The sequence below is a fragment of the Chroicocephalus ridibundus genome, chromosome 1 (assembly GCF_963924245.1).
Source record: "Chroicocephalus ridibundus chromosome 1, bChrRid1.1, whole genome shotgun sequence".
Taxonomy (NCBI): Eukaryota; Metazoa; Chordata; class Aves; order Charadriiformes; family Laridae; genus Chroicocephalus; species Chroicocephalus ridibundus.
In genome coordinates, this window is record NC_086284.1 from 36236793 (window position 1) to 36308881 (window position 72089).

Consider the following 72089-nt stretch of genomic DNA (forward strand, 5'->3'; position numbering starts at 1 on the left):
CTGAAATTTAGAAGTGATGGAGAACCTGAGCCTTCAGAGGCATCTACTGAGTTAACTTTCCTCTTAACAAAAAATAATTACCCTACAAACACAAGTGCGGGGGAGTCATGGTGATGGTTATTTGTCACCTCCTTTGCATATAAATAGGAATGGGTCAGGTGAACAGGGTATGCAAGGGTTATTTGCACCACCTAAATCTAGGTCACATCAAGAAATTCAAAGAAAACTTCTGAGTTTACTGATACGTTTTTAGTAAATACCACAGTTCCGAGTATGCAGGAGTTGATAATATGAGAAACACCAGTATTTTGTTTAGCTTAGCCTTTTCTCACTTTAAAATTAGTGCTGTGGTGAACTTTTGCGTAAAGGTTATATAATGTGAAACAAACACGTAGGAAGGAGCTTTGGTCTAGCCCAAACTCGGCTGCCTGTTTTCATGGCTGAAGCAGCACGACGCTCACTGTCACCTTCAGTCCTATTTTACTCTCCATGAGAAGCCGACTGGCGTGTGCTGGTCTTGATGTCCAACCCAAGCTACTGACTCCAAACAAAAGACCACGATGAAAGATAGTTCATCGGTAACCGTTGGGCAACATCAGCTATAATTACTTCAAGAGGAGGAGCTGGTATTAAACCCATGGTACATTCTTGGTGTTGGTCCTTATTTTAGTGGCTCTTATAGTCTGTTATTTTTTCCTCCCTCTAATGGCCAAGAGGGAGAGGAGATCCTGCCCTGGCAGCGGGAACTTGCTCCAGCAGACTCTTTGGTAACCGGCCCGTTCCCATTGTTGATTCAGACTGTCTCGTGTTGGGAGCAAACCCACATTCATATACTTTTTTCTTTTTTTTTTTTTTTTTTTCTGTAAGAACTTAAATGGCTTTTCATCGAATGTGTCTCCAGCCCATAATGGTCATAAAGGCCATCTGTGATCCCGGGCATTTGGCTCGCAAGTGGAGTACAGCAGATGCTGACTGGAGCCTCCTCTGATGTCTGCCTTTCAGTTTCATGAGTGTCATCCATACCTGGGCAAAACCAAGAAAAATAAACCAAAAAAAAAAAGCCTCCCTACCGCTGAGGCAGAATTTCTGCTTGGGTCATATTTTACACACATTGCATAAGCACATTTGACAAGGCAAGGTGAAAGTCCCTGGCCAGTCAAGTGTGTCACGTCTCTTCTGCCTCACTAGATCATGGCCTCAAGAGTTAGGACGGAGCAACTATGAGCCCTTGTTCCTGTTCTTGACCCGTTCCTGGCTGGGGGGGCCGGCAAGAGATGTGTCAGTCTGGACATTTGGTGAGCAACGACAACATTTCCATCACCTGTTCAATTGTTGTTGATGCTGCCAAAGACATTCAGTATCATCCTTTTAGTATAGGCACAGAAATGCCAAAACAAGTTATAATCTTCCTTCACAGCAGGTCTCACGAAAGATACAAAGATAAGATGTGTCACCAAGGAGCAAATATTATTCCCAAATATCCCAAATATTATTCTTCTCAGTTACATATAGACTATATATGCTACATTTGAAATAGATACAACTCACGTATCTTACATCGAAGAAATATTATTTGCATGGTTGCTATGTTTTAAAGCAGTTTATACTGCACAGAGTGACAAGTACAAGCATACACTAAAATAGCCACCTCCTAAAAAAAGGCTTAAAAACCAACTGTCTCATATAAAACTATTTATAATACCGATCTTATTGATGTCTGCAGGGAAACATCCACTGATTTTAAAGTGAGAAGCTAAGCCCTGTCTTACCAGTACGATATTAACCAAGATTAATAAAACTGAATGAATTGTAACAAGCAATTTATGTATTTGGGGGGAATTTTTCGCATTCAGCAAGTCTCACGGCACAGCTGGGCCAATGGCGTTCTCAATTATCTTTTTTATGTGAGCTGCTTTGTCTCACAATCTCACACATCAGCAAAATTCTGCGAGTGTGCAGATGGCACATACCAGAGAACAAGAGCAAACTTGAGGAAATTTGTTTGAATGTTTTCAAATAAATCACGGGAGCACTTCTATTTGGCTCGTGTTTTTGGAAAAAAAAATATTAAAAAGTTTTTAAATGTTATGTTTAGCCAAATTGAAAAAAAAACAAGAAAAAATGGACAGATAACGAAGCAGAAATAGATATAACAGAAATAACAAAGGCCGCCTACAAATCCCCAGGCAGCAGAATGCTGGACCGCCGTCCGGCACGCTTGATGCTAATTTATAATATTACTTTTTCTATTTATAATAAGGCTAATGAGGTTTAAATAAAATTGTCTCCTCTTATTCATAGTGGTATAATAGGACTGTTAGATTTGAGAGAAAATGCAGATTCACGTAAATAGTAATTCAACTATACACTTGCAGGTGACAATAGACGGTAAAATAGCTGCTTTCAGGAAATAGTAAACAAAATTAAAAATGTTTTGTGCTGCCAGATTATTCTGTGATTTATTCCTCTCTGTTGACAGCGCTAGATCAAGGAGGGAAAAGGCAGAAGCTCGGGTCTGGACCTTCGTTGCCCCACACGGGTTGCTTTTAGCTCCCTTGCTGGCTCTGTTTTGATCTGCTTGGAGGAGCCCTGTCTGTGGAGCCCCGGGGGGGTGCAGCCCATACGCTCAGTGTCACGCCATAAAAACACAACTCGGGAGTTTCTTCTGCTTAAGAGGGAGGCTGGCTTAAGCTGCAAGGCTGTGGGCCGCTCGGTGCCTCGAAACTCCAGCCCTCTTCCAGTTAGCAGGACAGAAATAACCTCACTATCCATTTCCAGAACTGCAGTTGTTTTTCCAGAGCAAAGATCTGGAGCCCTGACGAGTGATAAACCATTAAACCAGATGGACCTTGTTTTCTTTAAGCTGCGTTACTGCCTGTGATATTGTACCGCAGAAAAAAAAAATAATGAGTGACGCTCACGTCCCCAAATGCTGCAGGTAAGCAGGGAGCTGCTGAAACTTTGGGGTGACACTGAAAGCATTCTACTAGGGAGAAGTTTATACAAAAAAAAAAAAAAAAAGAAAAAGAGTCGAGAATCTGCAAGTGGTTGCTGACTAAAGCAGTGTCAGTAGTTCCCAGAGGGCAAAATAAGTATGTACAGGTTACGCCATTTGCCATACATCAGCTCCCCGGGACGTCAGCAGGATGGAGACCTGCTCTGATGCCGGCCCCCGCTCTGACGCTGGGGTCAGAGCAGACACATCAACCTGCACCAGGCCAGCAATAAGCTATGGACCAGCAATGAAGATCTGTGCCCACGGGAAGTTGCCATTCTGGCATCTGGCAGTTTTTTTTGTGACACGGTAAGGAAAAAATCATAGAATCACAGAGTGGTTTGGGTTGGAAGGGACCTTAAAGATCATCTAGTTCAGGGACACCTCCCACTGGACCAGGCTGCTCAAGGCCCCATCCAGCCTGGCCTTGAACACTTCCAGGGATGGGGCATCCACAGCTTCTCTGGGCAACCTCTTCCAGTGTCTCACCACCCTCACAGTAAAGAATTTCTTCCTAAAATCTAAGCTAAATCTACCCTCTTCCAGTTTAATACTGTTACCCCTCTTCCTATCGCTACAGTCCCTGATGAAGAGTCCCTCTCCATCTCTCCTGTAGGCCCCCTTCAGGTACTGGAAGGCCGCTCTAAGGTCTCCCCGGAGCCTTCTCTTCTCCAGGCTGAACAACCCCAGCTCTCTCGGCCTGCAAGCATTTAATTCCAAGCATTTCACTCAGTCAAATTAACAGTGAAGTGTAGGTTAAAATCCTTCAAACTGGTGGCACATGAGGTTAAAAGCATTGTGTACGAGAGAGTATCTGAACTTCCCAAACTGTTTCCTTTCACTTGGTCATGTTTCAGTGCTCCAAAATCTGTGACCTGCTGGGAACAGGGGGAGAAGATCCTGCCTGTGAACCCCCCCCACCCTTATGGAGTCAGAGTCCCCAAAACCGCCCACCAGGCAGCCTTACTCACAGCTGGTAGCACAGATTTAGGGACGGAGTTTGGGACCTACAAGATGAGGCAGCAGCTACATCATGGTTATGAAGGCACAACAGCGCCTAAAATGTGAGCTCAGCAGTCAAAGGAGGATTCGGGCATCCTCTGCTAAAAGAACAACCAGGGATCTCTCATGCGGTGAACAAACCAAGAACCAGAAGGTTGGAGAAACGAATCTATCCTTTGGTGACTTGCAGCACGCAAGGAGCTGAAAGCAATCGGAGCTCCTGCTTGTCTCCTGTCACAGCCAAACATAAATGGATTGGAGTTTGGTGCTGTGCGGCCCAGGGAAAAGCAATGTGTCTCACGCAAGAGGGCAGGAGGTGGAGAGCACACGGCTCGAACGCTGAAGGAATGGCAGGAAAATACGCCCTCCCTAAACTTCATGAAACGGATCGCGAACAGAGAGCAGTAAATCAAAGATGCCCAGTCCCTCACCTCCACCCCAGCACAAACACTTCCTCGGAAACACCGCTAGAAACCCCAGCACACGTTCAGACTTGAGGCTTAAAAAAAAAAAAAAAAAAGGCAGAAAAATGAAACATCCCAAGTTGTCTAGAAACTTGTGAAATCCAATTTAAACAACCTCAGGCTGGCACAGGTTTCTCAGCTTTTCATGACCAAGCTTTGCTTTGGAGCTAGTCACAGATGATAGCATTAGGCAAAGGTCCGGGATCTACAGGGTCAGACCCCAGTGAGTTAAAAAAAAAAACAAAAAAAACAACAAAACCCCACCACAACAGTTGGCTGAGTGTCCGGGTTGACATCCCAAATACCAGCAACCAGGAAATACTGGACAAGAAACCGGTACGGAGAGGGAGAAAGAAGAAGAAATTGTCTGCGTGTATGCATAAGAGCGCTTTCTGCTTTAAATGGGATTTTTCTCAAATCATCACAGCAAAATGCTGCATCCGGTCACGTTTGGGAAGTTTTGCTGGAGGCTCATTTTGCAACAGCAAAAAATATAAGCATGCGATAATTGTCTGGAGCCCCCCAAAGCTGGTACCTCAAACCACAGGGCAGTATGGACCGCTCCGTGCGTCCCATCTCCTGCTTCCTTATTCCCCGACTACTTTCCTTTGTTCCTATCCAGCTCAACCCTCGCATCGACGCTCCAAAAATCTTTTTGACGAACATTATTGCCGTTTTCCATCCGAAGACACAGCAAAGCCACCTGAATTGGGGCCAAATAAGGGGAAGCATACCTAGACCTGACCCAAGGCTGCTCCTACCGCTGGGAAAAAGAGCTACGAGTCGGCGAGAGCAGGACGAGCAGGAGACACTGGGCAGCTGGAAGGAGCCGGAGAAAAGGAAGTGGGATAGACAGAAAAAGAAACACTCACTGGCTGGGAAGAGCTTGGGAAGGCTGGGGGGGGCGGGGGGAAGAAAGAGGCAGGGGGGGCGGGGGGAGGAGTAGCCAGGTGCCAAAACATGCAATCATAACCCCATGTATGAAAATTTACATTTTTGGCAAGAACACAGTAAGAATATACAGATGTTTACATGCACTGAATTCCAAATAAACGATTTCCAAGTGGTTTGGTTTTTTTTTTTAAACTTCAAATTTCAGCAAATAATCATCCTCTATCCACAGACCAAAACTGTCTTTTGAAGATTATAAAATAAGAGTCACATGTACCTTTCTTAGCCAAGAAAGCATTAACCTTCTTCTCAAGGTAACTCTCTTCGTTAACGGATTAGTCTGCTCTTTTCATTAATTGTGTCACAATGAAGCAATCAAATAAATGAAGCAGACAGAAAAGAATGGACGCTTCTGGAGGAAGACTTGCTTTGGGGAAGGTCAGTGCTACGGCAGGTGGTTTTAACTTTATCATCTCGGCCTCCGTGCCCAGGCTGCCTCAAATGACGCTACTGAAGCTTTCCAACCTGTGGCTGCTCCGATATAAAGCACAAAATCAAACTCTACCAACAGCTCTACGTGGAGCCTCCTGCTTCCTTCTGAATGTCCGTAAGGGTAAGTAAGGGACGAGGACAAGGGCCAGGGCAAGACAGGCAGAAGAGGGCCTCCTACTTGCTTCCTATTTCTATCATAACCCCCAGGGTAGCCTACAGAGCCCCATGAGGACTGTTTTCTCACATCCCTCCCACCCAGTTCTGGCTTTCAACTGACAGCTGTTTGGTGGACCCAAAGTCCTCATTGCCAGCTAAATTTCCAACCCCTGATGATGTAACCCTACTCAAATGCAGTGGATGCATGTTTGGATCAAAAACTCCTTAAAATTCACTGTAAATGTATCAAAATAGTCAATTTATGCCTCAGTTCTCTTGAGTGAGTTATACTATACCCAGCCCGCGTGTTCTGAAATCTGACCAAAATGATGAAAGCTGCACAAGAAATACAGCAACACAGGAAAATAAAGAAATCACAAAGTTGATTTTTTTTTCTTAGAAATATATTTTGTAAGAAAACAATATTAACATTAAAAAGAAATGTTTATTATACAGTATAAAATAATTGCTTGAATTCAACTCAGTTCCTTATATAAAAAAAAAGCCTGAGGATTTGTATGAAGCCTCAATTCTTACAGATTTGATTCTTTCGCCTTCTGTGATTCCTACCACATTCAAGAGCGAGTTTTCCCCACATCATCCTTAGAGCACCCAGACGAACGCTCCTCAAACCTCCCTCATTCCCCAACAAGTTGCTGTTCCCTGCCCAGATATGCTCTAAACATCACCCATCCCTTCGATGTCCCCCATACCCACTCTCAGATTCCATCCACCTACCTCTGTTGGCCAAGCAACTCTACAAGCGACAACACGTGTTGCAGCTAGCTCGGAGTCTCCCCGTATTAATTTGTTGGCTAATTATGAACAGTGGCCAGCCACTGACAAATAATGTATAATGACTGAGTTGTTCTCAGCTCTCTGTTCTCATAAAACCTGTAAGAATATCTCAACGCTGACGTTCACCTGCCAAATCTGGCAGAAACATGCAGTTTTCAAAGCTCGAAGGGGAGAGGACAGGCAATGCAATGACATAAGCTTCACTTTTTCAGAAAACTAAGCTAAAAAAGTCATTACTCAATTGCAGAATTTACAACTTGCAGGATTTTGTTGTAGGAAAATACGCCTGTTCGGTAACTATAAATACCCCTAATGCATTTCTGTGGCTTATTACATATTAATTTCTTATTTACTTATTTTTAGGTAATGCCAACTTTGTAATGTCAACGACCCTCCAGGTTTGAAAGGCACCCAGTGACCAGCATTCTGGTGTAATTAATTATTCATTACGTTGGTGTGATTTTCCCCCCTCCCAATAATACTGACAAGTTTAACAGAAATCTATTAAGTTAAAAAGAACAAAGACATATATATTACATTTGCTAATTGCAAACAACCTCTTTTAGCTGCAATTTTTCCCATTGGGATTAAAAAGTGCACCAGTTTAACATGTCTGTACATTAAAAACAGTTTAAAACATTAAATATACAAACAGCAAGAGATTTTAAATATTTTGTATCAAATACTATAGGACAATATAATTTACATTTTTTTTAAACACAAAACATTACACCTGAAATATAACTTTAGATATTACAGAATATAAAAATACATACTTTTTGTCTAAAAAATGTCTTTGCAGGTTCTGGCACGACGTAATACTTTAAAGGCACACCGTATTTTGGCAGTCTATATTTGCAATTAACTGTGCAACAATAATACAAAAGACCTGTAATTAACCTTTTAGAACTGCAAGGCCAGATGATCTCCCTTCTTCCTGGAATAGCCCTTTTAATCAGGTAAAAACTTAAATTGAACCGTTTTGGTGTTTCTGCAACTCATTTCTGCCACGGCCTGAGCTCTCCAACCCTAATCCAGCAAAGCTAGAAGAGGCTTAATTAAGCATGTGAAAAGCCACATCAAATGCAATGGGATTAGTCACACTTTCACAATCTTTGCTGTCTCAGGGTCAGAATGCTCAACCCCAAGCAAAACTGAGCCCTACGTGCAAGTTGGGAGCCAAGTTGTGTCTTGCCCTATGTTTGCGCCAAAACTAGTAGGAGTAGCACAGGTTAAAAGTCAGGGCAGAGTCTGGAAACAGAAGTTCAATAATATTAATTTCTCTGATTTGAACTACACCAATGTTAAAGTCATAATGACTCTACTGAAGGCAGCGGAGACATACTAAGTAAAACTGCTATAGGACTAAATCAGGAGAACTATGCAATTTTGCCCTTCTGGGCATTTGTGGGACTCCCGCTGGAGTCAGCACTGGGCAAAAGTGTGTCTTTAGAGATATATGGCTTATACAGATGCAATTGGGTTGCAAAAGGTTTTCAGTTCTGTCTTCAAGTTGTTTCTAAGCCACTAAAAACCCAAACAATTTTCAGCACACTAAAAAAAGATTCAGTCTAAATCCCTCACTTTAAACGCCCCAAAATAAGTTGCTTCTTGTGATGAATCCAGTAGCAATGGGTTTGATACCTGGATGCTTATCATTTCACCAGATTTTAATTTAAAAAATCCTCCTACATTGACAGAATAAAAATGAAATTCTGAATTCCCTGACCAGTATTTGGTGCTTCCTCCCTTCATCAACACATCAGAGCGCCTTATCTTAAGGTTTGTCTTAATCATATATACCATCAGCTGAAGCCCTCTTTTAGTCAGGTTTCCTGAAGTTTCGTGATGTCTAAAACATATGTTGGCATAAAGGTAGTAAAATCCATCTTGATTAACAATTAGTTTTCCATCATTGAATGTCATGTTTGACAAGTTTGCCTGGCCCTTGTCATGATGCCAGGATGTGAGGTTCACTTTGCGTGTTCCTGAAGAGGGGAGAAAAAAAATAATTATTTATAAACATTTAACAAATGTGCTACATAGATATGCTAAAGGGAATATTAGACAATTATGATAAAAATTTGTAAGAAGTTTCCTTTTTAATCCTGTACTGCCATATTTATAACTGCCCTCCCACCAGAACATCTGCTGGACCATGGTACAAAACACCCGCTTGGCCAATAATTTGATTACGCTAAGCAATCATGCAACAAGCTCTGTATAGAAATTGCCTTCCAACTAAAACTTTACTCAAGAGACAAATACTTGAGAAGAATTTGAAACAAAAAATTACTAATGAAAAAACAGCAAATCTTGTTACCTGTCTTTAACCTGTGTTTGCAAAAAATAACTAAAAATCTGAAAACAAGTTAAACTGATGATTCCCTAAAGAGAAAGCTTATGATGCCTTCCCATATTTAATGTTCTTGTGACTGTAGTGGTACAAAGGTAAACGTAGTTTCATTTAAGAACACAAAAAAAATTGGGGGGGTGAAAATCAGTACAATTGTGTTACCTTTAGTACTACAAAATAAGTTGTCTAGACTTTAGACAGCACTTCAAGAAACCTTTGTACACAAAACCAATTTTTAGACTTAACCCAGTGCCTGCATATGTCAGAATAAGGCTCCACAATCTGTTTTAGTCACATCCTAGATATCTAGGATAGTGGCCCACACCACAATCCTAATTGTTTATTAATTGTACAAATACTAATAGCTGGGCAATTATACTTGTTTGGAAGGTAAACTCAGATTCTTTGTCTAATATCTAGAGGAAAGTCTTAAAAAAGCTTTAGGAAGACAGATGTGATTCTGGACACATTGCTCTTTCCTTTTCTTATTTATGTATCTTAAGTTTCAAACTGGAAACAATGAGCTAATATTCCACGTTCGGAGGAGAACAGTCCCCTTCCAATTGTCTTAAAATGGAGGTCCACAAATTCGGAAAGAAAATTAAGATAATATTCTGTCTCTCCACAGAGCTTCAGGCATGTTGGAATCAAAATACGTGTACAACAGTTACCAAGTCTCCCTACCAAAATGACAGATTAATAGAATTCACATGTGTAACTAAGCATTACTGAATTCCTTCTAACAGGTACGCCTTTTCAGCTCTGCCTGCATGATGGTGGCCTGGTAAACAGGAAGCTGTCCCTTATCTGTTAAAGTGACTGAATGCTCTGTGAAGAGAACGAAAAAGAGCTGCGAGACTGGAGATGTTTTGATTAGTTTTTCATCTCAGCACTGTCATTGAAATCTGACCACATATGCAGGTACAAATGTCCCCCAGGAACTCTGTAGTTCTGTAGTAGCCACTTTGTACCACCTCTTGGAAGTTTCAAGCTGGTCAAATCTCAGATGTCATTTCACACAGATCCTGGATATTAGGAAAATGTTCTTTGGACATCAGGAAAACGTTCTTCATTAAGAGGGTGGTCGGTCACTGGAACAGGCTCCCCGGGGAAGCGGTCATGACACTTCTCAGAGTTCAAGGAACGTATGGACAATGTTCTTAGTCATATGGTTTAGTTTTAGGCAGTCCTGCGAGGAGCAGGCAGTTGGATTCAATGATCCTTATGGGTCCCTTCCAACTCAAGATATTTATGATTCTACTATGGAGGCTGCGCTAAGAGGTGGCCTGGCAGGAGGTCAGGTAGGCAATGAGAGAAAGCACTTGAGTCTTCCTTCCAAACCTGGGCACATTTGACACACCAGTTTGGTTTTGGTGGCACAGTGTTAAGAAGCAGCCTGCAACACCAGCCCCAATAGCATTGCTACTACAGCACATGTATTATGTAGAGGTTTATCACAATATTTTCTGTTGAGGAGCATGCCCTGCAGCATACATCCCATGGTTCCTTCCACCTCTCCAGCTTTCCGACCATCCCATTATAGCACCCACCTCATCTCATAGCCTCTGTCTGCAAAAACAGAGGAACAGGCCATGGCATGCGGCAGGGCACAGTGCCCCCTCCTCCAAGCACGTATCGAGGCATGCCCCAGAACCACCAGTACTCACAAGTGTGTTGGGGAAAAGCCCCAGGTATATTTGATCAGTTAAAAAGATGCCTCCTGGATTTGTTTGTGCAGAAAGACGTGAGGGGAAGCAGGGACAGGGGAATTTGAGAGCTATGAGTCTTCCCTAACTGGCAAGTGCAAGCATCTTCCACATGCGACAGGAATACTTTAATAGTATTCCAGAACAAAAAGCTTCTGGCGTTCTTCCACAAAGACTTGAGCAAAGCACAGGCTGTCAGAGGCAGATCATAAATAGTTGCTCCCCTATGGCTCCAGAAGAGCCAGGTAGAAATTATACAAACAGAAACATACCGAGAAGCCATCCTCTGTGCAGTGCCTCAGAAAAAAAACCTTCTGAAAACCATCAATTAATTGGAAATGGCACTAAGATCTTACGTCTCTTATCTTGTAATTATTCACCTGCAAGAGATGCTGAGATAGGGGTACCACAGTACATCTCTGAAGCACTGGGGATAGCTGAGGAAGTTGTAGAACTTCTTGTGCACAGTGCCGTCTGCCAGAAATACTGCCCCAAGGAGCATGGACTACCTTCAAGATGAGGAGGATAGGCAAGAAATCACTGCTTGGATCGGAGAAGCAGCACATCAGAGATATGGGACAGGAATGTATACATATGACAGAACAGAAAGGCATACTGGCATGCTGTGACTGACTGGTGGCACACTGGGTAGATGCTAGGCAGATTTTATTTACCTGGCAAGTAAATTTTTTAGTTGCTACTTGATTAAGACTGGCAATTTTGAAGAAATCCTTAGTGGGAATGCAGAAGGGGGAAGCAAGAAAATAGGTGCCACAGTTGCTTGTAATTGAGATGCTGAGAGGGGCTCTGAGTGAAGTTTGGCCACGCTGTTTCGGGGTTGAGGGCAATATGCATCATCCATCCATGGTCAGGCGGAGGGACAGGCCAAGAGACGATGGAAGATGATCGTATCTGTTTTGAGCAGGGGATTTGCCTAGATAACTTCTGCAAGTCCCTTCCAACTTAATACAATCATAGCATTATAATTTAACGGAGGCAGATGGGCATTTTGCCAGAGCTTCAGAAGAGGCACGCCACAAGCCAGCAGCACAGCACAAAGATGCATTGGTAGGAGTTATGCCATGCAACTAATGGAAGGAGTGAGCAGGCTCCCAGCACTTCTGGAGGTAATACACCCAAATTTGGGGACACCAAAACAACCAGTATCTCATAACACAGGCAGAGGAGAAAAGTGGAGCAGACAAGTGCCAAATCAGCTGTCCATATATCAGAAAACTCTGAAACATAACACAGGCCATGGGAAAGTCAGAAATGCTGCAAAATAGGATCTTCTGTGATAAAATTTATTATGGACCCATAAAAAAATAGCACAAGGTAAGTCACGTTGACAGAGAAGGAAGAAGTCAGAGAGATAATGAGCAAGATAACCTTCCAGACACGGTAAAAATCATTAACTAAAAAAAGTGAAGATAATACACAGTTTTTCTAGTAACTGAAGACAAATCAAAACAATGTCTTGGGTATTCGTGAGCGTGAACTAAGACAAAGAGAAATGAGTTTCAATAAAATGAATGAGTAAGAAAGAAGATGATGGGAGGGGAACAGAGGAGAAAGTAGCCCTGTGTTGATAATTTGTTTGCCTTCTAGTAGCTTTCAGGTATAAATAAAACCTGAGGGAAGGACCAAAGCACTGTTTGCTCTGAAAAACTGTTTTGGAGGCAAAGGGCAGCTAAGCCCAACCTGCAGCTGTAAATAGCTCAGAATACTACAGCGTTTCCTTAGACAGATAAAGGTATCAATTCACATCCCAAATGATATACTTAACATTGAAATTTATCTCTGTTTGTGATTTTCGCCTTTAAACTCTAATTTCTGTAATCAATTTATAAACGAAAATTCACTGTTTTCATTTAAAACCTAGGTAGCATTTATATTGAGCTCTGGTAAAAAGCAACCAGCAAGCATCCAGCTTTAACCTAAGGCAGCAAACCTAAAAAATACACACAGCAAGCCAAACCACTATGGCTTCTGCAGCCAAATGATGGGTGGGGACACCAAGATCTGGGAACGGATATTTTTTCTCCTCCCTTGCACTCCCCTCAGCTGCAAAACTCCACTTGGGGCTTGATATTATTGTGAACCAGGTAAAAGGAAAATGTTCCCTCACAACACACTGCTCAGTGACCCTTTGTGAAGGGTGTTCAGCGGCAAACTACTTAAAATAAAATCCTGTTTGACAATAATGAAGATTGTTGAGGTTTTTTTTCCTGACATTATCTATTTTGGGTCAGAGTGATGACAGTAGAGAACCTTAAAATACTAAGACCAGATCTGTCCAGACTCGTGAATGGCATAAAACAGTTTAGTAGTATTTCAGACACACACGGTAAGGAATCAGGGTAAGAAAACAGAAATTGCCACTTGCAGTCAGAGGAAACAGGATGGTGACCCTCAAGCAAATTCTTTGTCCTTTATGCCTGTCATTAACCTCTATGCCACACAGCCAATTGGGTACTGCCTCATACCAGCGAGCATGCCACTAAAGTGCCTCACAACCAGTAGGTTCAGGGTCCCAGCTATCCATAACGATGCAGCCCCTCACTGCTGCAGTGCCCACAAGGACCGCAGAGACTGTGCTCATGATTAACATCCTGGCAATGCTCTTCCAAAGGAGGCAGAAGCCATATGTGCCAGATCAGGAGGGAGTACATCCAACTCATCACACTGGTAAGGGGTTGGTCTGCTCCAAGGAGAAACAAAGCAGCTTGTTTTCACAGCCACTGTATTTCTAAGAGTTCTGGCAGCCTGTGCTATTAAAAAAAAAAAGTGAAGAGAGCAAGCAAGAGCTATGCCTCCCTTGCCATTACGCACAGATGTGCTACTTCACTTCCTAGAAGGTTAATGCAGTGATGCACAACAATAAAAATTATCAGCTGCTAGCCCTGATAAAAATACAGTTTACAGCAACATCCAGGTAGACAGCAAATAAAGTCCCCACAGGAAAAGGTAGATTTCATGAAGTGTGACACTGACACACTCCACTTCTGTAGATATAAGTGATCTGTCTCTATGATTAGCAAATTAATTGAATCTTTACAAAAATAAAATGCTTAGAGAAGTTTACTGATACTGCATCATCTACTATTGACCTATGTCAAAAGCTAAAATCTGACTGAAATAGAAGCTTGTCAGGAGGCATTTGAGCTAATAAGAAAGCTTGTAGAAGTTCTGACTGCTATCTGACAAGCTGTTTAAGCTCTCTGCTTACAAAGCTCTGGATCTTGGCAATGCCAATGCACTTGAAGGGAGAAAGAATCCTACCCCTCCAGGCAAGAAGCTAACTCCTTGTGTACGAAAGTTCTTTGTCTTTAAATAGAGCAAGAGCAAGGTATTACTATGCAGGCTGCTGAAATCTCAGATTTCAAGCCTCAAGACAGCATTCCCTTTTGGTTTGGTTATATAAAACAGAAAAGCAATGCACATAGGTTAATTAACAAGGAGTTCAGCACTGCAGAAGGTATACATCTTCAGAGGAAGAAGACAGTGGTGATCAATGCCCCCTCCTATCTTGAGATCCTCTGCCCAATAGCTTCAGAATAAACTCTGGTTTACTTCTCTACCACACCACTGATGATTGTTGCGTTGAGAATACAGAGAGAAAAATCTCAACTGACAGTGCCCCAGGGCTAAAAAGGAAACAGTACTAAGATATCTTAAAATTGCAGCAATGAATCTTTTCCTCTGGAGACTGTTCTAAGACAGGCTCATGTCTTGTTTCCTCCTATTGTACTAGTGAGGTTATTCCCAAAGCCACCCAAAGATACCTGTGGGTAGAGAATAAGAGCTCTAGCAAGATTAAAGAATGGACCCTCTTACCATAGGGGCAGATAAAAGCCACAGGAACATTCGTCCCCCCCGACTCAATAGTTCAGAAACATAGTGCATCCAAGTCAACACACTGACCAGAAACCCTGTTGCTCAGAGTACAATGCTATGATCTTTGATCTTCCTACTACTACACTAGATGGATGCAGACAGACCCTTGTGAAGTTTTAGTATGCCTGAACCTCAAGAAGGCCCTGGGAGTCTTGATGTGAAAAAGTCTATACCTACAACATAATAATGAATGGAATATGACAAAACCTTTTCAACATGCCATTAGCAGAAGGAAACACTTGCTATAAATTCAACCTTATGCTATGACAGTGCAATGTACCCACAGAGGGCAGGGAACTAGCAGGCTAGTTAGAATAACGACATTGGGACTGCAGTTCTAGGTTTTCAACACCTCAAAATGAAAAATGCGCTGCCTTTATGGCAAGTTCTTACACTGATGGGCACATGACATGCATGTGAATTGTGTATTCACGTGAGATTCTCAGCTTCCAGATCCACCCTGAAGACAAATGCTGCGTCACCCAGTACAGAGTACATTCAGTACCCAGTACACTTCAGCACACAAAAGGAGTGTTGCAGTGTTGCTTTGAAGGGCTGAGGAGGTGGACATAAGACATTCTTGAATTTTACAACAGAAAACAACAGATCTCTTCATCTGACAACAGAATATAAAAATCTTAGACTCAATGGAAGGAAAACATCTTCCAACCTGCCAGATCTGGATTCTGGCCAATCTTTATGCTGGTATATCCCTCTATGTATGTGTATATGTATGCATATATCTGTGTGTATACCTACAGCTGATGTCCAGGGTGAGTGAAGAACACCAGATGGGCCCTACTAGCCTACGAAAATAAACTTCAGAGGAGAGCATTCAACGCATGTCTTCATTCCCCACCTGAAGACAGCAGAAAGAGGCAGGCCAAGCCCTCAGACCTTGATCATGAAAACTGGGCATTTGAAATGGAGGCCATTAAGCACATAACAGACTGATGTAAGATACCCGAGGGAAAAGGGCAGCTATCCTCCTGTTACCATTAACCCTGCTGCCTCTGAAATCCTTTAACACACCCAATTTGTTTTCATTATCAAAAGCCATTTCCGAAACCCAGTCTGTTGCTGGTATTGTTGAACTATTTTCATGTATTTCATTGGTTAATCACATTGGAAGTATTCACTTAAAACTGAACTTACCAGATGGAATATTCTTATCATCAATAATGAGATGGGCAAAAGGCTGCTTCTCAGGTTTACTTCTCTTGTACAGATCCATTCCTAATGCCTCCATTGCAGCTAGAGATAAAAGAATTGCATTACCTCAGAAAGTCAAGTTTAGTAGAACTAAAGTATTTCTTACTCATAAAACAGCACCTACCTTTTTCTGGTCTTGGTGGCGTTCTTCCCATGACACGCTGGACTTCCTAAAATGAGAAAGAGGCATTGCTTTGATGCTGTCTTTGTTTTGTAGTATTGTGTATTGCAGGTAGTTATGATGGTGTGTATCACTACACTATTTATTGAAGTAGTAGTGACAGGACATTTATAACCTTTCCTACTTAATGCACTTGGAATATTTCTCCAAGTACAATGGAACAATCATTGCTAATAATGCATCACATAAAACAACGGAGTTTATGAACTGATTTAATTACTTGGGGTCAAAAGGTAACAGAAGAGGCAGTTCTACACAGGGACTAGTGTGCAATCACACTAACAACTAAGGAAAGCTAAGCTCTGAATTTCATTTGTGATGAAGTAAATGAAAACCTCACACTTGACCACTAACAGGGAAGGCTGCAAGACTACAAAGCTTTATAATCAAGGCTCATTTACAACAAGGTATGCAGGAACTGAAGGACTAAGCATCTTCTACATCTGTACTGGGCCAGAGGGACTGGGTGCCAGAGTCTGGAAGTATGCATTCTTCAAAACTGCAGATGAATTTTAACACGAATGAGACCCATGTTACACAAAACCAAGAACAGCACGAGTAACAGACATCAGGCACCACAAAAAGCCTTGCTTTTAATAATCCACACCTGTTTTCCTCTTGAGAAAAGACAGAAACAGCAGTTTAAAAAAAAAATTAAGTAGTCTGTTCTTGTTGCAAGCCTAGACTGAGTCTTGGTAATATTAGATTCAGTCCTCAGTTCCGTCCCCTGTTTCCCCCATGACTCTCTTCATCTTTGCTTTCTAAAAAACACAGGTAATATTCTACTTGCTATTCAGAATACCTTATACCATGGAGCCATCAAGAAGATGTTCAGTAAAAGGAAACATTTCGCTGAAGATAGCAAATCATATCTCATCTTTGAAACCTAAGGGTGGTCCTTTGTTTTGTTTTCATAGAATTGCCTAGATTGGAAGGGACCTTTTCAGATCATCTAGTCCAACCATCATCCTAACTCTGACAAAAACCATCACTAAAATATATCTCTAAGCACTGTGTCACACATATTGCTGTTCATCTGATTCAATATGCAACACGCCTCAGATTTGGCCAGATCAGCAATTTTCCCACTGTGCTCTCAATCATTGTGGTGCTTTAGAATTTGAAATCCTGCTTTGAAAACACCTGAAGTCCTGCTTTTACGTAATTTTGCAGCCACAGTGAAAACTAACGCCTTAGCCAGTGTATATATTACTCTCACTTTCCCCTTTCAGTAGGTGTTTAAAGGTTAAACCAAAATGAAAAGCCACAGCAGTATGGAAGTTGTAGTATGACTATCAAAGTGTAATACTTCAGCAGAGATATGCTGATTTTGTAGATAAGAATCATTAAGATACTTTCTGCTGTAGAGACAAGAAAAGCAGAAGAATAGCAACTTCAAAAGCAGCAAAACTCATGCCCACCTGCCCCATTTGCATTCACTTCCCCTCTCTGATCTTCATACTTCAATGTCAGTTCTAGGAGCATGAAAATGAAGCTCAATTCTAGGAGCTGCACGCCAGCATCAGCCTCTAGCCACACTTGAGCTCTTTAACTTCATCAGAAGTAGGGAGACAACAAAAAATTGCAAGTTCTAGATACTGAGAAAAGTGACAAAAGGCTCTGAAGAGGACATGAAGTAAAAGAGATTGGGAAGGGGATCACACTCTCAGAGATTACTGTGCCACGCTTTCTCCCAACCCTTTCCCTCGAAAGAGGAGACTCCTTTGTTTTCTTGTTTTCTTAATGGAAACTTCTCAGATGTGCAGCCTGCTTTAATATCCTTTCCTTCTGGGGGATGTGATAATGCATTTGCATGGAGAGCCTGCTGGGGCTGGGCAGATCCAAAGAGAGCTATGTACATTTTAGTCTCCTATTATCTGAACTAAAAAAATCTCATGGTTGGTAACTGCACAGCCCTTGAAGTCCCTGAACTGGCCAGTCGCTGTTCTCCTCTTAAACTACATTATTTTTTTTTCTTAGGAGTATAGGGTTCTGCTTTTGCACATTTCCAAAGATGCTCTAGCTTGAGCAGCTGGGTACCTCACCTTCTGAGATCTAGCAGCCTGACTCAGCTCATCTTTCATCCGGAAAGGCTCATGAAAGGCAGTCTGAGCTGCTTTCTTTCTAACTGTTGGTGGTGCTGTTCATCTGCAAGATCACCACTTGGTAGGCAGAACAGCTACCCAGGAAGACTTGGGTCCACAACTCTCCTTGTCCTGAAGGCCTTGAGCCTACTTTCCTGTTTCCTAGGAGCATTTCTCTCTGACAGAAACACTCTCCTGTACTCCTCTTGAAGCTATGCTACTATGCAATTAGGAAGGCGAGTGCCATTACAACAAAAGGGAGATTATAAGCGTGAGCCCAACACTGACACGCTGAAAAGAGCTGGAGACGGGCTCATGTTCATTGGCTCTTCTGTGTGCTTGTCACTGGATTAGAAGTGGCTAGCCTGCGGCCAGAAAACAGAAATCATCTATCAGCCAAGTTCTCCAAACACTGGACTACTGTCAAGTTCTTTACTTGATTCTGACCAGCCCCACAAAATTTTGACATTCCTTTCTGTTCTGTTGCCCAGACTTCCAAAAGGAAGCTGAAACACATGAACTAGTCCATAGAAAACAGAAACGGAGCTGTGGGTTTCCTCCTGAAGGATATGTAGTTCAACACTTCTCTTGATTTTTTTTTTACTTCATGTTTCTATGGTTCCAAGGTGCTGATACACAACCTACCTTAGAAAAGGATTTTAGCATGTACTTCTGACCCTGAAGGATTCAAGGACCACATTTTTCAGTGGATGTCTGAAGATATCCAGATGTCTAAAGATGGCCTTCTAGTGGGATTATAAAAATCCCCTCGTATCCTTACTGCAAGGAATTAAGAGCTAGGATTTTCCAAATCTTTAAAGTATCAACTGCATTCTTTATCACCTGAATCTCTTTAGGCATCTCATACCTAATCACAACGTACACTACCATTAAGACAGCAGAAACAGATCAACAGAACTTGTCACTAAGTCACTGCTATAGTGGCATGAGAACTGCTGACAAAATATTACCAGTGACTTCTCTTAACAACTTCCACCCACAGAACCATGTGTGCTACCAAGCTGTTGAGTAATTTTTACAAAAACTGCACATAAAAATCACACCACTCTGTCAGTCTCATGATAAGCTGCACCTCTACACCTTTGCATCATTTTCTCACTGCCCACCAAGTCAATTCTGCTGGCCAGCTTCCCACATTCCAACCTCCTTCATACGGTTACTGTTTAAACAACAGACAAGCAGCTAGTCACAAAAGTGAAAAATGTGTCTTCCTTCATTGAAAAAAAAATTTAGAGGCCATTAGGAAGCTGCAAAACTTTAACATTTATAAAGCTAAAATCATGCTTTAAGTGCCTGGAAATTTGGGAACTGCTCTTTCCTCATCCACAGCAGGCTGCAGGTTTTAACCCTTAGCATCTCAGCATCTGCAAAACAAAAACAATTCTTGCTCTTCAAGTTATGTCCAATGTTGAGGATGCAGAGACAAGGCTACATTTGAACACATGACATTTGTGAATGTTTTTTTTCTCTTTTGGCTTTTATAATATCTCAGTATCTACTTTGAGCATCTCTAAGCGGCCTATTGAGACCAATCAGAAAACCCCTCCAGACATTCATGTATTGCTTCAGCTTTGATCTTTAAGCTCCTTTATGCAGTTGTTTCTTCTGCTACCTGAGTGCTTTAAGTCCAGCTAATACCAGGAAGAAGTATCTGATTATCTTGCCGGAAATTCAGCAATTTGAAGAATGCTAATCAGGAAGGAAGTGAAATAGAACGTACATGAACCAATATTCATCAGAAGATAGTTTAGAGATCAGCACTACAACCTCTATCCAAATGAGCAGTCTATTGCCTGCAGAAAAACAAAAAAGGCATGTAAGGTTGTAGGATGGAAACTGAAATTTTAACAACTTACAGCAATCACTCATGAAACCTTGACTTTGTCCGTAATTATGTGCACTTTAAATGTCTGCTAAGTATATGGATCTCCTTATAAGTGCTGCCCTGGAGGTGTAGCAAAGTACTCTGTTGCCATGTGGGAGACTGGTTTACGCCTGAACTCCCCAAGCTGCTAGAAGCTGGGAGTTTTGCCAAGAAAGTTACTTATGAATTGACCCAAGGTATGTTTGCCATCCTTTCTACTTCAGGCTCATAACAGACTTCCTAAGAACTGTGGTTAGTGCATCTGGACTGCCAAAAGGTTTTTAGGGTTACATGCAAAAAAAAATAAATTAAGCAAACAGACGGGCTAGGGAAGTATATCATTTGACTCCTTTAAAGTTAATATGCAATATGAGTAAGCTGCTCCCTAAGCAGTATTTTTATCCTGGAATATGTTAAGGAATTCACCATTAGATTTTGGTTAAAAGAAAGCTTTAATTATTATTTTTTCAGGAGACAAATGTTTCTAGACCTGACCTTGCAGCCCTACTACACTGGTTTTCACAAGAGCACTTTCATTTTCGACATCAATCCCTGCTTTAGATTTAAGCACTAGGTCTACAGGTGTGCAAAGAAAACAAACAAGAACCAGCGCAGTAAGCTAAAAGCTGTAACCAGACCATAAACCTGAGCAAAAGCAAGTTGTCTATTTTCATTTCCTGAACAGCTTGAATTGCAAAAGACAAAAATATTGAAAAAAAAATCACAAAACTTAAATGGTATTTTTAAGTGTTCCGTTTCAGTTACTTAACATGCTGCCAGTTCAAATAAGGATACTGGTTCTTAAAACACACACAGGTTAGATTCTCCTTCGGGAAAGTGAAGAAAGCACAGAAAATAGGAAACCTATTTCAAGTCACCTTAGCTGTATTGCCACACATGAAGGACAAGCACAACTGGAGTAAGATTCAGCTGCAACCCTACCCTTCATTGTAGCAGAGCAAATGAAAGGCAGACCTTACAGAACATGATAAAGTATAATTTTGCTTTAACACTGTTTCCTTCACTTCTCTGATATACCAAAAAGATGCAAATGTAGGCCTAGGCAAGCATTTTCCTGTTTTTTCTCAGTGTCATCAACATATGATGACAAAGCATGTACAACACTGACCCAGCTGCTTAATTCATTCTGTTGCATTCAAAGGAAATTCAGAGTCTGATTGCTTTGGCAACTTAAATTTTATTGTTCTCAGACTAATGGTTCATCAGCAAAAAAAAGTTATCCCTACTCACTACTTATCTTGGCCACGGACATTGCAGCATTTAACCTCCATCCAGAATGGCAGGATATGCAGCCTCAACTAAAGCCAATGCCTCTGTTGAGTAACCATCAGCAAATGACCAGAATACAGGGCTTCCCATTCACTTACTGTAACAAGCTCCTTCCTCTGTCATGGGAGCTGCATGAACCAGCAGTCTAGTACCAGCAAAAAGAATAGAGAAGTAGGCATAGTGTAAGACAGTCTATAAAATGCTGGAAGATAGAACTAATCCTACAGACCCGACTTTTTTTGTCCTTAAGCTTTTCAAGGAGATGGCTAGCAAAAGGGATAAGACAAACTCCTAGCTTTCTTTGGTTTTGTTCACAAAAAGATATGTCACTTAGGGTACTCCATTAAAAGCAAGCATTAGCAGAATTAAAGTACCATATAATTAACTCAAGTACAATTCACTCTGTAAAGTGTACATGAGTTCAGCTCAAATCTAATGTAGTATCCTGTATGAAAAATTGACAATGTTATGGAGATAAGAAGTAGTAGTAAAGGATCTGGTAAGCCAGGAAAACCAAATACCATAGCACATTCAGCTTTTAAACAGACCATAATTAGCACTAAACACTATCATGAACAAAGAGATCAAAGGCAGTAAGTGCAGTAAGAGGCGATTGTGACAATTATTCAGCTCGCCTAGGCTTCTTCATTAGGGCTGACTTCTTTAGCTGACTACTTAAGTAATTTGTATTTGGAAACAAGCTGTCATTCTCAGCTGCTGGGCAAAGACTGCCTGGTTATTGTGCTATGGCAAAATAGCTCTTCTGCTGGTGTGGGAATGGTCTGCAAGAACAGAGAACTGGCAAAGTGAGCTAAAAAAGAAAAAGAAGATACTATCCCTCAATTTTGGGTTGCAGAAGAGTAAGAAACAAGAGCAAATGTTATCTCCTACTTTTTTCAGGCAATATTTTGCTTGTTGATGATATTGACTTGGAAGAATCTCTGTCAGAAACAGAGTCAGGAAGATTGCTTTGGAAATAATGTGGAACCGTCCTTTCTTATGAACATCCAAAGTGTTGGCAAACCTATACAAATATTAGGATGAAACAACTAACTTTCAGACCCATCCAAATGCCAGAATGGCCAATCAGCTAACTGCAATCGTAGTTTTCTCAGTGCAACTTTAAGTCCTCCTTGCTTAAAAAAACAAAGTGTTTCAATACAGAATTATTTAACCACTATCAGGTTCATGAGCAAACACAGTATGATCTTGGATGCAACTTCACCTATTACTTGAACACCAGAAAATATTTTCTAGAACTTACCTCTGAATACAGATTTTGGAAAAATTGTTCTAAGTTCAACAGGAGCATAAAATAAAGGAAAACACAGTCTATCTGCTACTTACCTTCTGCACAGCTCTTTGGAGACCCTGTTTCATGCTTCTACATGATTCTGGAATTAACTTCACTTCTTGATTTTCAAAGGATGTATCATGCAAATCTGTATTTTCTTGATGTCCAAAAAGTGTTCTGACACAGTGTGCGTGTTCTTTTGAAATTCTAGTAGGGTCCATCTGAAACAAAAATATAAGCATGACAACAGTTTTAAGTTTCTGTCCAAGAGACATTAAGAGCATTTAAATCAGGGAGAATTTTCAGCCATCTAAAAGTCTGGGACCTAGCTAAGTTTATTACCTAAACTTTCATTGTAAACAATTCAGAGAGAAAGAGTTCCCCACATGGAGCTTTATTTCATCCAACAAGCGCGACAGATAGCAGAATGAATTATCTTCTGGAGCCGCCCAGTTTATTAGCTTAGACTGGATATCTGACTTTCAAAAGTTAAAGATAAATCCCACTTTTACAGTAAAATCAATAATCATGAATTTCATTTTTTTGACCACTCAGCACAAAAATCACAGTTATTTTAGCAGGCAACATACACAGCAATCCTATCATAAAAAACATAGTTTGCAGGATGACACAAAAATGCCAAGTAGAAAAACTTGGGGAAAGTACGTACAACACCTAGCACATCATTTTCAAGAGGAGAAACAGAAGAACAGAAGGTAGTTATCACCAAAGCTATCTTGTAGGCAAGAGATATTGCTGCATTAAAGTCACCAAGTAGAACAGAATGACCAAATTCAGAAAAATATAAACATAAAACTGTACTAAAAAACTCCTCCGCCTCAATGGGACAAAGATTGGTAAATCTAGAATATCTGCAAGATATTTTCAGCAATCAGTCTTTGTGATTGAATCAAATATACTTTTAAACTGTAAATTTAGAATACTCTTGAATTCGATCAGTTAGATAAATTGGAAAGATACTCCAAAGATTAGGACTGTCACATGGCAGAGTTTGATTGCATAAACATTATTTAACCATTTCTCTCTCTCTCCCCACACTCCATATACTTTACACTCAAGAGATACTAACCACTGTCTTTCAGAGATGGCCGAAGACTCTCAGCAATAGCTCTCAACTGGTATTTATTCTGCTTTTATTTCAGGCTTGAAGAAAGGTTTGTGCACTCAAAACCTTGTCTAAGTCCTCTATCTGTATCAACTGGTCTAATAAAGAACATTTACTTCAAGGAAGGAACAATTTTATCTGAGAATTACAAAAGGTAATATATTATTTGTAATCTTGATGAGGGAATGCCAAGACATTATGGATAGTGCCTGACCTGTGTTAAATTTCCTTTAACATAGCACTGAACAAAATAGATCATCAAAAGAAGTTTTGCAGAATACAAAACATGCAGAGTGAATGAAACATGTTATATCATTTGTTCACATGAACTTAAATTCAACTTCCTAACCCCAAAAAAAGAACAAAGTTAACTTAAAAGCCTAGGGTTAGGACCACAGAGGTGAATTTAAGTCTACACCAGCCAGGCAGCCATCCAACAGGCACACACTGCAGAGAAACATTTGTTGCACAGATGGCAACACAAAATGCTGCCTCATCCATCACCATCCTTCCGCTGAAGTCTCCAGAGGAGAGCTGTTTCCCTGATTCATTCAGATCAACATCAGCCCCTATAACCTGGTTTAGCTGTCTCAGCTACCCCTGCAGATCTGGAACAAAACAGGTCAGAAAAGGTTCACCCGAAGATCAGAAGATGCCACAGCTTTGAGCAAAGGGGTAGAGATGAGTTACAGAATGGCTTGGAGGCAGTAACATCTGCCTGGGGTGGCCTGGCACAGCTGAATCCAAAAGAGAATCTGTGTATAGCCATTACAGCTCCATGAATTAAGCACTAAAAACTACACTAACGACTTCTGAAGTCAGCTAGTGCTGTGCAGACCCATTAACTGCTTAAGCTGATCTAAACCAGCACCTCTGTGCTCTTACCTCCTTCACCACAAAATTTTATTCCTGGTTCTCAATCTCCTCTTCCAAATCAATAACCTGTGAGGAATTTTTGCTGGTCTAATTTCCTGAAAGATTAGCACCCTGAAACCAACTCACTTCAGGTATCAGACAAGCATCAGAACCTGTAGAGGCACAGGAATGAAAGAGCACAAAGGCACCACAAGGTTTAACAACTGTAAAACTGCACCCTAAAAGCGTCTCTCCCAATATGTTCCACTACTATTCAGAATGCAGAAATTCAACTGTAAACTGAAAGAAAAAAAAATTAAGCACAAATTGTTTACCAACAGCTGCAAAAAGGTAGTTAATACAGAATGACCTGGGTTGGAAGGTACCTCTGGAGGTCTCTAGTCCAGCCCCCTGCTTGAGGCAGGGCCAACTTGTAACTTAGGTCAGGTTGGTCAGGGCCTCGTCTAGACAAGCTTTCTGGCATTTCCATTGATGGAGTCTTTCAACCTCTCTGGGCAAATTGTTAACCACTTGCATTCTAATTTAACCTTAAGATACCAGTATCTTAAGGAGGCCTACAAGAAAGCTGGTGAGGGACTTTTTAGGATGTCGGGTAATGGTAGGACTAGAGGGAATGGATTAAAACTAGAGATGGGACGATTCAGACTGGATGTTAGGAAGAAATTCTTCACCATGAGGGTGGTGAGACACTGGAACAGGTTGCCCAGAGAGGTGGTGGAAGCCCCATCCCTGGAAGTGTTCAAGGCCAGGCTGGATGGGGCTTTGAGCAGCCTGATCTAGTGGGAGATGTCCCTGCCCATGGCAGGGGGTTGGAACTAGATGATCTTTAAGGTCCCTTCCAACCCTAACAATTCTATGATTTTGTAAAAACATCGATTTTGATGTTCGGCTACAGTTCTTGCTGCCATTTATGATTGCGCCTCTTGTTTTTGCTGGGTGCTTCTGAAAAACCTGACTCCATCTTTAGGTGATTAGCTTCCCTCACCTTAGCCCATTCTTCTTTATGTTCAAAGAATACAGTTCTTCATTTCTGATTCAGTATGGTCCCTACAGTGTGGTCACACTGGACTTCTGCTGGACTCTCTCCAGTTTGTTGCTATACCTCTGGTACTGAGGGACCCAAAACAGGACTCATTATCCCAGATGTAGCCTCTTCTGTTGGGATCATTAGAGACCTGAGGGAATTAGAATCTTCAACAGGTTCTGGATGTCTCTTCCCCCCTCCACACACACCACACGTTAGAAGACAGAAAGCCATAGCAAATAACTGCCAGTAGATGCTCATTTTTATCAGTAATACTACTAGTGAGAGACTATTACCCCAGTTTTGGATTTATTTAAACACATCCTCTGAAAAGTAGACAAGAAAACCGGATTTCACAGCACAAAGGTCACAAAATTTGTAAAGGCCTGAGCATCCAGCATGACAAGTCACAGGTAGTGTAGACTTAGAGCTATCACCCATCAGCAATCAGTCAACCGTGTCACACAACACTGCGCTAGAACAGTAACAGCAGGTTGTACAGAAGCACTTACTCGGATTATAGTTTATCTGCTGAAGGCTTAAGACAGAAAACCAACATCTCTGCACCCACAGCTAAAAGATTGAAGGCTCAATGGAAACACAGTAACTGATAGCTCCAGGAACTTAAAGCTATGCAGCGGGTTCTGACAATCTGCAAGTCTCTCGAGATTTAGTGTTTGATAAGGTGCAGCTCTGATCTTGGGACTAGCTAACCTGCCTGATTGCCCTTACCTTTTTCAAAGAACACCTAGTCTTCACCACATTTAACCATGGAAATTAGCTCACTTGTCTGAAAAGGCATTCTCAGAAATCCTGTATCTTTTATCTTTACAAAGAGCATGTACTGAACTGCCGTGGCTGTAAACAGGTATTACCAAGCACTGAGACCAAAACTGTAGGCAAGAAGTGACGCACAGAAAAACTTTCAAGTTTGCGTGTTTTGAGAAGAACTTCTAAAGAGACAGATGAAATACTAGGATGGTCTACAGGAATCAAACCTGCAAGGCACTGAAGGTGAGTCTTTGAAAAAACAGACATTCAGCATCAAGTCCTAAATATTTAATACCTGAAAGAAACATCAAGATGCAACCAAAAACATCGGAGAAAGCTTTATAACACATTAAGCAAGCTAAATACCCTAGAGAAATTAACCTATTTAAATAGAGGAGTGTCTAGCTTATGTTTCTTATGTTACTGTTGTATATACATGCATCATGTCTGACCTTGGAATCAGATCAAATCTTTCAGTACCCCTTAATTTTCAGCATCATCCATCATTTAGCTGCATCGCTGGACTCCTTTCACCTATATTAGGGCAGCCAAAATGAACTCCAACATTGTGGGTGAGACCAGATGAACTCACAGAATTAAGAACCGATTTTTTGATGTTAAAAAGATTCATTTTGATTTTAAAAATATAATACATTCCAGCCAACTTTGCCTATTAAATGTTGCCTCATTTATGAAATGTTACAGTATCATGTTCTGTATTTACTCCTTACAATAAGTGTTTACCATTTACACGTGTACTTATTTTTCAAACCTAAACCAACTTCCAGATTATCAAATATCACTTTGCATCCCACGATCTTTCTTAACCACCGAGAAGGGCTTCTTCCAGGCTTCCAAAAAGTGCTAATGACCCCAGCAGGCTGTTTTCTGTTAGCCACTGCTCTAACATGCTCGCAAAACTTTAGATGAAGTCTGAAAGGTGATTGTTTAAAAACATACCTTCATTAAAGTCAGAGTTCCACAGATGCATGAAATGACAATAAAGAAAATCTGTTGTCCATGTCCTGAATTAACCAAGGGTGAATTCTTCAGTGTGGTAGGATACTTCACATTTCTATAGATTTTTTTTTTTTCTTTTAATGGGAAAAACAGTTAAGCTCAGATTCTGGGTTAAACTATGGGAGTTAGACATCCAGCCCTCACATCTGGATTAAGCACTTTCAAGCTTGTTCCACTGCCCTGCAGTTCAGTGTAATTCTTACTCTTTTATGATCTAAGTACATTAAGAAAATGGGCCAGAAATATAAGTTTAAAAGCAAAGCTTTTGGAGACTATACCTTAGCATTTATCAGTGAAAGTTAAATACTTCATTTGCTCACTTTGTGCTGTGCAAGAGTCTTTATCATGTGATGATCTCCAGCTGCTTCAGGTATCTAAATTTTCATGGCATTTTCACTGATCATGAGCAAATATTCCTCATGAAGTGTAAGCAAAATAAACACTTACACCAATACATTTTGTAAGTGTTTAATTTCTTGGATTCAGTACATTGCACATGATGGTCCAAAAAGAAAAGCTAGAAGATCTTAATGTTTTTACATTTCAGAACACTATTACCAGAATATTGGTAAAATTAAATTTGTAGCTTTTCCTTTCTTTTTAGATATACCAGCTCATTGTCTCATTTGCATGGCACTGCATTATTTCTTGGCCACAAACATGTGTTTACCCGTGAAAATCTAGTGTCAGTCTTAGTTATGTGTCTTGTGAAATTCTAAATGCTCAAGCCACAAAATAAACAAAACTAAGGAAAAACCAAAACCTCAACTATTGTCTCAGCTCTTATTGTGTCATGATCCAGCCCAAACAATTTTATGCAAATACAGATAAAATGTGTATGGTAAAACTGAGTCAGAGTTTACTCAGCCTCTTAGGTAGACTTTTAAAGAGCTTGTAAAACATATCATTTCTTGATATCAACCTATACAGTCAAATCTTGCTAATTCACATTTAGTTAATTCACCAACCAAACAATTTCAATCTTTTTCTGCACAGCTTCTACTGTGAACTTCTCATTATTTTAACAAAATACACCACAATATTTAATCTCCATTATTAAAGTACAAATTTAGATAGCTGAAATTTGTACTGAAAAGTGCAAATTGAGATAGCTTAATACAACTAAATTTCACAGCTATCATTTCAAGAGAAAGAGGTCAGATCATATCCCATATAAATAAAACAAATTGTAAGACTTAAGACTTAACTTCTGCGGGACCTACTATATTTTCCATCTATCTTATTTCACAATAAGAAATTGGTGAACAAATATGGATAACTATATCTTATTATTTTGAATTATGTACTTACTTCAAAAGTATACTTATTATTCTATTTTTCAGTGATCTCAAATAAGACATTTTCTCCATTAGAAATTTTTCAAGCAATGACTTCAGTCAAGTCTACATCTAGCTACATCATCTCTGTTAGATGTTTCGGAAGTTCAAGTTTATAAAGGACACCATCCAACAGCATTACTCCAGATCTACAGAATAAGAAACTGGCAAGAGAATTAAGCTCCTAAATGCAGAATTACACCCGGACTATGTAATTTTTTAAATCAAGGAAGCAGAAGAAAAACAGTCATTATGGTAAGAAAGCTCTTTTTACCCTTTGTTAGGCTTGTGTGAGGCACTGACATGAACGTACCAGAAAGAGTCCTTAATAAGGGGGGTGTAAAGAGAATGGAAAAACAGGGTTTTCAAAAAGTATACTTTTATTAGTTGTTTTGATTGCAATGGTTCTCTTGCCTACTGATCAATGTATAGCTATGCATTTCTAGGAGATATGTTTTGACAAAGATGTGTTTTCAAGTACATGCAGATCTGGAGTGAAAAACATTTCTATGCCACAAGCTGAAGTAGGCATTAATTTATTTCACTGTCAAGCAAACAAGTAGCTTTAGGCTACTTTATAATGAGTCCCAGAAATTAAATGTCACTTTTCTGAAGCATACAGGATATGATTAACTAAGTACTATATTGCTGTTCCATTTTATTTTTGTAAAAATGGCAAACACAAAGCAATCATTGTTAAGAAAACACAAATTGGTCTGCATAATAAATGATCAGCAGCACTACTGCATATTTGATAGTCATTCATCTATTTAAGTGGGTATACATTTGTGCAACATCTGGTTTCGGAGTGCACTGTGCTAAGAAATCCAGTCTGCTACATCAAGATCAAGGGCATCTACCTAGAAAGTAAACCGAAAGAAACAGGTTTCCACTCCCCACTGACTTCAAACGAAAAGCACGCACAACAGAAGTACCACTTCCATGAAGGCCGTGAGACCTGTATTAACAGAGCTAATTAGCATACAACCAAAAAGCCAATCAGAAAGATAACACCTTAGCCCCGAGAAGCAACCAGCGGCAGCCCCCCACTTCCTCTGAGAGGGCTCAGCCCCGCTGGGGTAAGAGAGGCAACAACGACTGAATCCAGCCAGACGAGACGTTTCCAAGAAGCGGGCTCTTCTTCTCTCTGAAAGCCTAACCGCGCATCACCTCATCTTCCCCCAACAGCGACAGATACCTCCCCTGTGCTCCTTTCTGCGCGCACCCCTGCCTCTTCTGAAGCATCCCCGTGGCCAGCTTGTGGCCTGGCGGAGAAGGGATGAAGGTTCTCTCTCAGAAACCATCTCCTGAGCTACAAGCGGCACCACCGGCCGATGCCCACTAAGGCATGGACACTGCTCCACAGGGCCCCTGTGCAGCCTGAAGGACAAAGGATCCCAAGGGGTGTTGTGTGGTGGCGCTTCCCCCCCCCACTTCAAGGCATTTCTCTCCCTGGTGAAACACTTACAACAGCTGAAGACCTCAGCCACGTCAAACCGCTCTCTGGTGAGTGACTTGAAAGCCAATCATTAAAAAACAAAGCCTCTCAAAACTTCACGTGAAGGATCATCAAGCTGCTTCATGAGTCTGACCTCGCTGAGAAACCCCCCATAGTCACCATTAGGCCACAGCACCACCCAGACCACCTCAGGCCAAGCAGCTCCAGCAACCAGGGGGTAGCGCAGGCCGGGCAGTGCCCCTGCAACCCACCAGCCCGACCCCTTCTCAAACCTGAGCCAACTTCAGAGCCAGAAAAAGCTGCTCTCTGCCCTATTTTTTTGTTGCTATTCATCCCCTCAATCCCACCGACGCGAGGACGGTCCAAAAGGTGCGAAGCGGCCGCTCCCGCCCTGCCCCGGCCGCTCCCTCACGGCGCGGCGCCCGACGCCAAAGGCGGGAAAGGGACCGGACCGACCCCCCCACATTTCACTCTCACCCCGCCGCCTCCGGAGCCGCCGCTTACCTGAGCTCGGAAGTAGAGGAAGAGGGCGACGCTGCAGACTACCTGCCCCAGCCCCAGGAGGACGAGGGCGGCGAGGAGGGAGCGGGAGGCGGGCGGCGGGTGCGGATGGGCCGGCAGCGGCGGTGGTGGCGGCGGCGGCGGGGTGCTGTCGTGGGCGGCGCCGCTGCCCAGCTCCTCCGAGCCCCGCAAGTACTTGGTGTAGTCTCGGCTGGCGCGCCGCATGGCGCCGCGGGCAGCTCCGCACCGCTCGGACGGCTCCACAAAGGGGCTCGGCGGAGCTCCCCAACCTCGGCAAACAACCACGCCACCCCGGCCGGGCACCTCTTTATAAACTGGGCGGCCAATCAGCCCCAGGCGGCGTGCCTCTGCTCCCCACCCCTCCTCCCCGCCGCCCCACGCAACACCACCGCCCCCTCCTCGTCTCCCCTCCCCGAGCAGAGACCTGCCCCCGCCGGCCCGGAGGGTCGGGTTGGGTCGGGTCGGGCCCGCCCCTGCCCCCGGAGCCCCGGCCTCCAGCGGCGGGACGGTCGCCCGGCGATGGCGGTCAGCGCTGCTCCTCCTCCTCCTCCTCCTCCTCCTCTTCGCCTCCCCTCCACCATGAGGGAACACAAGTACAGGCGGCCCCGCCACGGCCGGCTCCTGCCGCCCCGTCGCCCCCTTGCCCCTTCCTCGCCCCGGCTCGGGTTTGTGATCCACCCTGCAGCTGAGGCCTCTCAGCCCCTGGTCGTGTCTGGAGGGGCATTTTCCCAAAAATCCCGGGGTACCTGGAAGGGGCACAGCCCTCCTGGTCACCCCCTGGCACCTTTGGTCCAGAGGCCTGGCAAGCCCTCCATGCCTGAACTCCCTTCCTCGGGCCAGGCTAAAATGAGCACAAATGGTGCTGACTTGCGCTGCCCGAAACAGGACACGTAATTCAGAGTCTTGTGAAAGGACTAGGGTAAAGAAACAGCAGAAAGCTGTGCTGGCAACTGGCTCCTGCTGAAACCAGACCAGAGCCTCCCCATCTCCCCTCACCCAGGTGGTCTCCTACAGAGGCATTTCCAAACGCTTGGTTAGGAACAACATCTTCCTGTGGTCCCCATGCCTCAGCTTGTGTTCAGCACCAAAACCGCTTCCTTGTAAAGTCATGATACAATTTGTAGGCACTTTCTTCCTCTGGGGGTCCTGTTTAGGTCAAGTCTCCCCTTCATATACTTGCCCATTTAGAGTTTGTCTTTCCCACCTCCATGTAGTCTTTCCTCCCTCTGCACTTCCGCTCATCAGTTTATCTACACATTTGGAGGTGTGACTATCTTTTTGGTAGATCCATCTTATGGAATCACGGAATCAAGGAATTTCAGAGTTGGAAGGGACCTCTAGAGATCATCTAGTCCAACTCCCCTGCTAAAGCAGGATTGCCTAGAGCACATTACTCAGGACTTTTCCACTTTGTGGGAAGCGTTCTCCTAAATCCTATGAAAGTGCTTGTTGCAAAGGCAGTGCAGGTATATTAGGTCTGCAGCACTGTAAAATTCCATGGGCAAATGGTCCAGACATAAAAGAAAGTGAGTTGAAGCCCAGCTCAGGCTTTGAAGAACATGGGAGAATGACACAGATCCATGTACATCATTTTGACTGTACAAAAACAGTCCAATTTTTGACTCTTGAATATGACAGAAATGACAGAATATCCTGTTTAGGTTTGCCTAAGCTAAGAAACTGAGAAATTTTACTTCCCAAAGAGGTTGACTGAACCAGACATGATTGTGTGCTCCAACACATTAAAGGAAACTGTCTGCAATACACCAAACCACCATGCAACAAATTACTATCAAAATAAGCTGGTATCATTTAACACTGGACCCAAATAATGCAATAACTATTACTTCACCAACGATGAGACACATCTGAGAAACAATGGTGAGAGCACCTGCTTCCCAACACCACCCACCAGGAAGTCATGGAGCAATACCCCAACCTTGAATGCCTAACCATCTCTCTTCTTTCCAAATGCTTACATTTATGCTTGGAAACGTTGTAGCATTGTGGTCTGTAGAGAATTGGAGGAGTTGTTTCTCTAAGTGTGTCTCAACTTTTCTGTAAACAAAATGAAGGTAAACTAACCACCATCGCCTGTAAAATAGCTGTGAAAATAACCTCACATTTTACTGAGCTGGACACCCCTGAATGAATTTTACACTGGTCTACAGTAACAATTTTTTCAGGAGAGGAATAAGAGTGAAATAATGTTTTGAAAGATAGAAGTGGGGGGGGGGTTTAATAGTCTACGTAGTTTTTAAAATCCAGTCACCAATTAAACAACTGATAAAGGAGAAATTAGGATAACGTCAGTGATGCTAGCAGATGATTTTTGGTGCTTTCATAGGAGAAGGAACTCAAGAAAGAACCCTTCTCTTTTCATTTTGGAGCTCAAATCTCTTCCTAATGAAGAAGGACAAAATTGTGTAAACCCTTCTTTTGCCACCTTAAGACTTTAATGTGCTCTTCTAGATTCTTACAGAAGGAAACCCAAGGGCACTTTTGCTGAAGAGCTATGAGGATCTGCTGACATCATCTTTAAACACTTTGTTATCTATGAAAGCAGCTTTCTCCAGAAAAATGTCCTTCCTTTAAGATCACTGCTTCATAAACTATCTTCTTACTGTCATCATCTTTTGTATTATCATCACTATGCCACACCAGGGAAGCATTATGCCTAAGCCGCACACGTGATAACCAGCCTTCTAACTGGCATCTTATATATGTATCAACCCCACCTATTTCATCTTCACCCACAGCCATTTCATCCTCACCAAGTCACAGAATCAACTACAAGCTCCCAGGTACTTGTATCCAAGCACCAGGATACCAGGCTCTTCAGGAGTCACCTCAAGAAAAAGACTTTAACCTTCCCCCATCCAGCCTGGTTTCCTAGGATACACTAGGATACATAGATGACATCTGGACTGAAAACTTGGATTCCCTCATTGATTTCTACCACAAATTCAGCAACCAGAATTGTCCATCAAACTACCTCTGGAAAACTTACATCAGCATCCACTTTCTAGACACCAAGGTCAACATAAAGAAATAGCAACCTTCAAACTACCATATGCAGAAAATCCACAGACCAACACACCTCCTTCCGCAAACCATCAGCTATCCAAAACACACTAGAAAAACTGATATACAACCAGCCCACAGACATCACCTCATTTGCTCTGAGGAGAATATTCATGACATGCCCTCACAAAGCTACAGATGATGTTCGTCCAACAGTGACACTCCTCTACAATCACATATTTGAAGAAGCCGCCTAAACCTCGTACAAATGTACTACAATACAGAGAGAAAATCCCCTACCGGGTATCACGTACCACAATATGCAAGGAATTTATACTAGAAAATGTTAACAAGCTGCAACTTGTGTTGGAAGAAAATCATAGCTTGAAATTATTTTTCCTAGAAACACCCCTCCCTCCTTTCTGATGACATGCATCATCATTAGCTATGCTATTGAAAGCAAATTTACGGCAGACCAGCATATGCTGGCTAGAACCAGATAGATTGAGAAAATCAGATCCAAATCTTGCCACAACCCTCCTGATAAATGCCTGCTGCACCAGAACGACCAAAATCCAGAGATCCTATACATGTGCATCCTGCAATGTCATAGGCATTGCACGATGCATTCACTGCTCTTAGGGAACTCTGTGGGTGAAACCAAACAACTGTCATATGCTACCTAATCAAGAAAGAACAGCGACACCTGGTTACCATTTGGAAAATTATATTCCCAAAACAACTACTCTGTCTCTAACCTTGCAGTCCTGGCACTGCAAGATCAAAGATGGTCCAGAGAACTAAAATGTGTAACTCTATGAAATACCAGGCACCACATCAGATGGATTTGAGACAGACCTCTGTGTTTCCTCACATCTCAAGTCTTGCTGATCTTTGATGGGAATTACCATTTCCTCTGATCATTTAGCTTCTGTCATCTCTTATACTCTTAGCAGGGTCAGGATCACTCTCTGCTTCCAAAATATTAAGCACTTTTCTCTCAAATGTCTGACCAATTAAGTGCAATTCAGAGCAGTTAACTACAATTACCTTCAAATTCTATGTTTTGGACCCAAAGAGTAGTTCATCTACCTGCAAATCAATCTGCTTTATCTAATATCTACTTTACCCAACTGTATCTTTTGGCCTAATAAAAGATATTCTCTTCCTAAAAAATGTGGCTTTCTTTGGATTGTGTGAGGACTAATGACATCGGTAACAGTTCCTGTGAGCAAAGTCCTGGCGCTGTAATGCGAACTCTTGGCCCCTGAGCAGAATACAGCTCTTTGCTATTGTCTACAAAATATTTGTGTTGCAGGAGATGACAATGAATATACTACCCTGTTGTTATAAGACTGCATAACTGCTACGATTTTTTCATCATTTTGCTTTGAAGCAAAACAGGAAACATAGTGTTTACATAAAAGGCTGTGTTGAAAGTAGGTTCTCATTGCAAAGTCAATGCTCATTGCAAAGCTGAAAGTCTTGAAAAATCTGAAAATGTCAAAGAGCAGTGGGCCTGCAGGTCAAAGTAAAACATTAGAAAAGAAAGTCCTTTCTTTTATTTTAGTTTGTTCTCCTTCAAAATAGGGAGAATCACTAAAAGGTCTCCCAACCTAAAGTGCAAATAAGGCAGCATTTATTAACTCCAGAGAGATTATGCAGCTGAAATATTCCATTTCAGTAAAGCAGCAAGTGCATCCATACAACTGCGTCATTTTTTTAACAGGCATTGTTAAACAAGTGTTGTATTCTTACACTGGTGAGATTTTATTCCATGGAGAGGTGCTCATAACTAACTTCTCTGCTCTTAGTATTGGTTGGAATATTGTTGGCAAAATTATTTCATCAGCAAAAAGTTGTTTTGGACCTGCCGCAAATGTTTCATTGAGGTGTATCAGTTTTGAGCATGTTATGGACAGGAAGGTTTCCAAGGGACAGAACAGACTCTCTAGGGGATGTAAAGAGATCCTGTACTGAAACTCTCATCTACCGAGTGTGAATAGGGACATTTTTATGGAAGTAGTGAAAATACAGAGAGGTGTTTTCCATGCATGTTTGGAGGAAATGAAATTCTACAGCCTTCAAAGTTGTCATGAAATGGACTTGCCATTTTTTTCACTTCTCCACATTCTATACAGTGTTTAATATAAATAAATGTGTAACTGTAAAAAGAAAGGTGGCAAAATATGGCCAATAGCACTGCCTCACTGAAAACTATTTCTTTAAAATAGTATTCTAGAAAAGACTGGGAAACAGCAATTAATATACCAGGAAATAATTGCTATATTTAAAAACAGTGGAAAAATGCATTAAAATGTCATTTAAATTTCCCAGTGAACTGCCATTCTGCTTCTTTCTAGTCTAGTGGGTATGACAAAGGTCAAAACAATGAAGCTGATTTTGAAATCTCAACAGAAATAATTACTATATTAAAGTCTTTTATGATTATGTAAAAAATCTTAAATTAAGGTAGTAGAAATAGCTTTTTTTTTTTTTCCCTGTTCAGGGAAAATATTACTTGAAATGAATTTGTAGGAATATTACATTGTTTTAGAACTGAAGTCAGTGAAGAACAGGGTGTTGTGGAAAATACTGGGCAATAGGTAAAAGAACAGTTCATGTCTGTCTACATTTGGTAAAACTGAAAAAAGCTCTCATTGCTTGTCAGTAGTTAGAGTCCTTAGAGCCTGTTAAAAAGCTCAAAAAAAATGGTGAATATATTTTTCAGGATTTTAATAGGTTTTGGATCAGGTTTTTCCAGTCAGGAGGCTCGAAGTCACCTTATATGAATTTGCACGGTTTATTTCTGCATTGTACAGGCTTCACGCATTGGGATTACATCACCTCAAGGCCTCTTTTACAGAAGAGGGACTTCCTGGATCTTTCTTTAAGCCAGATATGCTGAAACATTTCTTAATAGAAAAGATTTCTTTAGCATCACTTGACTGTCATATCTCTTTATAGTGCCAAAGTTTCAAGTATCCTCAGATAGACAAGGTCCATGACTGAGTTACAGGTGACATGTAGAGCTGTGAGACTCCTGTGGTGCCTCATGAGATGGAGTCAAAAGAAGGTGGGAGTCCATCCTGGTGAATGTAATCCATCCCAGGAGCACAGGCACTGAAGCACTTTGGTCAGAAGAGTTTGATATTGCATAAAGTCACTGGTCAAACTATATATTCAAAGTGTTTCAATTTTTTTTTTCCAAACAAAGCAACAAACCAAAAAATAGCACCATACAATACAATAAATTGATTAAATCAAAGCATTGCAGAAATAGTATTTTTCATTAAATGGTGTTGTCAGAATTAGTTGAGCAGCCTTTCCTTCTCCATGACTTTATGATGAAATACATGTAGCCCTAAGCTTTTATCAAGACGAACTGCCTAAAATTTAAGATTTCAATTAACAATCCAGTTAGGAGCTGTATAACTTTACCTTCTCGTGGCTATCTTCTGAGGAACTACGTACTACACATCTACTGCTTTCGGCACTGCCTAGAAATGGTGGAATTGCTTTGATGCCCAGGAAGAACCTGTTGCTGCTGTTACTAATCAGATTTCATTAAGATACATACAATTGAAAGTGAATAGTTTGTTGATAGCATTTGTGCAGAAGGACAGTTTTCTCACACAGGAGGATAAGAAGAGCGTACTGAGTCAGACGGAGATCCATCTAGCCTGTGTGGGTGGCAACTGCTGCAGAATAGGAGTAGCCATGTCCAGCTTTGGAAAGAAGTGTGGCTAGCGCAAGCCCTGCTCTTTGGAAAGAGCTGGGGCTCTTTCCCCAGACTGCAGTTCCCTGGGGACTGTGCTTCACAGGGACAGCTTTGTTAATTGAGCGGAGTCTGGAGCTCCAGCCACCACGCTGGAATTTCTGGGTCTGAGACTCTTGAACTGGCTGGAAAAGTGGTTCAGGCCAAAAAAACCCCAAACCCAGGATCATGCACTAGAACCTGCAGTTCACCATCCACAGTGACAGGGAGTAGAAGAGTTGCATGCTCATTCAACATCCAGGCTCTCTTGCTGCCCAAGAAACCAATAGCCGCAAAATCAATAGTAAGTAAACCCGACTAAGACAAGAGAATAACGTTCTGATTTCAGAAGTAGCAGTGGCCAACAGTCTATGCCCAGGAAAAAAATAAAAGAGCAGGGCAAGCATGTAATTAGACTTCCCAGTACACTCCAGCAGCTTGTGGCTCAGAGCTGTCCAAAGCCAGTGGTGGTATTTTTTGTGTTTAAGACAGTGCTTGAAGATGCCTGAGGATTCTGATGGTGTGTCAACATGTGATGGAGCCTCAGTGGGAGTGGAGTCTTGGGTGGGCACGGGCAAGTGGAGGTGACATAAAAAGAAAAGACACAAGACAACAGCAATTGCAACAGAGAATATGAGTCAGAAGCTGTCAGACATACCCAGCAGTGCTTGTGGCTCTCGACAGGGGACACAGAGTACCAGATGATGTAGCAAAGATCCCTTAGAGGGGATACTGAATAGGGAAGACCTGGAAACATTAAGTAGTGTATGAAGACCCCTGGGAACAGAGCAAGACTGAGACACTGGAGGTCAACACAATAGAGAAGCTTCTTCTTAAAAAGTGACGTCTCTAAATATGACTGCCATTGTTAGTACAAAGTGGTACTTGAAAGAAAGTTGATTGAGATAAATTAACTGTCCGCTTGATGTAGACAAATCTTCATCTTACAAAGGGGACATGGGTTTCCCAGAGCATACGGGAGGAGGAAAGACGATCACCTTTTAGAAGAGAAAAGGCTGTGTGCTCCTACTGTTCCCATTTACATTTTGACAGTGCTCCCATCTCATCCCATCAGATTTCACAAACTGCTTTTTTTTCCGTTCACCTCTCTGGCACCAGTCATGTTGATAGGTGCTCTCAGAGCACTGGACTGGGCTTGGCACAGAACAGCCCTTGGGTAGGAGATGCTGGGCTCTCCCACAGGCGCACAGTTTTATCTACTAGGTCATGGATTAGAGCACTCCACAGGATGTGGGAGACTTGCCTTCACATTCCTCTTTTGCCAGTGGGATTCAAGCCCACACATATTCCAGGATCCTCAAGAAGAAATCCTGACCACATATCTGTGTGCTGGCTGAAGGATGGGTTCTCCCAGGTTGCATGGCAGTTTTAAGGATTTAGAAGAGGAAAGGAACAGGGAAAAGGAGAATATGTGTATGTGTGTGTGTGTGTATGGCGTGTTCCCGTAAAAAGCACAATCTGCCTTAGAGATAATATCTATCTATCTGGAACATCTGTCTTCATCTCTCACTTCCTCTTTTCTCCACATATTTCAGTGGTTAAAACATGGGAAAAAAGCATCTGGATTCAATTCTGCCTCCATGAAGGAAGGCACAGCAGCATGTCCCACTTCCCTGGAAAGTGGTACAATCATCTGCTCTTCTGACGTGGGAGCAAAGGCCATTTGCGTAAGCCCACCTGTCAGAGCCATTCCACATAGCTTGGAATAATTAGAAGGAAAGCAAATTGAGGCTTTCCAACTTAGAATGCTCAGTGCAAAAAGGAGACAGCTTTATTTGGAGAAGGGTTTAATGTAAATTATGATATGATGTTGAATGTATAGTCTGAAAGCAGGGATGCAGGGCTGAGGTGTCTCTCTTTGCAGATGCCTGCCCTAATTATCAGCCTCTCTCTCTCTGTTTTTCTGCTTTTCCCCCACAACACAGGGGAACTCGCTGCTCAGCACCGGTCCCTGAGAGTTTCATTCCAAGTACCTACTATGGAGAACATAGACTACAGACTCAGTTCAGGACAGCGTCCACCAGTGCTTTGTCAAGGATCACGTGAAGTTTGGTGTCACAGTGCTCAACGTGGCAGCCACAATGCACTGCAGATGATCAAAGCCTACGTGGTAGACAGAGTAACCTGCTGAAACACATATCCAATGTTTTTTTCCTTCTTTATCATCTCATTTGATCCTGCAGCCAGTGCCACTCAATAGTTGAAATAAAGACTGTGATAAAAGCTGCCCAGAAGCATTAAAAAGCAGAGGCAGGGTTTACAGAATGAGGCCACCTAACACTAGAGCATAGTCAATAGCAAAGGAAGGCACTTGTACTTGTTACCTTTTGTTGCTAATAATCAGTTATCAGTAGGTCAGTAGTGCCAAAACTTGTATAACCTCTTCAACAAGTGCATGAAGAGTGCACAGAGTCAGCAACAGTTTTAGGTACGATGGAAGAAGAAACCAACTCCCTCACCATCATTTGGCTTGGGGCCTGAAGAAGTAGGACAGTTTCTTCACCAATAACCACTTGCAGAGGATTACACCCTATTCTATTTCATCATAAAAAAAGCACAATAAAAGAATGAACTGAAACGGGGAACAGTGCTGTTTATTCTGCCACACTTTTGAAGATCTGGATCCTAATTACATGTCATAACATACTTTGATGCCTCATATAACGGCAAAGTGTGAAAATAATACTTTGCTAGTCGAGAACTTCCTACTAATTATAGTTTGAAATGTTTGCATTTACTTTATTTACTCAAAGGCAATTATCACCAAGCTGGTGAGCTTTGGTGAGACTCCAAATGCAATGCTCTTGTTCCAGTTCCCTTTCCATGGAGGGCAGGGTTAAGGCCCCAGTGAGATCTCAATCTGTCCTGATCTGGTACCCGCATTCAAGAAAGACAATTTCAAACTGGAAGCAGAAGACAGAAACACAGAGAAAAAGAGAATATCAGAGTGGTGGAGAGCTTTCAAAGTCAAGGCTGAAGAGGTATAATCGCCAGACATAAACATATTAGGGATATAAGAGAGGAAAAAGAGCTTATTTAAACTAAAGGTCTACAGACAAACAAACAGATATAAACTGGCAAGGAATGTATTTAAGCAGGAAATCAGAAGACAGCTTTCACAGAATCATAGAATCATTTAGCTTGGAAAAGACCCTTAAGATCACCGAGTCCAACTGTCGACGTAGCACTGCGAAGTCCACCACTAAACCCTATCCCTAAGCACCACATCTACCCCTCTTTTAAATACCTCCAGGGATGGTGACTCAACCACTTCCCTGAGCAGCCTGTTCCAATGCTTGGCAATGCTTTTGGTGAAGAAATTTTAATATCCAATCTAAACCTCCCCTGGTGCAACTTGAGGCCATTTTCTCTTGTCCTATCGCCTGTTACTTGGGAAAAGAAATCAAGACCCACCTCACTACAACCTCCTTTCAGGTAGTTTTAGAGAGCAATAAGGTCTCCCCTCAGCCCCCTTACAATTCCAGCTCCCTCATTTGCTCCTCGTAAGACTTGGTCTCCAAACCCTTCACCAGTTTTGTTGCTTTTTTACCCATTTAAGGAGTGATGTTCTGGATTTACCTACCATTTAGAGGGGGCAGGGAGCCTTTCTAGATAGACTTTACTCTTTCTGTGAAAGAGATTATTTAAGTATTTTATAAGTCTTGCAATAGCAGGGGTCTATCTCAGAAGGTCTTTTCCAGCCCTTCTTCTGGGTTGACTTCTGCTCATGGATGTCAAACACTTTCTAATCCTAAGGGAAAGATACTGCTCTGCTTGTGCAAGGTGCATGTACCTTGAAGCACAGTGAAATTATGTGGTCTCTAGCTTAGGGGAGCAGAGTATGTGGATCTATACAGAAAGGCTGTGTTTCATGCAGCTTTGGAAAGTAAATTGGAAAGAGTTTGTATTGGACAAAGGGTCAACATATAGGCATTGTTGTCAACATGAATGGAGAGGTTTAGAGGCTGAAACTGCAATACAAGATTGCGACTTTAAGCTTTACGCAGCCGCCTTCTCTCAGAGACCAATCCCTGCTCTGCCTGTAAATGGCATAGAACTGAATCCCACAAAGAAAAGGGGAAGTTTCAAACTCTCACAGTAAAATAGACGCAACTGGTGAAAAGACCTCCAGGTTAATCATTTGGCAAATTGGGAAGTGAATCTAGAAAAGAGCACAGGGAGAATTCTGGTCCATGCAAATGCTCTGGCATTGGAGCCAATGTGCACTGCAAGTCCTTGGACTGTGGATGTAGTTGATGGTTTTATCTCCCTCTTTTATAAAGCAGTACGTTTCCCTGGCATTAAGTCAACAGCTTAGCCAGTTTAGCACTCTTACTTATTTTTGCTCTCCAGACATCTCTTAATGAAAAAACCCACTTGGTCCAAGGTTCATTTCTAGTTACAAGACTCACCATTAATTAAATGGCAGTTTTTCAATCCTGTCACCGCATTTATGGACAGCAGAGTTCAAGAAGTTCATGAACTGGTTCCCCACAGTTATCTTGAACATGAACTCACTGTTTAGTCAATGGCTTAGAAAAACAAGGCTGGACAGCTGGTCTCTGTGCTACTTACCACAGTCTCAGGGCAGGGACGGAGGAAATTTAGAGAATATTTCCAAATACAGTCTGCCAGATTATTCAAATCTGCAACACATCCGCATAGACGTTTGGTATTACTTGCTCTAGAATTTAACGTACACTGTAATATGCTCTCTGTTTTATGAAGTGTGAAGGCTGACATCTGAAATTAGTGCTGTTTCATAGCCCGGTATCCAATTGCTACATCTGGCTGTGTCATGTAGTCTGGGGAAGTGCCCTACCACAAGGACTTGAGCCACAGAGGATGGTGAGACAGATGAAGCTAGATAATCTTTTTTATGTCCGTGAGGGTCAGTCTTTCAACACCAAGAAGAACTAAGACAAATAAACAGAAACGGGACACGCTGTAATTAATGGCTCCAGAACACAATAAATCCGAACAGCTTCTTATTTTCAAACCGTGGCTCGCTTCAGACTAATATAAAAGTTTAAGGGGGGGAAAAAAGGTAACCTAGTCATTTCTTCCCTCTGAACTAGTGAATTGGATATTTCTGACAGAACACTTTCAAACTAAATATGCATGTAGAGCACTCCCTACACCTAAGGTCTCTGAATATATATGTCTGCGTGTCTGTGCCAATATGTCATTTGAGAGGCTTCTTCCTCTCCCAGTGTTTCCTCATCCTAAGAAAACACCATGTCCTCACGCTATAACTGTGTAAGAGCATTTCAAAAATGTTGCCACGTGGACTTAGATATCCAATACAATTTTATCCTGCTTAGTTTTTTGGGGTTTCTTTTGTTGTTTTTTTTTTTTTATTCTGTGGCAATACAAACCGATTTTCGTTTTAAAGTCCTTAAACATCAGCCTTGAGGAAGAGATGGAACAAATGGCTGCAAAGCTTATTTTCAGTGTGGATCACCACATTCACACACACATCACTGCAGCTCTGTAATATTACAATTTTTGCCTCATAAGAAACTAAAGATTAACTCAGTGGTTTGATAAGCATGATCGATTAGTACTAGTCTGAGCCCCCAAACCCATGTGCGCACACACATATATGAAAATTGTAGCATGGACTCGGCATCACTTTCATCTTCCCAATCGCAGGATTCTGAATCTACATGGAATCTTAATTTATTACCTGCTGGTTACTTTTAAGTTTGTTGAGTACAATGGGCCTGAACTCACTGAAAATTCAAAACACACTGAAACCTTTCCATTCAGAGTCAGAGACTGCCTCCTTTTCTTTTACACCCCACCCCTGGCACCCCAAGACATGGTCTCTCCTCCTCCTCTTTGGCTTTGGCACCAGAGAAAGAAGGGAGGAAAAGCGGGGAAGGGGGAGGAGGGACAAAGTGAAATTCCCGAGGAAGGCTGTCGCTTGTGCAGGCTTCATGTTCTGATGTCTGTTCAGATCAAGCCTATGATTCTGCACACTGACTGCCAAATATATACGGCATGATTTGAAGAAAAGCTTCTGGTTAAACACCACTCCTTCAGGCTGGCTCTTTGGTCACATGTTCTTAACACCTGATTTTGAAGTAGTTTATCTCATTCTATTATGAAAGTTCAGGCAGTATCTTCTCTGTGAGATGTGTTAAATCCCCCCGCCCCCCAACTTTTTTTTTTTTTTCTTCTTTATTTTGAAGTGCTCCACTCATGTGGATTGTCACTGTGCCAGCCCTTGTTGCAAATAGCACGCTGTCCTTCTGTGCCCCGGGCCTCCTGGTTGGTCTGGGAAATGCAGTGTGCTAGGAGTTTCTGGCCTCCTTTGGGGTTAGGTATGATGGTCTCCGTTGTGCGTAAGCAAGTGGTTTCAATCCTTAATTGCAATGGGGAAGTGGTCAGACAACATACAGTCCTGGCAGGATAATGGCAAAACGTCTTGGAGGAAAACCAGAAAAGAACAAATACGTTACATATGAAGTGAATATGTATTTCTAACACAACCTGGAAAAATGTGTAACATACAGGAAAGCAAAATACAGTTTATTTTTTTTTTATGATGCTTATTTGAAACTGGAGCATTATCTCATGCTATTGCCTTATTCCTCTTTACAGAAATTAAAGAAGTGGTCTAAACATTTTCTTCTTACATCACAATTACACAAATCCAAACACTTATTATGAAGAAATGGATGTGGGTTTCGAGTATAATTATGAATTCAAAGAGAGCTGTCAGTCATCAGTAGTGAAGCACCAATTTACAGGATTTTGCCTTGTTTTATCTAGGAGAGAGAATTGCTTTGTCACAGCAGAACACTAATACCTTGAACTAGGCAGCTCGCCTCTTCCAAAGAGACAGGGAATCTTTCACAATATCATTTTGGTAACTCACTACATCCTTCTGAGATATGTTTTACTTTATTCACTTTGCAGAGGATTAAACGGAGACATGGAAAACTTAGCAGCTCTAAGTCTCTATAATTCAACACGACAGCTGGGAATTACTTCCAGGAATCGTGTTTCCAGTGCTTTCTTACAATCACTTTAGCGATTCTCTTGAAAACGTGCTGGCCGGGATGAAATCCAGCTCACGCTCCAAATCTTTTTTGTGAAGCTGGTTATCTGAACACATACCAGTCATCCAAATGTGATCCCATTTCCCTGAAGGAAAAAAGAAAAAAACAAACCCAAACAACAAGCAAGGAACAGCCTCTCATGTGAGATTTTCAAAGTGGGCAGCTTGGCCTCACAGCTCCCACCGCTACTTTCAGGCAAGGCTGCGCATCACTTGCATTCAGGTACATTTTTAAACACATCGGTATCATTGTACTCCTCTAACAGATGGAGAAACTGAGGCATGGTCACTTGGTCAACTCTACCAAGAAGCTGTGAATTGAAATTAAAAGAGGTTTCCACTGCCAAATCCCATAGACATCCCATTTGGCAGTGCTGTCTGCTCTCAGCCCATGTCGCTGTTTGAAAATCAAGCCAAAGCTACCTCAATGCAATTATAGAATCATAGAATCATAGAATTGCCTAGGTCAGAAGGGACCTTTCACATCACCTAGTCCAACCATCAACCTAACACTGACAAAAAACATCACTAAACCATATCTCTAAGGACTGCATCTACCCGTCTTTTAAATACCTCTAAGGATGGTGATTCAACCACTTCCCTGAGCAGCCTGTTCCAATGCTTGATAACCCTGTCAGTGTAAAAATATTTTTCTAATATCCAGTCTAAACCTCCCCTGGTGCAACTTGAGGCCATTTCCTCTTGTCCTGTCACTTGTTACTTGGGAGAAGAGACCAACCCCTGCCTGGCTACACCCTCCTTTCAGGTAGCTGTAGAGAGCGAGAAGGTCTCCCCTCAGCCTCCTTTTCTCCAGGCTGAACAACCCCAGCTCCCTCAGCTGCTCCTCATAAGACCTGTTCTTCAAAATACATCAAGAATATACAATAATATTTGTATAAATATTAATAAAGCGTCAAGACACTAATTCACCCTCTGAAGTGATACGCTTTCTCCTCATCCCACTCCTCTCACATCTGTTTTTCTGCCCTTTACAGAGGAACTCAAAAACACACATGAAAAATTGTACGTCCATGAGCTGCACCGCTGGTTTTAGATCACAGGCTTTCCTGGCTGTGTAATAAATCCTCTGGCTTGATGAGTAAAGGTCCAAGCCTGTCTCTGATTCTATGTGAGAAATGCACAAATAATAGTAACGCCTTCTTGGTCCCAGTCCAAAATAAAATGTCACTTGGAAGATAATAATTTAAGACTCTTTTTGACAGTAGAAATTATTCCTTTATTGTCTTAGAATATACACACAGAAAAAGGCACGAGGGTTGTACTTTAATTCCGCAATTTAATTCAGTATTAGCTTACATCACCTGAGAAGCTGTGACAGGAATTCTTACAGAGGAGGTCAAGGTCTCATCCTAAATCATTTCTTTCTTCACAAATAAGGGAGGTGGCACCAGATGCCAGTAGGATCATGGTGTCATCTTGCTCTTCCAGAAGCACATGTACACCTCCAGCTTCTCCAGGGCATGTTTTACTCCAAATCCACCTTGATTCTAGGGGACTTGTGTGGATCTTTATAGCTTGAAAAATATTTATAGCACCTTGTATGGCTATAAACCTGTTGCCTGTTTGACTATGACAACATGAACAGCATATCCTGATATATCCAGCAGTGCTCCAGCTACTCCAGCAGAAGCCAAAACCTGAAAAGGAGCTTTCCTTAGTTAAACTAGCGCTGGGTAAAAAGTTATTCCACACTTTCCATGAGGCAACACCCCTAAGATATTATAAAGCCTGGTATATGTGGAAACTGCTACTCCAGGGCTCGTTTGGATCTATTTCCCAGTTTCTGTAGGTGCCTAAAGTTTATAACTCACCTGAAGTGCACTAGCTTGTTCGGGGCTCAGTCACCACCATGTGGGGAGAGAGGAAATATCCATTTAAAAGTCATTTGACTCTACCTGCCATTCCAAATGCCTTTGCTGATATTGAAGAGCCTGTACTCGGAGGCTCCACTCAGCCTGACCAGAGAATGGCAATTGAATGGATTATAACTGCAGCTGCTGTTTTGTCTACATTTTATAAGAAAAAAGAGGGAAGGGAAGGGAAGGGAAGGGAAGGGAAGGGAAGGGAAGGGAAGGGAAGGGAAGGGAAGGGAAGGGAAGGGAAGGGAAGGGAAGGGAAGGGAAGGGAAGGGAAGGGAAGGGAAGGGAAGGGAAGGGAAGGGAAGGGAAGGGAAGGGAAGGGAAGGTTATATTACTTCAGAGTTATATTTCTGAATTAAACATACAGCATTTTTATGAAAATGAGGATTCTTCTAGAAAAAAAAAACCCTATATATTGTGGAGGGAAAAAAGAGCAGCTCTACTGAGGACACTGTTTCTGTTGTTTATAATCAGAGCCCTTTTTTCTCTTCTCACTTAGGATTGACCAAGTACTGCACATAAAAATATCTTGGGGAAATGTCACTGCCATTTTTCAATATATTAGAATGGTTTCAGATGGCTAGAGAAAACTGCTAAGACATTTTCCACCCAAGATGACATTCAGAGCTCTGAAGCATAAGTGAAAACAGCAAATTGGTTTGTGCAGTTTCCATTTGCTCTTTTCGCTTGCTTGCAATACACCATTTTCAGTATTAGACCTCAATACCTGGGGAGTTGGTTATCACAAAACAAGTGTAATTCTCCTTTCTGGTAAGAGTTTCCCAAAGGTCGAGTGTTGTTCACTCTAAAACTGTGATTTAGAAACTTAAAATTTAAGTTTCAGGTGTGGTTTTTAGAGGCTGCATTATACGGTCTGTATGGGTGTCAGTATTGGTTGAATTTGAATTGGGAGAAGAGGTGAATTAAGCATAAAATTTATCTGAAAGTAGTTCTGCAAGGTACAGTCAATGTGTAAAAAAAAAAAAAGAAAAAGAAAGAGTGGGCAATTCATATTCTCTGATACATTTTTAATCACCAGGGTGCAGATAATTGGCAGTCCCCAGCAGACATTTTAAAATTCTTCAAGCCAGCCAAGTTTGCTAAAAATCTAAAAAGCTAAAAGCTTAAAGCTAAAAAGGAAAACACCTTTGTTGTAGGATTTGCCTAATGATGTTTGTAATCTCGTATGTATAGCTAGTTTATAGTGTCAAATGAATGTGTGCTCTCCACCCTTTTGTTAGTCTTGAAGATAACACTGGTAAAGCTAAAGGTCCGATTCAGTTCCAATTAAAAAAGAAAAAAAAAAAGTCAATTTCTCTGGCCAGGAATAAGTAGAGTTAGATACCAAATGCCTGCTTTTAAAAATATTTATTTTTCCATGTTAAAAATAATGGCATTTATCATAGAAATGAACCCAACCTTTTTTACTAGTATTAAATATCAACCTGCCAATATGAGGAAATATTACTTAAATTTAAGGAGAGATTACTGGTAACCAAATTCAAACTACTGAAAGAAAAACCTGAACTCAAAATAAAGACATTAGATCATGTTTTATTGTTTTAGTTCTCTGTAACTCAATTTCCTGTTCTGTAATCAATTGCTTAACCTTTCACTAGATTAACCTTATTTTCATCATTAAGCTTGTCCAGTAAAAGTGAAAGCAATGTGGCAGCTGCAGGTTAGTTGGTTCCCACAGTAACAGGTAATCTACTTATAACAATCTGATTTAGCTTCTTATCAGTCAGTAGATTTTTCATTCTCCAGGTTGAAATTGATGATGTTGGATACCCCAACTTAAGGGTAACTTAAAAAAAATTCTAGTCAAAACCATTTATTTTGGACATGGTTAATGAGATATTAGCGACTGGCAGACAAGAAGTCTTTTTGCACTACAGATGTTTCAGTATCTGGCTTTAAAAGGGATTTTCCCTGCAATTACGTTGAATTACCCACAAACTCAGTTTCTCCCTTAGTTCGAATGGCAGAAGCCGATGTACTGGATCAACATGTTCCAATCCCTCAAATTCGTGTTGCACAATGCTGCTGAGCACTGGGACTTCTACCCTTTCAGTTTTCTTTTTTAGAAATCTAGGAAGGAGACACACAAATCTGTTACGAGTATAGAAGAGATTGCAAAGGAAGTTAAGAAACATGCAGCCAGTACACACATTGTAGTACTTTCTGTATATATCAGAATCATATACTATTTTCATTGTTAGACTATTTTTTTATTGTTTATTTTCTTGCAAGCCTTATTTGGAGATAAAAATATTTTGGGGAAGTCGTTAAAAGATAAGAGCATTGTGCAGAACTGGCCAAACTCTCTCTAAAGCCTCAAGCAATTCAAGAATGGCTCACACAATGAAAGTATGTTGTGACCCCATGGAAGAGGGCAGAAATGTTCCTCCACAAATTTTTTTAACCCCAAAGCAATGGGGTCCTCTGGGACTCAGCTATGCACCCAGCTTCTGTCTGTGAACTCCTAGAGGTCCTGTTCTAACTATTGGTCTAAGGTTTGTGGTGAACCTCCTGTGGCTATCAACCTGATGAAGATTTTCCTGTGTGGCTATGCATAGGGTCAGGAGCTTTAGCAATCCCCACCATAGTGCTTGTCTGGCTACAACAGCAGTTCAGTCAAGGACAACCACAACTTTGCACCACAGTTGGTTGCAGTAGAAACTTTCACAGTTTTACGCTGTTGCCCCAGTATCTCCTTGTGTAGACGGCAAGCTCATCAGCTTGCAAATGGGCTGGAGGAGCCATTCAGATGGTGCACAGAACCAAGCAAACTGGCCAGCACACCTGACTTTATCTGCCATACATCATCGTCTGCACAAGAGTCACAGCATATGAACAGTAAATGATTGAAGGAGTTATTAACAGGCAAGATGTAAAATGGCTTCCCAGCTACACCACTGGAGGATGACTAAGGCTGGGGCTGCACCCTTGAAACAGGATGACCATCAATCAATACCAGCCCCTACCAGCTTGCGTTTTCCCCAAAGGTGGGGATTTGGATCACCAGCAGCCAACACAACAGCACATGCTGGTCTCATGGCCTAAAATCACAGCATAAGACTCATGATCCAGCCCTGCTATGGGTCACTGAAAAGCAAGAGGCAGTGATCCAATCGATGAGAATTCTTATGTGTAAAGGACTGTAAGATGGTTTCTGCTACTAATAGCAGAGTCTTGAAGCCAGCACCAGCTCCCATGCCAGGGGCTGAAGATACTACCTACCTGCTGTACGATTTCCATGAGCAGAAATTTGTTTCTGCAATATGAATTTTCATAATTTGCAACATGACTTTTGAAATATAATTCGCCTTTTTCCCTTCCCTTCCCTTCCCTTCCCTTCCCTTCCCTTCCCTTCCCTTCCCTTCCCTTCCCTTCCCTTCCCTTCCCTTCCCTTCCCTTCCCTTCCCTAGTTCACAGTCAACTGTGAATTTGTTGGCAGATTCAGGAGGTTGCAATGCCGAGTTTAAATATTTTTTCATTACCAGTGCCTTATTTCTTTGTTTAAATGGCTGCAAGTGTCTCATTCTTTTTATGTTTTCTACTACATTTTCCTTAAAACCAAATAGAAAGATAAGTTATAGTTGTTCCGATTTTCCTAAAGTGCAATTTTGTCTCAGTATATATTGTCCCCAAATGTTATAAGATCCCACAAAAAATGAGATTAATGGCAAAGAAGAATATGTATTCCCGTGGCCAGAGGGATAGGGATAAAAGATGGAGCAGGGGAAGGAAGACCAAGATTGGAGAATGAGAAAGAATGATGACATTTATTTTCTCAGATGAAAAGTTATTGTCCTTTGAGACTACTTAACGTATTTATCTTTTAAGGGAGAAAAAGAATTCCCACTAGATAGACTGAAAATTTGACAAAGGTCTGAGAAATAGGATCTTCTCAGGCTTTGTCTGTAGGTGGGTAAAGTCATAATAGCTCTGTTTTTCTTGGTTTTCTTTACATGAGAAAAACTGAGTAAGAATGCCTTACTATGCATAATTGTAAGGATATTCATTTCTTTGAGTCTTTTTACACTGCATCTCAGTCAACTGAAAGGTCAATTTAGTTATTTTTCCCTCCCGCACATCCTATACCGAGGAAGAAAAAAAACACCAAAACATGTAGACAGGTCTTTCAGATTTCAATGAAAATAACAGATGTTACCCACCAAAACAGCTTCCACCCAGAGCAAGGACGACATAGCCACAGAGTGACTGAGATTTTCCTTCCAACAGACAGAGCTTTATCTCAGACGGGGCCAGGCGGTACTTTGCTTAGCTGAAACAACTGTCATGATTTCACCGTAAAACATCCTCTGCTTTGGGACTGAAAGGAAACCTTTGATCTCACTGCATCTACCAAGTTACCATATAGACAATGGAGCACATTGACTGCAAAAATTGCTCGGCTCAGCTTCTGTTTTTTTGGCGCAGTGCATGCAGAAACTTTGGTTGCATATTGTCTGGGTCAGACATAGGGTTTGCATTCCCTTCATGTTGCCTGATCCATGCGCTGGGAAGACCACCAATCTTTTGGGTGGGCTCTGGAACAGACCCTTATTTCGCAATTTATTTAAATTCAGGGCATGAAATCATTGTAACAAAACCACAAAAGCCATGGAGTTCACAGACAAACTAAAGTCTCTTCTCTAGTGGCTTCAATGTAGTTGCAGTTTAATACCAAGCAAGGGAATATGATTTAACATACGGTTCTTCCCTAAACCAGGGAATAGCTAGGAAGACTGTCACTTCGCAGGTGTGCCTAACTGCGGGCCAAGCACGGATGCAGTACAATAGTGATCTCAAATTCAGTATACGTTCAAACTGCCTGAAATTAAGCTCCTGCTCAAACAGCTTCATAGGACAACACAGAAAATCTGAATTCTCTCTTCCTCTGTGTGTACAGCAGTTTGCATAAGCTGGTAACAGTCATGGACTTCCATACTGACCTTAGACCATCAGCATATGTCCCATAGAATCATAGAATGTGTTGGGTTGGAAGGGACCTTTAAAGGTCATCTAGTCCAACCCCCCTGCAGTAAGGGCAGATGTCAAAATCATAAAACATACATAGGACAGAGAAGCTGGCTATGGGCTCATCCCTAGCATGGGCCTGTGAGATAGGTGGGATACCTGGGCTCAAGATGGTCATGCATGGAGCCTAGAGTACTTCTGACAGCTCCTGCTCCCCATTATACCAAACCATCCATGTTGGAAAATATATTTGACAGGAACCCTTCGGCTAGAGGTTGTGAAGGACAGCTACTGTGTTTCCCAATGACACTCAGTCCAACCGTCTGTAGGTTGGAAGATCATAATGAATTGCATAAGAGCCATAAGAGATACTTAGTTTTAATAACTAAATGGGAGTAGAGCTCACTGTAAAAAAAAATCTAGCTCTAATTGGAGATGCACAACATGCTTGAAATTGGGTTCAAGATTATCAAGACCAAAGTGTTGTTACTTCAAGCAGCTGTGGCAATAAAAAAAACCCAAGGCCAGTCATGAGAAAGGTCATTTGTCTGTGTTAAAAGGTGCCATCACCATTATTTTTTTCTGCAGATGATGGCTTTGTGACAGCTTTTACTTCAGCCTTCAGCAGGCTTTTTGCCTTTCAGTGCACCTTTGGGTCCTGAAAGGTATCACAGTGCTTTTAGTTCCGCTCCCAGGCAGGGCATCTCCCAGCAGAATTCACATTTCAGTTCCTGAACAGCTTTTACTAATTGAGCTCTGCACATAAGTGTTTGGTTTTAAGGGATAATGTTGTGGCTTTTTACATTGTCTGCAAGTATGCAGAGCTGCTGTGCATTACCAGTGCTTCTCAGGAGACCTGTTAACTGCTTTTTAATATTTCAACCTCTGACCTGCATGTTAATGTGTTGTTATAATTGGAAGAGTCAGTCCCTTACTCAGCAGTTTTGCTCCATGTGTGTGTTCCAACTCTTACTTGCTGACTTTATTGACACACATAATAAGTTTATTGCTTCTCCTTTTGCTGGATACTGCTATAGCCAAGTCCCAGCCACGCAATCTTCAATCTTGATGGGAATGCATAAGCTAGAAAAGGACAAAGTCTGACTTTTTTTATCCAGGGCTGAGGTGGCAACGTTGTCAGGTAACAAAATGAGGGGAGAAATGCATCCTTTCCATAGAAAAAATCTTGATCCACTCCAGCAGTCCTGCCAATACAGGTTGGAAGAGTGTTTTTCCTCGGTTTATCTCTGGCCACAGGGACCTTTCGTTCCCCATCAGCATAATGTCTGGCCACCCCTTAGTTATTTAAAACTGGATTTGATTGGGTTTTTTCTACTTTCCAACTTTGTCCACAAAAGCCTGAAAAGATGTCATAGAATCATAGAATCTCTCATAGCAAGGGACCCATAAGTATCGTCGAGTCCAACTCCCTACTCCTTGCAGGACCACCTAAAACTAAACCTAATGCCTAAGAGCATTAAACTAAACTTAATGCCTAATGCTTGCTACCATGACCACTTCCCTGGGGAGCCTGTTCCAGTGACTGATCCCCCTCTCAGTGAAGAGTTATTCCGTGGCCGTATTAGGCCGTATTAATTTCTGCTGAAACATGGCCAAAAGTAGCAAACTGTTTTAGAGCACTTGATTTTAACTTTAGGTTTAGGATGAGCAGTGTTTTCTCGAATAAAATGACATTAAAAAAAAAAAAAAAAGAAAGAACAGAAGAGTGGCTGTGAAAAGTTAGGATAAATAGGAAAAGTAAGGATTTCCTACCACCATACAGAGAATAGTAATTTGAAATGGAAGAGTTCAGTAAGAAATATATTTGATATAAAAAGCTAGCACATCCCTAGACAAAAAACTTGTTACTGTCTCACATGCACCTGCATTCATTAAGATAATTTTTTTTTTTCTTTTTATGCTCCTTTTTAGCATGACCAGATATTTACTTCAATGTCAGCTTGAATCTTTCAGGAGAGTAGGGAAAATCAAGTTTGGGGAGCTGTGAGCAGATAGTAAGGTAAAACTAGGACCAGGCCAGTGTCATGACAGTCCAGTCACTCCAAGGACAAGGTATGAAATGGGCAGAAGTGGGCAAAGTCTTTCACAGCCATGTTTGTAGCTTGTGCTACTGCTTAGGAGAAATAAGATGTAAAGTAACGACCAGTAGGGGGTTCAGCACCAGCAGAAGTTGCCACACAACATGCGTCAGCAGCTTGTCTACCTTTCCAGGACTCTATCAGAGACAAAAGTAGGGAGAAAACTGCCCAAGGCAGTTGTCTTCTCTGCCTACATCTAAAATCAGGCCCATCCTGCTATACTGGAAATAGATGGAAACCCAACAGGAATAAATCAGCGTACCCCAACTGTCCTCACTGAGTATATTCATGGGCAATCGCCTCTCCATCTCCATTTGGGGGTGACTCCCCACCAGCTTTCCCTGCCATGTCCCAGGCTGTGATCTCTGTGATCACAGGATATGCCAGTTCATGAAACACATCCAACTGAAACAAATAAATTTTGGGTTTTTTTTTCACGGCTCAGATTTTAGCTATATCAGCTTCCTGAACTGACTTGCCACATGTTCACACTCACTGGTACCAGCACTGGGAATGGATGGGGGACATTCAGGGGCAGAGGAAGGAGATCTGGATCACGTCATCTTCAACTTGCGTGAGCTTCAGCTATTACAAAACCACAGGGTAAGAGCTGTGGCTGTGTGGGAATGTTTAGAGCAAGGCACACACCTGCATCACCATCTCCAAGTACGTTATGTGGCCATGAATCTAGTCTGATGAATGTCGCGCCTGAATAGCGATTATCAGAGCAAGGCGCAATTTTTAAGCAATTAATTTCATGCCACACTTAGCTACAGCGGTAAGAACCACAAATAACTCTCTGGGTTTCATTTCCTCCATGTGGTCATGGATTTTCCAGACCGGCTCAGCACCTTTGTCTGCCTCCCATTCAAGTAGTCCTAAAATCCCACAGCAGAGATTGACATGGTGAGCTCCCTCAAATTCAGCCTCTATATGTACCAACATTGATTTGATGTGTTGTTTGTAAACAGTGAGTACTCTAGCTCGCTTTGTCCTTGCAAAAATGAGCAGCATAATCCCACAATACGAACCGACGAGTACTGCAGACTGAGTCATCGTAGCACAGCTTCGCTTGTACAAACATTGCCAACGTAGCCGAATAGCCTGCGGGAGACTGCCATATTACCTTCTGACTGTACAGTTTTGACAAGGGTAAAAGAAAATAGTCTGATGTCCTGTGGGAATGTGGATGTCTTGGTCTCAGACGCGAAGGAGTGAAGTGTTAATCAGTCATTGCATTCCCTTAATGAGGAGCCGCATTAACTGTGTCATTTGCTGTTATTGCTCGAAGGGTTGGGGAACTGCGTTACGCTCATTCAGCTCAGATCCTGCGCACAGTGAATTTTCTGTGCAAGTGCCTACCTTACCACAAGGAATAAATCTGTTGGAAAAATGCTGTGATTGATTACGCATGGTCTTGTTAACTAGAGACATTCCCAAATGGCAACATCTGCTTCTACAAACCATGAGAAATGGAAGTACTAGCGAAACCAATAATACTAAACTCAAAGCAGCAGGTGCTGACTTTGGAACAGTTGTCTTTTCATTTTTAGAATATGTTACCACTTCGCCAACGTTTTGTAGGTATGCCAGGTGACTCAATCCAACTTTTTCTTTCCTTTTTGTTTTGTAAAGTGAAATAACATAATACTTCGTAATGCAGATGAATAGAAAAAGGAATATCTATAATTAATGTGAGGAAAATATATTTAATAAAATTAAGAACAAGTTAGAGGTCTGGCAAGTTTTTAAACAATATATGTTATTGGAGCTGTTTTTATTTTAACCATTTTCGTTAGCACAGCAAAAATAAAAAGGACAAACAAATATTTTCCTGTTATTCCAGATGCACCATTTGTCCTGCTCCAGCATAAAAAAGGACTATTTTAATCACTCAAAGAGGCAAGGTTTTGGATCTCGATACAGCTCCCAGGGTATCAGATGGGTGCCTGTCTACTCCTGGTTCCAAACTGTTGTGCAGCCAAGAGGAACAGCACATTTCAGGCCTCTTTCTGCACCTGTGGAAAGCCAGGATTTGCTGCAAAGCCAGGTAGCATGGAAGTTAAATCATTTGGAGAGATTCTCCACTGGGATGCTGGCTCCACACGTGCCCCAGCTCTGCTCTGGCACTGAGCAGAAGTGGCCACAGTCAGAGGGGACATTTTCACCCTGCAGGGATGTGGCTGAGGGCACCAGGCTCTGAGGAGGTCTGGCTACCATGTCCCCCTGAAGATTCACAGAATCACAGAATCACAGAATGGTAGGGGTTGGAAGGGACCTCTGGAGATCATCTAGTCCAACCCCCCTGTCAGAGCAGGGTCACCTAGAGCAGGTTGCACAGGAACGCGTCCAGGCGGGTTTCCAATGTCTCCAGAGATGGAGACTCCACCACCTCCCTGGGCAGCCTGTGCCAGTGCTCTGCCACCCTCAAAGTAAAGAAGTTCCTCCTCATGTTTAGGTGGAACTTGCTATGCTCAAGTTTGTGCCCGTTACCCCTTTCCTGTTGTTACCCCTTGTTCTGTTGATTGACAGTGCTGCTGGGAGGGAAAGGCTGGAAAAAGCTGACGGCTCTGGGGGCAGTAGCTCATTGCCGGCTGAAGAGTACCACTGAACTGCCCGGCTGGCTGCAGCCCATTGACGGGTGGGGATGGCTGTGAGGGGAAGGATGGTAATTGGAGAAGGGCATTTTCCCACTTCCCAGTACTGTGTTTCCAGTTAAGGAAAGTCGTCATTAAGTAGCCAGATATTTCATGTCTCTGGAAGTATCCTGAGGGTCCAGGAATACCTTGCTCTCTCCCCTTCTAGAGGGTGAGGATGCTCACACACACTTGGGCATGCTCACTCCGGGGACTCAGGTCCCTTTTGGGACCTTGTCATATATTTTTGCCACCTTTTTTCCCCCCTACAGCAGGCAGAAACTCTGAGTACCTGTAACCAGTATACATTCATTTTTTCTTTTTTTCTTTCTTTTCAAAAACATGGTCCCCTTCTCTTCAGGAGAGGGTGCTGTGGTCCTTTGATGGCTTCACACTGACCCTGACGAAGGCATCAGATGTACCAACTGCCCAACTAACCTTGTGGGTGTCCCAGTAAGGGACTGGCGCACCCTACAGAGTCTTGGGTGCACCATAAGGCAGGGGATGGGGTAAGGTGAAGGACACGGTTTTATAGGCAGGGGTGAACCCGTGTCCTTTCGGCACAAAGACAGGCAGAAGGATTGTTGGCTTCCCCGCTCCTTTACCTGACATGGATTATAACCAAAGGAGCGGGAAACTGGGTTCGAAGCCAAGCGTTGACCTTTGGGTACTGAGACCTGGGTGCCTCGACTGGGTTTTGTTTTCTCAGCAGTTGGCTGCATCTATGAAACGATGCTCTAAACAAGGAGAATTCATACTATCTATTTTTAGATATTTCACTCGGCATGCTCCAAACTGCTCCCAAGCTAAATAATGAAGCTGTCCTAATAGAGATGTTGTGCACTCAGAGGAAAAATTCATTAAGAAAAGAACAATCTCTCTTTAAATATACCATAATACATTGCTGCACTGTAATGATGCAGGAAATCCTTCCATTTACTGTATTACCAAACAAGGGGAAAGAGAAGCGTAGAGGAAGCTAAACCCATCTATTTGTTATCTTACATACTGTTTGGAAAAAGAAAAAAATGTTGCAGTTTGGGTATGTGTAATCTCGGAAGCTCTAAGCCTCAAGCGTAGACAAGAAATATATATAAATTACAAATTGGGACAAATTCGGGTGTCATTTTCACTTTCTCTCGCTGGTCTGAAGATTAGCTGGCTAAGCAAAACACTTCTGTATCTCCGGGTAACAAAGCAGAATTTGGCAGTTCTTCAGGGATGTGGGTGTTCGCTGTGGGTTTTACTGACACATTCTTGTACGCTTTAGGGGGGAACTGTCTTAGTGTGGGATGGGCAGACAGGGTTAAGAACCCACTGCTGTTGTGTGCGATGATATTTTATTCTCTATTTCATTTTCACTGTACGGCAAAATAGTTGTTCTGCTTCAGTTTGTTAATGAACTGAGCACTGCCATCTTGTGTTTTTTTTAGCTAGCGCAATTATTCTTTAAACTACTTCAAAGGGCAGGAATAAAAGGTATCCATGAAGATCTTGCCGGCGGATTACTTGCCACCTCCACTACGATGCCTCTGTTTACATCTGTGATCTTTGGGTGTATGAACCTAAAAATACAATGAATAAAGCTAAATTAAAAGTGTACTATACTTTTAAAAGCTGGGCTGTATAGCTTTGATATATATTCAGATCTGAACCTTCCTTCTGACTTTTTTTTCAGACAGAGATTTAAAAGTATCATGTGACCTTCACAGGCTGGCACCTCTATGTTTCTCCGCACAATTCTGAGACCACTTTCATAGGCCGTGAGCTCAAAATTTAGTAAATATTTTTAAAGTTCGTTGACTCATGGGCTGATGGTGGAAGGGTGATTCTGTGAAGATATCCTGGACCCAAACCTAACAGCTCTTTCTGAGGGGTATTAATTGAAGGGCTGTTCTTTGAACTCTGTTGTAGGCAGCAGCTATGAGACACCATCATTTGAAACACTCCAAGGTGAAACCAAGAGCCCAAGATACTTCACTCTCAAGACTGCTCAGCATGGTTCTCTTGTACAGGGAGAGATGCTAATATAGCCTCCATTTACGAAAATAATTTCAGTCAAAAATAAACTTAAAAAGAGAGAAAGAAGAAAAACTGTCTGCTTTGCAGACTGTTGTTGTCTGATGAATTTATACAAACACTTAAGGACAATTGTCAACATAAGAGGATCAAGGCATACCTACACGTCAGTGCTGTTAAAGAAGTCAAAGTACATTACAGAGTATCAAGAAAACCAACCATACACAGACATTAGAGTTTCTTTTCTCCAAGAGGCATTGACAATGTAAGCATGTCTACAGCGGTGTAGGTAAAAGTAAAAAAGGCAAGAAAGAGTATTGGTAAGAACCCACTTCAGCATATCATAATTAAAGAAAAGCTCGATAATTCAGTAACATATCACAGAAATGCCACTTAAACTCAAAAAAATACAGAACAACTGGGAATTTAAGCCACCATAAATGGCTTCGGTTTGGCATCATTACCAGTGCCATCTCTAGCAAAGCCATCAAGGACAAATTTCTTATCTACCACATTTTTTTGGCTTTGCAGTATATTAAGGGCCACCATGAGAGTAACCCAGCTGGAATACCATGGAAGGAAGTTTAAGAGCTCCCCCAGCCCGCTGCAGCCACTGCTTGAAGCTGCCTGGATGAGCCCAGGGTTAGGGCTGGCAAGAAGCTGAGTGCCATCCGGCACCTTGCAGCCCCCGGCCACTCTTCTCCAGTAGCTCAAGGGACAGCTTCATCCCCAAATCACTGGAAGCCAAGCAGCTGCCACACAGCCCACATTTCCATAGTGGCGAGACATGGGCTGAGAGCAATTCAAAATGGGGAGACAGAGCCATCTCTGACTGGTGTTTCAGGTGATGTCTAGACCATCATAAAACATCAAGGCCATTGGCTCAAAAACCTGCTGATTGCCCACAGCCTGGAATAGCAATGGTATTGTCCAAGACAACAACATTTCTTGCCTCTTGCCAGGAATAAAGCGTGTGTCACTTGATGATGAGGGACTTTTCCTCTGACTCAATGCCTGAGGTAAAAGCTTCTGTGACCAAAGTCCCCCACTTACAATCCCTCAGTCCAAGAATGGCCCCCTCACACCTGGCCTCCGCCATTTTAGGGCTGTGCTTAGGCTTGCGGTGAATGCTACAGATCCCAAATGAGCCATCTCCAAGGAGAAGACACTTTTTAAGCCAAAAAGTATGAAGATGGAGGGAGGTCCCCAAGGCAAATCTGCTCCCAAAGTCTCCAGAGAAAGAGAATCGCAGAATCACAGAATCACAGAATCACAGAATGGCAGGGGTTGGAAGGGACCTCTGGAGATCATCTAGTTCAACCCCCCTGCCAAAGCAGGTTCACCTAGAGCAGGCTGGACAGGAGTGCGTCCAGGTTGGGTTTTGAATATCTCCAGAGATGGAGACTCCACCACGTCTCTGGGCAGCCTGTTCCAGTGCTCTGCCACCCTCAAGGTAAAGAAGTTTTTCCTCATGTTGAGATGGAACTTCCTGTGTTCCAGTTTGTGACCATTGCCCCTTGTCCTGTCACTGGGCACCACTGAAAAGAGTCTGGCCCCATCCTTTTGACACCGCCCCTTTAGATATTTATAAGCATTGATGAGGCCCCCTCCCAGTCTTGTCTTCTCCAGGCTGAACAGACCCAGGTCTCTCAACCTTTCCTCATAAGAGAGGTGCTCCAGTCCCTTGATCACCTTTGTAGCCCTCCACTGGACTCTCTCCAGCAGTTCCCTGTCCTTCTTAAACTGGGGGGCCCAGAACTGGACACAATACTCCAGGTGTGGCCTCACCAAGGCAGAGTAGAGGGGGAGGATGACCTCCCTCCACCTGCTGGCCACACTCTTCTTGATGCACCCCAGGAGACCATTGGCCTTTTTGGCCACAAGGGCACATTGCTCGCTCATGGTCAGCTTGGCCACCAGGACTCCCAGCTCCTTCTCTGCAGAGCTGCTTTCCAGCACGTCAGCTCCTAACCTGTACTGGTGTATGGGGTTATTCCTCCCCAGGTGCAGGACCCCACACTTGCCTTCGTTGAATTTCATTAGGTTCTTCTTCACCCAACTCTCCAGCCTCTCTAGGTCTCACTGAAGGGTGGCACGGCCTTCTGGTGTGTCAGCCACTCTTCCCAGTTTTGTATCATCAGCAAACTTGCTGAGGGTACACTCTGTCCCCTCATCCAGGTGGTTGATGAATATATTGAACAAGATACATATGATACATATGTATGAACAAGATGCATATTGAGAAGATACATATGGCTGCATAGTTGAGTTATATGCATGTATTTATTTTTTAAAAAAAACATAGATGTATTGCAAGCAAATCAGCCCTGAAGAAATTGCTACAGGGCTTTGTGAGTACCACAGGGCCTACAGCATAAACGTGCAATGCCTGCGGGCTTCCACTGCGATGTGAATGTGTGCATCTGCCTGCCATGTGGACATATGCAGGGCTCTCCGGTTTGGGATGTGCTCATTGAATAAGTTCTTGTAAGCAACCTAAAAAAACATGCTGACATGACCACAGGGTGGCTGCTTCTCCTCCTTTGGCCCTCCAGTTCTTCCCACTGCCCCAGAAATCCCCCACGACGGGCGAGAACAATTTACACGATGTGCATGCTAGCATATAGGTACATATGGAGGGGGGTGGTCTTTATTATGGCAACACATTAGTTATATGGACATTAGTTAGTCGTGCTGCTCTTTAAAGCCTTATTTCTCCATCTGTAAAATGGGCTTAATGATAACATGGGTTTTTTTCAAATAAAATTGAAAGCCAGGTCTTAGAAGTACTGCATGTAACAGCTAAAAACTATTAACAGTTCTTCATGGCTCTGGTCAACAAAGTGGAAATAAATTGCTTAGCTAGAAAGGATTACGAATAGTTTTATTAACGTTTGCAAAGCACTTTGAGGCCTTAACATGGACAGTGGAAACAAATATTGTAAAAACATGCTATTATTAAATGACCGCTCTGCTCTGGGAAATGGCATGGGAGTGGTTTTTCCATATTTGTTGTGACTCAGTGATTCCAGGTAAAACACATTAATTTCACGAGTTAAAAAAAGAGAGTACTCTTAACTGTCAGCTCTGTCAACACATCTGCGGAGTCGAAAGCCAAGCTGTGTTTTGCCTGGCTTGCTGATTAACACCAGCAGCGGCAATGTTAGAGGCCAAACGCTCCTTGCCATCACTTTCCACCCTTATTCCACAGGATTTCACATGAGGACGGGAGTCTCTCTGCCTGCAGATGAAGGGCTGAGACACTGTCAATCATTGGTTATTTAACGGTGCTATTGATGACCACCAGATCCAAGAGCCTCCAGCTCTCCTTCCCTATTCAGTGTTGTTTTAGCAGAGTTTCTGCATGTTAAAACTGTTAAACATTTCTTTTGGTTAATAAAGGCAGCAATGACTAAATTCACATTGAGAAGCACTGGCTGGATGGGCGGTCCCAAAGAGTGGTTGTCAATGGAGTTAAACCCAGCTGGCGGCTGGTCAAAAGTGGTGTCCCTCAGGGCTCAGTGTTGGGACCATTTCTGTTTAACATCTTTATTGATGATCTTGATAAGGACATAGAGTGGATCATCAGCAAGTTTGCAGATGACACGAAGCGAAGTGGGAGTGTTGATCTACATGAGGATAGGGAGGCTCTACAGAGAGACTTGGATAGATTGGACCAATGGGCCAATGCTAATGGAATGTGCTTCAACAAGGCCAAGAGCTGGGTCCTGCACTTGGGCCACAACAACCCCATGCATCGCTACAGGCTTGGGGCACTGTGGCTGGAGAGCTTCCTGGCAGAAAAGGACCTGGGGATTCTAATTGACAAGCCGCTGAACATGAGCCAGCAGTGTGCCCAGGTGGCCAAGAAAGCCGATGGCATCCTGGCTTGTATTAGAAATAGTGTGACCAGCAGAAGGAGGGAGGTGATTGTCCCCCTGTACTCAGCACTGGTGAGGCCACACCTTGAGTATTGTGTCCAGTTCTCGGTACCTCAATATGAGAGAGATATCGAGGTGCTGGAGCGAGTGCAGAGGAGGGCAACGAAGCTGGTGAAGGGCCTGGAGAATAAATCTTATGAGGAGCTATTGGAGGAGCTGGGACTGTTTAGTTTGAGGAAGAGGAGGCTGAGGGGAGACCTCATCACTCTCTACAACTACTTGAAAGGACACTGTAGAGAGGTTGGTGCTGGTCTCTTCTCACAGGTAATTAGTGATAGAACAAGAGGGAATGGGTTCAAGCTGCAGCAGGGTAGGGTTAGGCTGGACATTAGGAAAAAATTCTTCATAGAAAGAGTGGTCAGACACTGGAATAGGCTGCCCAGGGAGGTGGTGGAGTCACCATCCCTGGATGTGTTTAAGAGTCGTTTAGATGAGGTGTTAAGGGATATGGTGTAAGGGAGAACTTCGTAGAGTGGAGTTGATGGTTGGACTCGATGATCCCAAGGGTCTTTTCCAACCTAAATGATTCTACGATTCTATGAGAATAGGTAGGTTGGGTAAGAAGGGCCGTTTTCACATAGTCACTCTAAAGAATGCAATTTGAGGTATTTAATTACACAATCATTATTTGTCAAAATAGTGAAAACTATTCATCTTCTTCTTGCCCTAACAACCCGTCAAACCATCACTTCTTTTTCAGCGTGGCTTCTAACCACCGCTATTTTGCACAGATAATTACGCCTCTTCAGATGTAAAGTCGTTAAGTTTTGTAAAGCAGGATGCATGAAGCAGCCTTACCAGCTGTTTTCCCAAGTCTGAATTTCTGAGCTAGGCTGATACACTGTGATCCCGATGCATGGCTTCTGGTGGTTTCGTGAAAAGCATCGGGAGGGGAAAACATTGTTGTATTGTATTTCCACTGTGTTTGGATTATGGCCCATGCGGGCTCCAACATCCCCAGAAGCAAGCTGAAGCTGGCCTTGTGGCCATCGACACTGCTCCGAATATGGCTTATGGAAAAGTTCCATTTAGTTTTTACACTTGCAATAACATTATGCTTTGCATGTTATTTTTTGTTAGCTGAAAAGCATATGTTTTGACTTTTCCCATCAACGTAGGAGCAATGGCTTGTATTTTAAGTCATGAGACAGAAAAGAAATAACAAGGTCAAGGCTCTCTTTCCAAACTGCACCTACGCAACATTTTTACAAGCATTTTTGGTAATTTGCATAACTGTTTTTTGCTACTTTTTAATCAATTTTGCTAATTGTCATCACTCAATTTTTGCACAGGCTTAACAATTTGCGAGGACGTTTTCAAAAAATAGAAGCAAATTTTCTCTGCCAGGGTATTTAGTGCTGCAACTTCAGCCAAAAATTGCTGACATACATAAAATGCATCAAACATATTAGCTTCTTCACTGGTCCAGAGAAAAATCTAATAAAATCAAGTGGCACAGAAAACTTCGCAAGGTGTTCTGACACCGGAAGACTGGATTTCATCATTCATATGGATTGATTAGAGCTACTTGATTTCCTATGAATTGATTGCAACTAACTCATGACAGATTTTACATTAGTGGCCAACAGCCATCAGTCTTTAGACCTTGCCAGCTGATGCACAACAAGCAGAAATTTGCTTGGATGAGATCATCTTTGAAGGGAAAACCTACTCAAGCTGGTAAAGGGCATAAATGTTATTATGTTGTTATTTGCGGGGCTTCAGATACTGTCCATCCAATAAGTATTAAAAAAATCAGAGATGTACTGTTTTTCTAATATCAACATTTCAGTTTTTGAAAAAGGATCGATCTAAAATTGAATAGCTGTAGATTTCACTAGCAGACACATCAGCAACTCATCTCTCATTACACTGATTTCTATTTTGATTATAAAAGCAAGCTGCTCCGTGATGCTGAAACATAAATAAATCATGGATCATTTATAATGGACCCCATTCTGGAAGTATGATTGTTTGACAGTCAAGTAAACGCTGTTGATATGAAGGGAAGGACTTTTAAGAACGAACTGACTGGCATGATTCAGTTTTATTTAGTTAATGAGAACTCAATTAAAAAAAAAAAATCCCCTAAAATAATGCGTATGTAGTGATAAAGGTTAGGAGGCAGCCTGCCTTTTTGAAACCACGTTGGGTGACAGCTCAATCTTCTGAATGTCTCCAGAGGCAGTTTCCTCTCCCCGGTGACTATAGGGGGAATTTAAAAACCCCATTAGGAAGGAATACTTCAACCAGCATGTCAAATTGAGGTGCCTGCTAAGCTGGGCAGGATAGATCCCACTGTAAATATACAAAACAACTATTAAAAAAGCCATTTACTCATGTAAATTTACCCTCTGGGTGCTGTGCTTAGGAGTAAGCATGCCCACCAGAAAGCTGGTCCTGGTGACCCTTGTAGCTTGTGTGAGATGTTTGGTGTTTCTTAGGGAGCAAAACCCCTGCCAGATGACACCCCTGAGCCAGGGGACTGGTCCCATCTCAAAGATGGCAGTTTCATTACATCCACTTTCATAACGTGGATTAACGGGTGACGAGAAGATGGTTATATGTCAGAATGAGACCACTCGGTGAACTCTGGCTTTTATTTTGTGGGTTGGGGAACTTGCCCATGCTGGTTATTGCAGGCAGGGCAAGATTTAAATTATCTGTGGGGACAATCCAGCTCACAGCAGGGACCACAGCTATAGCTGGCCGCCTCTGAGAGCACAGGAGCACAGGCTCATATAATCATCCATGTCCCTTGGATTGAGCTGACATCAGCTTAGGTTTACAAGTAGACTTGGTGCCTGACGTGTAGACAAATCAGTTCAGGAATCATTAATAGGCCTTCTCCTAAATTATCGTTGAAGATATTGAAGGCATTGCAGATGCCATCACATTCAGCAGAATGGACGCTGAAATATTGATATTGAAAAAGACAGAGCACTGCTTTCACCTAGAACAAGAAACTTTTCTTGGAGAAACTATCCATCCACAGAACCACGTGCACTCAAAGTTTTACTCCCCAGTTAGTATTCTTGATTTCTGTTCACGGGCTGCATATAGATAACATCTCCGTCTCAGTGACACACCATACTACATGCAGAAGAGTCAGACACAGCAGTGATTATCTTGTGGACAATCCCTCGTTTCTCTTGGAAAAGTTTCAGGGATGAAGTAACAGTAACCACACTGAAAAAAAGTCAAACAAACAGTACAGTATTATGGCAACTGATTACATCTTGTTCAAAAAAACATTAAGGGTTCTGCTCTTCTTCTTTTCTTTTTTTTTTTTTTTTTTTAAACTTGCACATATATTTTTCCCCAGTCCTTCCGCACCTAATCTTCCTGCTGGGATTCGTGTACAAAGCAAAATAGCTAAATTAACTGCACAGTACTGTTCCCAGAGGAGATACAAACTATAGGATACACACTGGTTTCAAGGCAGCTAGTCAAGTAGTGCATTTGACTGTGAAATTAAATATGGCCCTGGGGATTCCTTTTGTGGTCGCACAAAGGAGTAGGGTAAACTTCAATATACCATACGTCGCCTTCAAAGCAGGATGATCACAAAGTTGGTAGTTTACACAAATTAATGGTCATCCAAGTAAAGAAAAGAATATCATAATTGTGCAACAATCACTTATCAATCTTTTAACTTCTCAAGTTGCTTTCACTTCCTGATTTTTCTTTATAGTGACAATGCACAAGGGGGAAAACCAAAGCAGTTTGGGGAACATGAAACATTAAATTGCACCAAGAATGAAATCATGCTTGGAAATAGCCATGCAAATATTAAGGTCAAGGGTAGCTATCATGTACTACCACGTATTACCTGGGCTCAAGTACACATTTGCTTCCAAACTCCTGGAATTTATACACATATTTATAAACGAGCGTTTACCATAAAACTATTTGGGATGGGAAAGGAAAAACTCTGTTTTAGGATAAATCGTGAAAGATGCACTTCTGGAAGCCATATTTCTTTAAAGTCAGGACAGTCCTGGTTAAATGCTTCTACTGATTGCAAGGCAGTATGGATATGAAGCAAGAGTCCATTTTTTTATCCAAGTAAAGCAAATAGAAAACCGGAAAGCAAATAGAGCTGAACTGTGTTGGAAACTATACACTCTGGGACGACTGACTCTGAAACACCACGGTCACAAGTTGGTACTGAATTACACCACGTGTCAACTGTGCTAGCTTCAGTTTCTGGAAGGGGTGAAGGTACGGTTTTATAGCAGGAATACTGCCTGAACTCCAGCTGATGTGTGTGTAGCTCATGGTACCCAAGTCTAGACTCAGAAGCAGACACAGCCTCCTACCCACACTGGCTGAAAAAAAAAAAAAAAAAATGCCATTTGAACCACTGCCACAGGGGTGACCAGCCACCGCCAGCTTCCAGCCATCTGATCGTTCTCGGGCATCGCCAGATCAAGCCAGAGCTTGTATCCTCGCTCCTATCACGAAGCGTAATGAAAGGGAAGGGGAAGGGAAAGAGAAAGAGGAAGGGGAAGAGGGAAAAGGGAAAAGGCAGAAAAAAGAGAAAAGACGAGACAAGAGGAGAAAGAAAAGAGAAAAATTAAAAATAGCTACAGTTTTAGTTAATCACTTTTGAACGTCACCATCTTAAAAAAATAATAATAAATTATTTGAATGCTTTCTGTCATCTAAGTTTAAATCAAATTTCACTTAGAGCAGCAGATTTCTGTATTACTAATATTTTGCTACAGGGCTGGCCACGAAACCAAGGGCTGCTTTCCAGTAGACCCCTCACTCTGCCACAAATTGCACAACAACACAAGCAAACATAAATAATGCATCTGGAAATACACGACACATTTAAAACCTGCAATCAAAGAGAGCACGACGGGGAGCCAAGAACACTGGTACAGGCTCTACGGCATTTATATAGCGTGGACCCTTTGGCCCCAGATACAATCTGCTGGGTACATGCTGGAAAACCTCACTGGGCCGGCACTTCGTTCCTGATTGTCCTCGGCAGGGATCCAGGTTTAACCATGCTGGCTTCAGCCCGAGGGATGACTGAGGGAATGAGGGAAGATGGATAAATTCATCCATTGGTCTGAAGGCCAAAAACATCTGCTGGAATCATGGAGCTGTTGGTTGGCTGGGTTCACATAAAGGGAGCCCCGCTGGGAGTCGGTACCCAGCTCTTTCGAGTTCTGAGGGTTGGCCTTGCAGACCGCAGCGTTTTGCTACCTAGGGGCAGCAGAATGTCAAACCGACCAAGAAACCCTTCAGCCTATTAGCGCAGCATGACACAGCCAAAATGCTCCTTATGAACATCAAATAGGTATTAAAATCTGGATATTTTTTTTTAATAAATCCTTGAGGCTGCACACAGCCCAGAAGCTGAGCTCACTCCACTAAATTAAAGGTTTCAAATGTGCAAAGATTTGTAGTGCGTCCATTTGGGGAACATGCGAATGTGGATATACCAAAGTGATGGGCTGAAGACAGATAAAATGTAGCAGCCTTCCTTTTTGAGTAACGAGACCCAAAGAGACCAAAAATCAAGATTAAAAAGGAGGATAGTTCCTGTGTTAGGCAATTGTAAGAGGCAGTTTCTTACCCCTGATGCTTGCTAAGTATTTCACGTGGTGGTATTTTGGTAACAGCACAATGCCAGACTCATTCGTGTGATTCGTTTCATCAGCTTTTGGAAACAATGGAAACTGAAATAACCTGCTCATCCACAAAATTCTGGATTAAATAAATTTTAGAAACACCTTAATTTTCAGCTTCTAGATAATCTTAAAAAGCAGTAGGTTAGACAAGTAGATTAGTAATCCAAAAGCTACAGACTGTGACCCTGTACCAAACTTTATAATTGAATTTAGCCTCTCTCTCTGATGACTAAGGAGGTCCTTGTGGTATAAATACAATTTCCTTGCAGTCTGCTGTATCTGAGTCATGACAAACACTAGGCAATAGAGGAATAAAGACTCTCTCTCTTCATTTTGTGCTTCTTGTATCTGAGCAGGAGGCACAGAACATTTTAGAGACTATTCCCTGGTTCAAAGCCCATTGAAATCAGTGGCAGTCTTTCTGCTGAATTACTTAGCTTTGGACCAGACCCACCACCCTTTAGTCCATCTAAACAGTGAAGTTTAAAAGTTGTCTCCTTCCTTTACTAGACTCGAAGTACAGAGATGTTTTGATTGGAGGCTGGGAATCCCATTAACTTGGTCACTATGGGAAATACATACGTAGACATGAGGGATGGGCCTGATCCTGTAAAAATACTGTCACGTGTTCAACTGAAAGCTGTATCTTTGGCATGCGTACAGATGTCGCCATCTTTAAACAAAGGCAGGAGTTCATGTACGATTTAGGTGTGCATCCTAGAACCTGTCAAAGATTGACACCACGCTATAGCATGTCTAGTTGACTGAGCTATATCCTTTACTATTTGGTTTATTAGTTATGGATCACAAGTCACAGAAATGTCAAAACTACCGGAGTTTTTCTGAGCTTTGTCTTTGACTAGCTGTGAAGCCCTTGGAAATCTTCAGCATATCTTTGTATTCAAACTTGAGCCCCTAAATGAAGAGACTGAAATGCAGGAGCTCAGAGTTATGGACAATCATCAAACACACACCGTCTCTCAGTGCCTGAATTTCCCTTCCTGTAGAAGTGGAAACACTTAGCACAACCAGAGAAAGAAAAGTTTTGTTAAATGCTCTGTGAGATTTTTCAAATGTTTTTACAGAAATTCTTTTATGATTAAAAGGTAAGGCTTTTTTTCATATCTTAGATTAAAGATTAGGGTTGATTAGACGATGACTTTCGTTCACAGACATGTATTCTCATCAAAACTTCACTCTCACGCCATGACATAGGCAGTTATAGTGACTCATCCAGAGTTTTAGGAGAACCGTTATGAGTGCTTATTACATGTTTATTTAATGGGGGAGGAAGGAGATAGGAGATATGATCCGTCTTTTGTAAATTTGCTATTATTTGGTTAACAAATATACGAAGAAACAATCCTATTTTAGTAAGCTCCTGGCTAAATATTTAAACAGCGAGATATTAATTCAACAGCAATTTTTAAGTTGCTATCCATCTTATTTCTGTCAAATGTCTCATAAGAATTATAGTGTTGAATCCTGAAATATTTATTGAAGCAACACTATGTTTTGCCCGGGTAACAACTCAGTAATGACTTCAGCATATAATTCATATTATTTAAGTCATATGCAACATCCATATTTTAAGCAGTAGATCAGCTCCTTCAAACTGTATCAACACTGTGTTGTATAACCTTGTGGCAGGAATAGAAGCAGCTTTTGTTTGAAGCTGCTATTTAAATTTTCACCAGAGAAAGGGAAAGTAGTAATTTATCCATGGAAATAAGATGTTTCTGAATATTACAAAATAACCATTATTTATGGTTAACTGCATCCAGAACCTTTCCTAAACTTGATGTGAACTTGTACGGTTCTTCCAAAGAATGTTTTTAGTCAATCTTGTATGACATCCGTAGCCATAATCTGGGGAAAGCAGAGTAACTGGATACCAGTGTTTAGTACCAGTAGGACGTACTCTGTCTCTTACTATTTATCAATTATGCTTATAAGGTCTAAGTAACCAATGAGTACAATGAAGACACTGATTGCATTCTTGAGAAATGAGCTTTTTAAATCGTGACGCTGAACTGCTGAGCTTACAGGCAGCCAGATAAAGGACGAAATGAAGCCTAAAGAAGAGCTTTATTATGTTGCGATGTACAATGATGTGATGAAAGAAGCTGTGCAAGTCAAAAACATGAACTAGTTACTATCAACATCGGTTTTTTGCGCATTGACAGAAAATAGACTGTATCTGGGTTCTGTCAAAACCAAAGCAAAAATCTTACTTAGTTCCCGATGAGAATTTGAACACAAATGAACTGATTCTTAGGTCTATGAAGATCTATGGAGGCACTACTCATGACGTCCCCCTCTCTTAATGGGAATAGACACATTATTTTGACTGTGTGCATGTGTGTCATTTTCCTGGGCCTAGTTTAAAATAAATAAATAAATAAATCCAGATGCTCTTGAGAGCTAAGTCAAAGATACAAGGAAAGATAATGTTCTGGGGGAAAAGCAAAACAAAACAAAACAAAACCAAACAAAAAACGCAGGGGGTTACATCAGGCTTTCATTTTTAACATGACCATGATTTCATCACTCTGTGGTTGGCTAGACAGATCGCTAACATTTTTTGGTAATTAACACTGTTTTTGTCACTTTGTGAAATTGTTTGCAAATCTATATTTACATAATTGCTTCTCCAAACTGCAACAGAATCTGGCACAGGCATGCGTCACGGAACAAGCTGTTTTTAGACCTGCTCGTTGTCTAACCTCTCTGATTGTAGAGACATACGAGGTTTTACCTTCATCATCCTAATTAGCTGGCCCGTGTTGCGTTGGGGTTTTTTTACAAGCCTGAAGTTACAAGTTTCCTGGTAACCAATCTTCAGTTTTCGAACTGACACACACATTGCAAAAGAGATTTCATTCTGAGCTGCAAAATAACATTCATCTGGATATTTCTCTCTTTTTTATGCTTGCTCGTAATAATAAACCTATGCCTATGTAATGTCAATGGGCCAAGCCAATACCTCCAACCCAGGCCCTACTTCAATCTGTCTGTGTGGCACTAAATCAAGGATCAAGGTATTATTTGAGGACTCAGCTTTACTCTTACTCGAACAATGACTGTATTTTTATTCAAAGAGATACACTCAGCAGTGAGGCACCACGTATTTGTGGCATTGAGCTTCAGCCTTCTCATGGCCTGGAGACAAGTGCTCTGAAGCCCTGGACCCCACGGTGAGACTGCCGACACGGAAAATACAGCCTTTGAAAGATCAGAGTTATCTTGTCTAGGAAATTGCCTGTAGAGTCTCCTATTATGGATGGGAGCTTTTCACGTTTCCATTGTAAAATCTATTGTGAATGTTGAAATCATGTTCCTCTTTCAGCCCTAATGCTTTCTTTAAAGCAACTATAGAAAGGAAATTTGAGTCTGTGCCTACTGCTTTCTATGTGAACAGAATATTAAACTGTGAGAAAATAGGGACATCAGGAAAGAAAAATAAGGCATTGTAAGAAGGAAAAAAATAAACATGCTTTTGGTCTTTCTATTGGTAACAGTCATACGGCACCAAACTTAACCCACCCTCGTGAGCTGTCATTGATGGGTCTATCATGTTTCCAATCATACCTCAGCCTCTCACAAAGCCCTGGCAGTCTTTCCACCACCACTAACAGAGGCTACATTAAGCCCTGTAGCAGATTATTAAATTTTGGTTGCTGCTTCTTTTTACAGCAGCTTGCCATAGCGATAGCTTTAGCTAAGACAGTTTTTAAAGCCTGGAAAGAAAAGCTCCAACTTTACAGAGCAAAGCAAGAAGTTTACAGGTGTTCCTGTGCTGTGAGAGCTCACCATCCCTTCCCTACCACCCTTACATGTCTTTTTCATGGCAGTTTCCTTGCAATCCTGGCACGTCTGAAGTGACCGTGGACTATCAGACCCTGTTTGATCTGCTTCTCCTACCATATGGAAAACCATGTAGGATGCAACTGGGGTGTAGGGCAGAGCAGGAAGCATTTAAGTAGTTGACACATTGCCATTAAACAATTTCTCCATCCCCAGCTGCAGGGGCCCCAGATGAAAGACTGCTGAGGGGGAAAACTCTACATTTGTTTATTTGTTCAATGTGTTCTCTTATGTTCTCTTATTCACCAAGCTGGGTGGGGTGGCTGACACACCGGAAGGCTGTGCCCCCATACAGAGAGACCTG

General features: G+C 41.9%; 1 protein-coding gene across 1 annotated transcript; it reads right to left on the minus strand.

The window, feature by feature from the left end:
• Window positions 1-7580: 7580 nt before the first annotated feature.
• TNFSF11 (TNF superfamily member 11) lies at window positions 7581-31206 on the minus strand. The gene is made up of 5 exons (XM_063343185.1): window positions 30821-31206; window positions 22757-22924; window positions 16094-16139; window positions 15913-16011; window positions 7581-8786 (listed from the first exon to the last, which is right to left on the minus strand). The coding sequence occupies exons 1-5, from the start codon at window positions 31040-31042 to the stop codon at window positions 8365-8367; spliced, it is 957 nt and encodes a 318-aa protein (XP_063199255.1). The 5' UTR covers window positions 31043-31206; the 3' UTR covers window positions 7581-8364.
• Window positions 31207-72089: the final 40883 nt, after the last annotated feature.

Excerpts from the sequence above, each read along its gene's own strand:
- TNFSF11 (XM_063343185.1), bottom strand. The coding sequence starts at position 31,042 with ATGCGGCGCGCCAGCCGAGACTACACCAAGTACTTGCGGGGCTCGGAG. Across the intron at positions 16,140-22,756 it reads TCCAAAGAGCTGTGCAGAAG|GAAGTCCAGCGTGTCATGGG; the intron begins GTAAGTAGCAGA and ends TTCTCATTTTAG. Across the intron at positions 8,787-15,912 it reads TGATAAGAATATTCCATCTG|GAACACGCAAAGTGAACCTC; the intron begins GTAAGTTCAGTT and ends TCCCCTCTTCAG.